At 39.4% G+C, this 72,089-nt stretch overlaps 3 protein-coding genes across 6 annotated transcripts; 2 read left to right on the top strand and 1 right to left on the bottom strand.

Moving 5' to 3' along the window:
• The first annotated feature begins 8,609 nt into the window (after positions 1–8,609).
• On the top strand, positions 8,610–9,269 carry LOC124133250 (ras-related protein Rap-2b-like). Its single transcript, XM_046497586.1, has one exon. It carries the CDS (start codon positions 8,610–8,612, stop codon positions 9,267–9,269), a length of 660 nt encoding a protein of 219 aa, XP_046353542.1.
• Positions 9,270–13,286: 4,017 nt separating this feature from the next.
• Positions 13,287–18,292, bottom strand: LOC124131147 (protein FAM241B-like). The gene is made up of 2 exons (XM_046494245.2): positions 17,948–18,292; positions 13,287–16,674 (listed from the first exon to the last, which is right to left on the bottom strand). Exons 1-2 carry the CDS (start codon positions 18,050–18,052, stop codon positions 16,297–16,299), a joined length of 483 nt encoding a protein of 160 aa, XP_046350201.1. The 5' UTR covers positions 18,053–18,292; the 3' UTR covers positions 13,287–16,296.
• A 1,367-nt stretch (positions 18,293–19,659) lies between these two features.
• LOC124131125 (annexin A7-like) lies at positions 19,660–63,580 on the top strand. Of its 4 annotated transcripts, XR_007222531.1 has the most exons (16): positions 19,737–19,773; positions 36,448–36,577; positions 40,096–40,122; positions 41,694–41,733; positions 51,408–51,506; positions 53,601–53,818; positions 54,721–54,862; positions 55,561–55,655; positions 56,676–56,789; positions 58,218–58,308; positions 58,962–59,041; positions 59,728–59,940; positions 60,807–60,882; positions 61,323–61,435; positions 61,983–62,904; positions 63,136–63,580. XR_007222531.1 is itself a non-coding variant. In XM_046494228.2 (15 exons), exons 2-15 carry the CDS (start codon positions 36,470–36,472, stop codon positions 62,103–62,105), a joined length of 1,539 nt encoding a protein of 512 aa, XP_046350184.2. In that variant the 5' UTR covers positions 19,660–19,773; positions 36,448–36,469; the 3' UTR covers positions 62,106–63,580. The 4 variants fall into 4 exon arrangements, 3 of the variants coding, with proteins under 3 accessions (XP_046350184.2, XP_046350177.2, XP_048256783.1); XM_046494228.2 differs by having other exon boundaries at positions 19,660–19,773; positions 61,983–63,580; XM_046494221.2 differs by having other exon boundaries at positions 19,759–19,896; positions 61,983–63,580.
• The last annotated feature ends 8,509 nt before the right edge of the window (positions 63,581–72,089 follow it).

Below are 72,089 nucleotides of genomic sequence, written 5' to 3'. Positions count from 1 at the left end.
TTCAGGATAGACCATTATGGGGTGAACTAAATACTCAGAACCAGACAATATACGATTAAAGGAGGAGACACATGTATGCAGGATCAAGACAAATGAACATAATAAGTTGTTACCAGTTAATTCCTGAAACAAATGGAAATAAAACGGTTCTTGCCAAATGAACCCATTACGATCACAATTTTCAAAAAATATCCTAAGAAGATAAACAGAACGAAGATATCGCCTCATTAGCGACTTGTACAGCAAAGAGTGAGTGAGTTAAGGTTAACGCCGCTTTGAACAGTATGCAAGGGCATAAAGACTCTCGACAGTCAAGATGATAGGATTGAAGAAATTAGTCAAGGTTGGTCAACTGATGTTCAAATGAAACACGTTTTTCTATTATCGTTCGATTTTGAGGATAGAGGAAGTGAGTTGGGTTTGGATTGTCCAAGGAACACAATTCATCAAATGTCGGCGCCTCAAACGGTTGAACCAGCCGCATCCTCACCCTTCAAGATAGACCATTATAGGGTGAACTAAATACTCAGAACCAGACAATATACGATTAAAGGAGGAGACACATGTATGCAGGATCAAGACAAATGAACATAACAAATTGTCACCAGTTCATTCCTGAAACAAATGGAAATAAAACGGTCATTGGCCAATGAACCCATTACGATCACTATTTTCAACAAATATCCAAAGAATATAAACAGAACGAAGCTATCGCCTAATTAGCGACTTGTACAGGAAAGAGTGAGTGAATTTAGGTTAACGCCGCTTTGAACAGTATGTCAGTTTCATCAGCACTCGTGACGGGTGATATAATGCAATGTCACACATGGGTGCTCTTGAATATTGATACTCTCTTTTGATTAATTGAAATTATATTCACTGCTCCACGGCTCAGTCATATATATCCGCTTCACCCACGGGAACTTTACCGGGGAGCATGTAAATGTACAGTGACAAAGACAATAAGGAGACATGTAAGGTTCAACCATTTCATTGCATGGTACAAGTGACGGGTAATCGTGACCTAGTGTCGCACGGGATATGATGTGGTAGTGCATGGTTGCCTAGCATTGGACAATAAGCGAAGGAAACATTACATTCCTTAGACCAATTATCAGATGGATACCAGACCTCTCCTTTATTTGAATGGTTGAATCTTCACCAACGTTACAAACGTTTAACTCAGAACTTATCAACTTGAAATATTTGAATAAACTTCAACTTTAAAGCCCCAGCAATGAGCATGACCTTTCACGGGGCACAAAGTGCTCTTGTCTTACAAGGTAAGAGATTCAGTCTAACTAGTGGTCTGGTGACTCTCTTGGAACATCTCCTTTCAGTCTCTTCACATTCCTGCTGTAGTACAGTTGGTCTGGTATTCATCTTGTCAGGCACTGATAATGATGTACTCGTAGTGTCTTGATGGTCATCTGGCTTCCACTGCTCAGTTGTCTTGTTGCTGGACATTACTGAATCTCACTTACAGTCACGGTCTCTGCCGACCTAGTAGTTTCCTCCCACATATGAGTGAGTGAGGAATGAGTATGGTTTTACGCCACTTCTATATTTCAACAACATCACGAAAGGGACACCGGAACATGGGCTTCATGCATTGTACTCAGGTGGGAATAAAACCCGGGTGTTCGCCGTGACGAACTAACACTTTAACAACTAGGCTACCTCATCGTCCCTGTGATATGCAGTACTAGATATCAATATAAATAAGGAACATTTGGTTAAAATAGAGAAAAATCCATAAGTCCATAAGACAGTATTATCGAAGTAAGTGGTGGTGGTTGTGTATTAGTTTTTCGGTCGTATATCAATCTTGCGATCACAACCAAATGAGGACACCAAATATAAAGTGCCGACCCGGCATTCGAACACTGGCTGCCTGCGTAAAGAGTGAGCATACTGGATACTATTATAGTATAGTATGGTATAGATTATAGAACGAGACATTATGTATTAACATGAAAAGCAGAAAGCAGTGACACCATGAGAAGCATGATATACTGTGCAAAAAGGTGAACGGACTGAAGGGATCATGGCTACTAACTCTTACATGTACTTGAATTACCTGACCAGCTTCAATGAACCATGTATAAAAATAAATATTGCATCTTATTACATTTCATAACATTGTTTGTTTTGTTTATATTTAATTCACTTACTTTATTTGAATGTTCATCAGGAATATAATTATATATTAATCATAAAATATTGTAAAATGTCACTGGAATTCATTTTTGTGAGAATTGACATAACTTAAAGTTGATGCCATAATGCGATATCACCCAAATCGATGTTATTTCACACCAGGGTGGTAAACACATTGTTTCGAAATCCATAGGGAACATCGGTTTCACGCAAGAGTCACCGAGTGTGAAACGCAGTGTCCAAACGAGTTGAGTAGCTGCTGTAATTTGGCAGACCCTTTAAGGTGTCTTTAGGCCACACCTAAAGCAAAGTGTTTTCGCATCAGCTTTCTCCTATGCCATGCCAGGAAAATAAGGGAACAGGCGAAACCACTTTTTGGCACTCATGTACGAAACATTCCCTGTATCGAGAAGCCACAAAGGAAAACTAGGTGAAGAGGCAACAGCTGTTCGAATGATGACAGCAGCTCGATACAACTGTGCGAATTCTGGTTCCCTGAACTGAAAATAAGTGTTGTCATTATGGGCTTGATGAAAGAAAGACTAATTCATATGTAGTTGCATCATGCTGAACATACTTCAGATGTGGGTACCTGTTTATGAGTTCTCAACTTTACCTGATCATTCCGATATTCAGTAAAATCAACAACGTCCACTTCATGTACAAATGAAACAAACAGTTTTGTGAGCCAAGTTCATTCAAAGTACTTCTCCCTTTCTTTTAATACTTTTCTCAATTACCTCTGCACAAAATTTCCTGGAAGGTTCAATGCGAGGAATTCATATTATATACACATTTCGAGTACTGTTTTATAACATGACGCATGGAACCGCACTTCTGTACATCCGTAATAAAATCTGGTCATCTCCTTTCAGTCGTGCATCCTGTAAAGATTTGTCAGCATTTGTCTCACTTCTGATAAGGGTCTCTTGTTTTGTCATCAAGGATGTTTCATCAACAATAACTTTAGTCTTTTTAATGATGACACACTCCTCAGGAAGTATATGATTTGATCGCCTTCATACATTTTGTCCTGAGTTATTTTGGATCTAACAACAATCCTTGTCATTTTAAGGGATGGTTAAGAGGTTGACACATCAGTATCTCCATGTTGAGGGGATGGTTCACAGGTAAACACATCTGCCTCTCCATCAACATGTCGTAAACACGCCGGACACCGTGAACTGTACGTTCCATAAACCGCCGATTGTAGAAGCGGCGGTAACCTGCAGTGTCACGAGCTGTTATGTCATTTGACAGCTATTTCTGTCTCTATTCCACCAAGGATAATCTATTTATTCATGCCACCGCAAAGGCTTTGCCAAGACACATTAGAAAACGATATATTAGGCTCATGTATACATTGTTGTATGTGCGTGGCCATCTTTGTAGCAACCAGGCTAAGGGAGGGGCATATCCATGGTAACTAGCACAACAATGGTTGTGTGTATAAATGCAGTTTCCTGATGAAGAAACTTATATTTTCAGGTAAACATTTTTCACAGAACAGATTCCTATGTTGATTAAAATCTCTGTCAAAATTAGGGATCGGGTAGTCAGGTCCTGTTACTTTGCCGATTGCGTGTCACTGCACTTGGACGTCGTAAGACTTTGATTATGCAAAGAAGGTATAAGACGCCGTTCCCAGACGAATCTATTATGTGTATGGCACCAGGATATAGTTCGAATGTTGCCAATTGCTGCCTAGTCAATGAAAACACAAACAGTAAAATTGATCTGATTTCATTCATTCATTCATTCATTCATTCATTCATTCATTCATTCATTCATTCATTCATTCAACGACAAGAAAATCTTCATTAACCACCATTACCCTTAATCATTTACCTTCAAAAGTGCAAATTCGGGCGTATAACAAAAAAATGTGCATTGAAAATCTACTAAAAATGTACTGGCATAAAAAATTCAGAAACAACAAATACAGAACCCACCTTGCTAAAACACGTCAAACCATAATACACAAACTGCCATGTGTATATATATTTGGAATCAATTAAAACACAAATGATTACATGCAACTGAATTGTTAAGGCAATAGAAACTAAAAACTAACTCATGTGGTAATTATTCAGGTGTGAAACTGGAAAGTAAAGTTGAGAAATGTACAATTCAAACGCCTTCCATACATCAATATGACGCGTATCACATGACATTTAAAATCTTATCAACTCGGTTATCGTTGTATACCCATCCAGAATAATAGTGAGTGAGTGAGTGAGTATGGTTTTACGCCGCTGTTAGCAATATTCCAGCAATATCACGGCGGGGGACACCAGAAATGGGCTTCACACATTGTATCCATGTCGGGAATCGAACCCGGGTTTTCCGCGTGACGAGCGAACGCTTTAACCACTAGGCTACCCGACCGCCCCTCCAGAATAATAGGTTCACCATACGATGGATTATTGGTTGAATAAATAAGAGCACTCTTTTGAGTTGCATATGCGTACATTATGCTGCTTGTTAAAATCTTGTATATCGCATTAGTGTAATTACTACATATTTTTGTTTGGTTCAAATACAAGTCTAAAGACAAAATGATCAAAATGAAAACGTTCGAATCCATGATCATCGGATGCTGGTTTCCCTAAGGGGCGTAACTCTTGACTGCGAATTACGGAACCATAGACAACTGCACCCATATCTCCCTCCATATCATATATTACAGCAATTGATAATCTTACAGACACTAAGAACGACCACCATTGTATTCACGTATAGATATAAACTGCCGGACAAAGAAAGTATACACTTTAAAAGGGATTTTGACAAACGTCATCAAAACGTTAATAAGCTGAAAACAGTCGCCGAAAAACTGCAAAACTTAGGTCTAAATCACCACTGCGATTCCCCTATGAAATACATCACCGTCGAATAATCATTGTTTGTTAGTTTCAATTTTAGCAACAATAAAAAATGTGTGTACGCTTTCTTTTGCCCGAATTTTTAGATCTCTTGACAAATTCTTAAGAAGAATACATGCAAGGGTTTATAGGAAAGACGTCTCTGTTTATCCCCTGACTTTTGTAGAGTGAGTGAGAGAGTGAGTGAGTTTGGTTTTACGCCGCTTTTAGCAATATTCCAGCAATATCACGGCGGGGGACACCAGAAATGGCCTTCACTCATGTGAGGAATGGAACCCGTGTCTTCGGCGTGACGAGCGTGAGTTCTTTCATCCTATCAAGTGATGGTAGTGTGTTTCACCATGATCAACAGTAGGTGGCAAAGAGGTCTAATCAAGAGAGATATCAAAAACAGGTGGGGCGGTGGGGTAGCCTAGTTGTAAAAGCGTTCGCTCGTCACGCCGAAGACCCGGGTTCGATTCCCGAAATGGGTACAATGTGTAAAGCCCATTTCTGGTGTCCCCAGCCGTGATATTGCTGGAATATTGCTAAAAGCGGCGTAAAACTATACTCAATCACTCAAAAACAGGTTATTTTATTAAGAACGCGAGAATTATTGTCTCAACATGTGTATTCGTTAAGAACAGGACATCTGTCAGTCTGAGTCGTCTAATTGAATTAGTTTGCTGTTAATTAGAGCTATTCTACTGTGAGATGTAATTGATTACATGTAAGTCATCATGTATGAAGAATTGGAACATATATAAAGCTTTACATTTAAACACATCACAACAGTTGAATTTCTCAGCTTCAAGGACAATGAAGACTTTTTTCGCATTTGTTGTCGCTGTTGTAGCAAGCCAGGGTGAGTGTTTTAAATGGCCATGCCTTCTTACTATCCACTTCTCAGTAGATACGATGGTCGTGGCTAAGGCGCAGCAATATGATATTTACAAATATCCAATTATATGCATTACTTCTTTTTCTGATGTGTTCGAATCTAAACATATTTACATAAATCATTTTTTGACTAAAGTTGACGCGTTGACGTTTTATATTTACATATTTTCAGCTATGACCCTTTCAATACAGGATGGAAATGATGAGTGCGCTGATTGCATCGCTTTCATTACTGATCGCCAGGAGATGGAACTCGAATCGATTGTACGTAAATAATACTGACTGTTTCCCATGATGGTTCGTAAAAATCGTGTTATTTCTTAATGTCCACACTTACATATACGTACATGTTTAGAACATTATCTTTTTAATTATACACGATGGTTTATACCCCTACCCTGAATATAATAAATAAAGTAATGGAACCTGTCAACCAAGTGTTCCTTTTTGGAATCTACATCTGAATTTTCCAATTTCCCAAAATAAATGGCATCTGTCCAGGAATAATAATGTACTGAACCCTACTTTCATATATTTATCACTATTCTATCTGCTACGAATGAATCTATTACTACATGATTGTCCATATATTTAAAGATACGTCTACCCCTGAAAGTAAGGATGTAAACATGTCACAAATACACTCATGTCTCTTCTCCAGATCTAATGTACTGAGGTTTTTATATAACATGTGTTTCAGGAGGAACAGGAAGCAAATATGAACAACGTCTGTTCTTCAATGGAACCCAGCAAGGTGGAAGAGGTGAGATAAATAATAGTTCTCAATAGTAAACAAACGGATTTCATAAACAACAAGATCAAATGTTTTATTGCAAAGAGCATTGTATTGAATATATCACACATCCGATAATTGAGGTAATTATATTGATTTTCCTTGGCAAGCGACTATCATTGTTCATCACCATTAAGCGCTCTAGTACTGCCTGTATATCCTTGTTGAGAATGTATGTTTTATACAGGATATGGTATTAACAAGGTAGATAATTAAAAAGGAGCAATGGTCTATATTCATTGCAAACTGTGTTGATCCTTAACGCTGTAAATTAGATAACCTAGTATTCTCGATGCTCACATTGTGAAAACGCGTATTTGCAGTGTAAGACAAAATTGCAGAAAATATGCCTGGAGAAGAAAGACAAAGTCAACAGTCAGGTAACTGTTAACTTCCACATCATCAGAAATCCTGCTCCAATCAATGGACTAATCATGAAGCACAAGATTTCGTCAGCTTACATTTGGATATACTGTCATCATGAAAAAGGTGATTGATGCAAAAAGTTCAGGAATGTACCAATCAGATGGAATTTGGATACCTGGGAAATGAGATGGATACCTCTTTTTCAGCATTTTAGCTTACATTTCCTTTATCAGAATAATAACCTCTATCCTGTTTTCACTGAGTTACACAAAACGCTGAGAACTGAACTATATTTTCCCCTTTAACTATATAATTATTATTGTACACTGCGAGTAAGCAATTCACAGCTGCAGACCCCTAAAGCCATCTGTAAAACCACCAAGAACTGTCCGTCGCTTGATACCATCAACATGAACACACCTACAAACAAGGCAAGATTAATACCTAGTCCACTAGTCAACAGGTTTAGTGAGTATAACTCATCAAACTTACACACAATCAAATGAATGTCTTAACGTGTACATTATTTGTACAATGTACTTGGTTAGAAAGGGGAGGTCTCCATTCGTCACACTTATTGTGCTGCAATATTATTGTTACATTGGTTACAAACGAAAGTTTAAAACTTGTAGGCATAATGATGCATACAATTTGTCATTTCATGTTTCCGTAGGTTCAAGGGAGAGGGCGATGCAAGGACTGCCAAAACTTTCTAAAAGATATCAAAGAAAAGAAAATGGACAATGTTGTGAGTGACAAATATTAAGAAGGTTTAATCACTCCAATGTTGGTCTGACATATTTGCATTATTTCCCAAACTAAATAAACATGTACCATTTTGTTTTAAATTAAATTAACAAATCGAACACGTTGATGTAATGCAGTCATAAAATCATGACTACGTGTCGTTAAAAAACTTTTCTTTTACAGGCCTCTGTAAATAAACTGATCGAAACCATGTTCTGTGGAAAGCTCAGCGAGGGCTGCCAGGAACTGGTGTGTATATAGTTATCCAATCGTTGTTCAGTTTTCCGTTTTTGGTATAAATTCAGTAGTTCTTTCCTTATTGTAGTTTTTGTTTGTTATTTAAAGCCGCACTCCGCAATTTTCTAGCTATTTTACGGCAGTCTGTAAATAATCGAGTCTGAACTAGACAATCCATAGGATTGATACCATGGATATCGGATACAATGCACCTGCACCATCCAAGTCAGCTCGCCTGACCATCTGATCCCGTTAGTCGCCTCTCATATAATGTTACAGTTAATTTCATAATCAGTCATTATGTATATTCTTATATCAATGATTCAGCTCAGTTTTCTTTGTTTCTTCGCGTGTTACCAGTTGTGAGAGACATTGCCGTTTTTCTTATGTTAGAAGTCTCACAGGGCTTGGAAACGCCAACAACAATACCGAGTACAAGTGTTGCTAACTGGTGACTCATGTGACCATGACGTGTGTGGCTCGAGTCCATATAAAGCGACAATGCAGTGTGCATATTCTTTTGGAAAACCTCATCTCTCACCATGGCTAGCCGTAAGAATACAATGAAATCGTTCAGTCCTTTGTCCATTCGTTCTTCCAAGAAGCATGAGGAATTGAAAATCGTTGTCTTGGGAGGAGAAGGAGTCGGTAAGAGCACCCTTATATCCAAGTTTCTTGGTGATCAGTTTCTTGAAAAATACAAAGGCACCTTTGAGACCATATACTCTCGACCATTTGAAGACAGAGGTGTGCGAGTCAATTTGGAAATTGTAGATATCACGAAAGGCGATTCTGTCCCCTCTGTGAGACAAATGGCCATTGAGAATGGAGATGCTTTCATCTTGCTGTATTCTGTAGTCGATAAAGACTCATTTGAGGAGCTGTACAAGCTCAGGGATCTGATTCTGGAGCTGAAAGGGGAGCAGAAAGTTCCCTTATTTATTGTCGCCAATAAGGTGGACATAGATGCGGAAAGGAAGACTCCCATATGGCAAGTTGCTGATGCTGTGGCCACCATTGACTGGGAACACATGTACATGGAACTATCAGCGGCAGACAAGGAGCAGGTTGATCGGCTATTTCGTCAGCTTTTCAGACAAGCATGCATTGTGTACAAGGACAGGTTTGGTCAGCCGTCCCGAAGGATGACCTTTCCAGGAACTATACTGACCAATCTCAAGCGAAGGATGTCACATAAGTAGCGGGGTGAGTCGGTTGGGTTTTGCGCCGCTTTGAACATTATTCCCGCTATATCACGGCGTATCACCTTAATGTTGGAGGACAGTGATGCATGTCTCAGAGGTTCAATACTTTCGTGAAACCCACCAGCACGGGTATGGTGCTGACAAAGCTGGAAACATAAGCGGGATTCCGACCCACGATCATGGGTTTCACCGAACTCGCTTGAACTTTATGACATGATCTTGATAGATATTAGTTCCTTTTCCTTAATCGCAATAGGCATGTTCGATTGCATCACGAAAATTATGAAATGTAGACACCAAAGTCTTAATGGCATAATGTTCATAGATATTAGTTCCTTTGCATTTGCGTTTTAGTATACGTGACGAGTTAAATGGGCATAAGTGTTTAAGTTAATTATTTCAACTCAAACGGTTGAATTCTTTTTATAAACGTCTGTTAATTTCAGCAATATCGACATTTATTGACTGTGTGTTTGTTTGTGCTTGGACAGAACGTTCACGATCGTGGAGTTACAATTTCTTCTTATTGTTGTCGTGGTTATGAATTCCAACGGTGAACTGTGAATATTGTGAACGATGTTTCCTCGTAGTGTGAAGGTACGTTGACGTCGTTGTAGAAACAGTGACTGTGTTAATTGTCTCACTGCCACTAATGTGAACTTCTTATTATTAGTGTGAACATAATATGTAATTCTGTACAAGAAGAATACACGTTGAAAAAGTATGTACTTCGTTTGTTCGTTATTCAGTCGAATGTCGCATAAGATCAAAGCATGGCTTGATTTACTTACGTTGTTTAACCCTGCACACATATTAGCCAATATTCCATAATCGATTCAGGGCCAGACAACCGGTGATCATATACTGTGAGCCACGGGGTACGTTGACATACTATCAACCAAGTCACCAGGCTTGACCATCTGATCCAATGAGTGAGTGAGTGAGTGAGTGAGTGAGTGAGTGAGTGAGTGAGAGTGAGTGAGTGAGTGAGTGAGTGAGTGAGTGAGTGAGTGAGTGAGTATGGTTTTACGCCGCTTTTAGCAATATTCCAGGAATATCACGGCGGGGGACACCAGAAATGGGCTTCACACATTGTACCCATGTCGGGAAGCGAACCCGGGTCTTCGGCGTGACGAGCGAACGCTTTAACCACAAGGCTACCCGACCGCCCCCTTGATCCAATGAACAAGCATAGGTTCCTGGGAGCCTGTTTTACCCGAAATCCCCAAGGGGTTCAAACCTGGACTACACAATTATTGTGGCGATGATGAGAATGTCTTCCTCAGCCTAGTCAGTATGACATACGATACTTTCAACCTCAAGTCCATTAACCTCTATTGTGCAAGGTCGGTGGTTCGATCCTCGGCCACGTCACACCAAAAGATGGTACGTGTTGTGAACCTGTCTGGAACTCGGCATTAAAGGTATAAAACAAGAACTGATCGGCTTGGCCTCAGAATAGTATGTCCGATTTATTGTTTTGGTGCCTGAAAAAACAACAATAAATGCTCGAAAGCTCAAAGTCTGGTTTGAATTCTAGATTATTTAACGCTTGTTTGAGAGATGAAAAGCTCGAACAACCTTTGAGTGAGATTTATATGACCCTTTTTCAAATCTTCGCAACAGGCATGCTCGATTGTACAAAGGGTGGAGCTAATCAAATATTGGTCGACATTTAAAGGGAAAGCTGACAATTGGAAAGTTGACGTCATCCCTCTTGCCATACTGCCCATCTTCCCGAGGCAAGGGCGTTAAATGTCTATAAAAGTCGAACTAGGCTGAAAGTTCCTGGCTCGATCGTAGCGCCACAAGTAGGCTAAAACCAGCAGTGGCTACTACGAGCTATGCCCCTTCTAAATATATACCAATATCATTCCAGAAGAATTTTAAGAATTCCACAGTAAGCCCATTCGGTCCCGGACTTTTCCCATTTTTAAACATTTAACTGCTTCAAGGTCCAAATCATAATTCAGTTCGCTTTCAATTTTGTGAGACAACTCACTAGACAGATTTGGAACTTAAAATGTACCAAGTAGGATTTCCAACTGAATACTTGACACGTCCTGTTTAGGGTAGAGTCAACCATTTAACTTTCCTCAAAATATCCTCCTGTTGGTCTATTTAAAATGACCCAGGCAAACCCGTGACTCAAAGTATAGGTGATCCACTCCATCAGGAAATGATGTGTCACAATCAGCCAAGACCCGGAGTCTGACTATCTATTAAAGTCTTCTAACAAGCATATGTTAATTTGGTCTAATTCTACCCTGGAATCCCCAAATGAACGTTTTGTCCCAGTTTGTGACCTTGAACTCTTTGGTTTATGAAATTTCACGTGTTTATATTTCAAATGCAAGCCAGTTTCCTTTCAATCATACCAGTCATATTAACTCAAAATATTTATCTGAATTATCTTGAAACCTGTATCATACAATCCAGATGTGGCATCACCAACCTGGTATCCCCTATGAGTATAATCACAGAGCTGCAGATAGGCTGCGTATCGGCATAAAATATGCAGACTAAATCACCATAACCCAATTAATGTTGAGTTGCTTGGGTACAAATAAGTATGAAGAAATTTGATTACCCAATAGTATTACAAAACTCACCTTCCCGAGGCAAGGCAGTTAACTGTAAAATACTCTAAAAGTCCACTTCCCACCCTTGCCGAACTAAGCTGGAATTATGGAGTTACATTTTGGCTGGACTAAAGAGTCCATGCATACAGTCTAATCAAAATCGCGTGACGAACTAGACATCCGGTTCGCAAACATGGATTTCAACGTGCATATATCGGCCGACTGCAGGGTTTGCAGAGCATGTGTGCCGTCAACTGGGCGTCGACAGATATTTGCAAATTTTTTCATGTTTTTAATCAAGGTGCTTACATGATTGTGATGCACTTCGCGAGGTAAGACCCGTTTTATTACAATATAGATCTTGATTTTCGATCAGATCGTCTTGACGTTTCTTATCGACTGAATACAGCCGCAAGCTTCATACAGACATGGAACACTAAATTCTAGGACTTTACAAGGCTTTCCACTGTCATTTTCAAGGCTTTGGGGCTTTTGTCAGTGAATAGTTTTTTTTAAGTCCAGCATACCAGTGAGTGAGTGAGTTGGGTTTAACGCCGCTTTTAACAATATTCCAGTTATATCGCGGCGTGTCAGCTTAATGTGGGAGGAAAGCTCGAAGTGATGCAGGTCTCAGACGTTTACCAATTTGGTGAAACCCACGAGCACGGGTATGGTGATGACAAACCTAGAAACATAATCGGGGCGAACCGGGATTCGAACCCACAATCATAGGTTTCTGGCGTGCCAAAGGGACGCAACTCTGCCTTAGACGACTGGGCCACCCGTGCCCCCTCCAGCATACCATATTTTTGTCGTCAGATCTAAGAAGCAGTGGTAATAACACAAATTTTCCAAGAAGACTTATTTCCTCAACTGACAAATAAAATAACTTAAGTCTGTCATATACTTTATCAACAAGTACGTCATTTCAATTTCAAGGCAAACCAGAATTTGAACCAACGATCATGGTTTTCTAGGGTGCCCAAGGGACGTAACTCTGCACAGCGAAAGGCAGCGCCTTCTAGGCTAATCAGGATTTGTTTCATAAGGTGATCCTTCAGACGGTCATAAACCATGTCGTATGGGTTAGGTCGTAGCGCTATGAAGGTTTTGTGAAATGGCACCCTTGTCTTCCCCATTCAATCACTATTCATCCTCAGCGCCCATTATGTTCACCCGATCCCAATTTGAGTCCCCACATAGACAACACCGCGCCCGACACCTTCCTGGAATCCCCACAAAGTTACATCAATGTCTTTAATACACCCCACAGGAATTCTAATCATGCAAATATCATCAAACTTTGTCCTGTTTCAGAATGGTTTCAAAATTTTAAAAAGTTTGTAAAAGGTTCTTGGGATATTTGCTTATCTTTACATGCATTGAAGTATGTATCATGTCAAATGCACTAAAGAATTACAAACATTAAACGGATTGTACATGTTTTATTATGGTCCATTGTTTTAAATACAAAAGCAAATACAATGACCATCATCATCAGTGTTCTTGAATATGTAAGACAAATTTGTGTGAAAAATGCCCTGAAACCAATGATACAAATTTGCTCCAAAATCATTGTTTTATTATGTTATTGATTTGAGAGTTACGAATGTGCAACATATTCATGCATGTGCATAGAAAATAGTACCTATACTACTGAAAAGAAGTTAAGAACTTCTTTTGTATAGTATATAATGACAACGCAACCATGGCGATAGAATTACCAACTCTGTACTAGTACATGTGTATTGTTAGACAGATGGGACGCATTGCAAAGTGCCAATTGCTTGCAAGCGATGTACAGCGATTCGCCTTACAACGGTGCGCTAACTTTCAGCTACTTGCAAGTGCAACAATCGCTGCCTGAGGTCACTTCGTTCTCAATCCAAAATGGCGGCTAAGTTTGACAGCAGAATAAGAAATCTTTCACTGGATCAACTGGGACATTGGCAAAGGCAGCTAACATCCCACCATCCTCAGTCTGCTCCACATCTACAAAGTAGTCATAAATGCATCAGCTAGTCATCGAGCCTCTTCTGTGTACGTTCTTCATTTGGGCAAGGCAACCAAGCCGTAGTTGCGCCACCATTTTGGAAGAGTGCGCAAGTGCTTCGAGCTGTTACAGACCCCAGGTGAACGATTAATTTGTTTACTCTAAGCGATCCCTGGCTTGCAACCGCCCATGGTGTCTTTAAAATGTTTTACACATGGGCTATAAACACAATATACTTAGTCAACAAAAAGTCAAATTAAGGTACAGGATGTATTTCTGTCTTTATTTGAATTGAAAAATATTGTGGCATATGGAGCCTCCAAGTTATCACCACGCATGGTCATTATGAGTAAAGGGGTACCACAAACCTGTTTAATAATTATTTCCCGACTCACTCTAAAGCATGCTCAGAGCATTACATTATTACACCAGTCAATGGATCGGTGTGCACTGGATTTTCATTCTCAGCTCCCTAGGGAGTATGCGAAACATTATCATTTCATCCTACTTGGTACCCATTCACTGATGGGTTAACCATTCAGATTCAATTCATACCGATTAACAAAATACTAGATTAATGAATCATCACATGATCATGGGCACAGATTAATGTTCTGTTCAGACATTACAAGAGGTAATCATCAAGGAATCTGAACTTTCTGGTCTTTTATTAATGAGGTTTCACAGTACTCTGAGAGAATACAGTTAACCTCTACTCATACTCATGAAGCATCAATAACCATGCTAACTGCATGCTAGACACAGGCTGATCATTACACCAGAGTAAGGAATGACCTATGAAACAGCATACTGGAGGCAAGTATAGTCATCAAAGCTGCTATACAAGTTCACATGTGATTTAAGGAAATCGTTGATATCAAGTACCATTTTATGTAATGAAGTATGATGAGTGAGTTGGGTTTTAAGCCGCTTTTAACAGTATTCTAGTCATATCACGGCTTGTCAGCTTAAAGTGGGATGAAAGCCCGAAGTGATGCAGGTCTCAGACATTTACCACATGATTATGCTTATTATCATGATTCCCATTTCTGGTTTCCCCCGCCTTGATACTGCTTAAAGCGGCCAATCACTATCACCCTGATTACTGTAAATCATGAAATTAATGCATCTCCAAAAGAATGCGAACGCTGGCCCCTGGCCAAAAATGCGACTCAATATGAATGCGACACCTCCGTCCTCTCAAGCATCAGTGGATATGTTATCTAAAGAAAATTTCCTTTGTGAGGTTTACAGGAGAATCCTCACCTTAATCCAACCTTACATTAATCCAATCACACACCAAATAAAACTGCTTATTAGCGCTGAGTAGAGTACTTTTGCTAAAACAATACATGCGCGCTGGCTCGTGACGCAGTCGCAAAGAACAAAGACACCGTGTTGCGTGGGTGGCGTCTGTCTGGACTTGCAGGTGTGATCAGTGATGACATCAGTGAGTAGAACTCTTGTCTTGACCCCAGCAGTGACAATTCACAGGATGTAAATAGTGTTTGAATGACATTGTTTATATACTTGTTACAAGTGCTGCTCAATAAACAGTGATGTGGAATACAAAGTTGTTTGTTTTCAGCATATGTCTAAGTTGGTATTTCTGCTTTCCAAAATGTCTTATTGTTGATATAAATGCGATGTTTAAAAATGCAAGCCAAGACCACTCACATTTTTCACGCTCGCGTTAATTTCAAGATTTAAAGTACTCATTTCCACTGAGACTAAAACAGCGAACAAAATGTGATCATAAGGTCTTTGACCTACACATTTTGTATTCAAGAACATGCACCAAGTGCTGGAAGTCGGTTAGACTTTTACTTGGTTTTAGTGTTTTTATTGAAAAGAATGTTGCAATTCTATGCTCTGGAACAAATGCTGCCTTTGTTGAACACACATTTCTCTTATGTTCTGTAATTTAGAATCGTGTGAAGCTCAAATTAAAAAATTATTCAATAGTTACAGTCTGTGCCACACCTTTTGAGTTTACTTGACTTAACTTTACTCTTAGCATCCTTTTCAGTAAGATTTAGCATTATCATGATTATCAGTGATTATGATATGGATAATAAATAGCTGAACTTATTTTACTTGACAAGGGCTTCAGATTTGTGGCTAAGGTCTCAATCATAAATGACACAACCCAAATGGTCATGTTGAGCGTGTTGAAGCTGTGAAAATGTACTGTTTACAGTTCAAGTCGGGGGAACAAAAGGATAAAAAACCTTCTGCATGATTACATAACCGTACACTGGGCCATACTCATATAAATATATCGGCAAAGTAATTACAATCACAACTAACTTTTACATTCAAATATGATTCTCTTGCACTTGCATAACAATTAAATGTAGTCTTAAACTGCATATATAAATATTGCATTATCATTTTGCATGTTCTGATAGGAATGAAACAATATTTTAATTTGACCTTGACCCACCTATTACCTGCCTAACCTATGTCCTGAACCCATTCCCCCACGCCCTTGACCTCCCCCACGCCCTTGACCTCCTCCCCCACCTTGACCTCCCCCACCACCTTGACCTCTGCCTCCCCCAAATGCACCAAATCCGGGAATACCATTACCAGTGCTCATCTTGGCTACAAAAAACAACACAGCACCAAATAGTAGTCCTTTAACCCCAAGCAGAAGACCAGCCAGACAGAATCCCACTGACACAATAGGCTCCACTGTCACCTGGCCCACATTGAACCGCGGAATTCCTGCTGCTAGAAGTCTTTGGTTTAAGGAGTCAAATATTGAAACTTGCTGTCCATACATTCCCTGCTGAGCATCTTCATTATCATGACGAACATAGCCCTGAGAACGGAGAACAAGATGAATATTATACATAAAGTCTTGTGATAACATGTTTCAGTAACTTCAAAATCAAACAGAGCGTTGATTATTATAAAGAGAATCTGGACCGAGTGTCTTTTGATATCAAATATATCAACAAGTGTTGATATATTTGATATCAAAAGAAACGAGGGTGATATTTTATTTATCATCCAACATCATTCTTCCAACTTTTTCAGTTTGTAGACAGTAATAAGCAGCGTCTTAAGTGTAAAAGGTTCTGCCAACAGCTTCAGTAGCAGAGCTGTTAGTGAGTGAGTGAGTGAGTTGGGTTTAACGCCGCTTTTAACAGTATTCCAGTTATATCGCGGCATGTCAGCTTAATGTGGGAGGAAAGCCCGTAGTGATGCAGGTATTAGACGTTTACCACTTCGGTGAAACCCATGAGCACGGGTATGGTGCCGACAAACCTAGAAACATAATCGGGGCGAACCGGGATTCGAACCCACAATCATAGGTTTCTGGCATGCCCAAGGGACGTAACTTTGCACAGCTATTCGCGGCACTTAGACGACTGGGCCACCCGTGCCCCCCAGAGCTATTAGTGATGTCATTTGATTGTGACGTCATGCTAACCAATGACGTCACAATGGTCTGCAAAGCATTGTGATGCAATTTCATTGCAGCAGTATCTACAATGTAGATATCGCTTGATCTCACCCAAGCAATATCTCCGATGGGAGCCAGACTCTTTCTGCTAGCCTGCACCATATCATTTTCTGTATTTTCTAGCCGAGCTATGCTTCAAACTTGCAAAATGTTCCATCCTATACTACTCATGATGCGCTACTGAAATCCAAAAATAGTTTTTCCGGTAAAGTGCAGTACTCCAATCCAATTTTATCCAATTCTAGTTATTTTACACACACTAAAGTCACCTGAACCTGGTTAGATACGATGAATAATGTGTTCACTTCACATGTTGAATTCCAGTATCATGTTTTGTTTGTTTGTTGTTTAACGCCACATTCAGCAATATTCCAGCTGGATTTCTATATGACAACGCTCTGTAAATAATCAAGTCTGGCCAAGACAATCCAGAGTTTGACATCATGAGCATTGATCCACATGTTTGGGATACAATGATAAGCATCAACCAAGTCAGCGAGTCTGACCACACGATGGCGTCAGTCGCCTTTTACGGCAACATTGGTTGCTGAAGACCTATTCTACCCTGGATCTCTAGGGTTCCAGTATCATGTAACCTATGCCAATCCGTATCTCAGCTGCATACCTGTCTTGGCTGAGGTCTTGAGGAATTCCCTCCCCTGCTCGATGCTTGACTTGCTCTGGGGTCGTCATCAGGGACAATATCACCATTACTCAAAATGCGAACCATGCTTGTGACGTTAAGATATTACACGATTCTCCTTCGTCAGTCTCGAGATTGCCTGAACATTTAGATTTCCAAGCAAAGTGTCGATAAACTTTACTTGAGCAGGTTCTCTCCCTGTTCAGTGGATAGCATTAAAACAAAATCTGTCAATTAGTTAACAGACATAACATTGTTTTGAGAGCATGTAACGATGCATAGCCTGACACGTCAGGAGTGATTGAACAACGTCGCCATTTTACAGGAAGTGGCACGATTCATTTCCTACTTCCGGTAATCAAAGCGGGGTTGGCTAAAATCAGGAAAATCGAGATTGAGCCACACAGCGACTGTTTCAAGCTCAATCAGATGCATGCTGTGGCTGCATGCTAAAGTATTTCGAGAATTTCTGAAACAGTAAGCCATGGTCAGCAAAAACAATTTATTAGTAGTACGATATAAGGATGTCATGAAACAGTATTCACCACTAAGACCTTGTGTTTATTATGTTTGTTTGTTGTTTACGCCGCACTCAGCAATATTCCAGCTTTTTGACGGCGGTCTGTAAATAACCGTTTCTGGACCAGACAATCCAGTGATTAAATTCATAAGCATCGATCCACGCATGAGATACGATGATATGCATCAACCAAGTCAGCGAGCCTGACCACCTGATCGCCTCTAACGACAAGCATAGTCTCCTTTTATGGCAAGAAAACCTATTCTACCCCGGATCTTCAAGGGTCTTATATTTTTAAGTCGGACCAATACTGGCGTCATAACGGCTCACATAACAGTATAAACGGTACTGAAACAATTATACAGGCCCAAAATATATGTATGGTATCGATACTGGTATATAACTTATACTAACTCTATCAAAATTGGATAGTTACATTGATACTAAATGCCACTTAAACATTATCGGGTTCGGATTGTAGCTGAAACGTCACCTTAGCCGGATCATTTTCATGCTGCGCCACTGCGATTTTATGACGGCACTCGATGAGATAAATATCCCTACATATCCCATTTCTTATTTTGAAACGTATCAATTTACCCGCCGCACGGTTCAAACAAAGGGAACTCCAAAATTATGAAATTGGTCATTTTACGCGACGTAACTATTTAATACTGAAGTTAACGCCATTGTTGACGTCATGTGTAATAGTGTAACAGTCAATCCTGACGTAACAATATATCGCCGGAGACGTCATGAGTAATGACGTCACAGTCAATGATAACGTAACAATCTGTCATTGTGGATGTCATTATGGACACTTATCGCATTATTAAAGAGGACGCCTTGAGTGTGAATATTTTAGAACAAAATGTCTATTAGAGGACCTATTACAATTTAAACTCGCGTTTCTCATATTGCTTTCTCTAAGTTGTATAATAATTGATATACTAGTTTTTCTTACACTCACATTGTGAATCAAAACGTAATTCACAAAGTGATATCCCTTAAGTACAATTTAAGTCGCTCAAACAATAATGAAACCCACAAAACTAACTTTACAACTCCTTGTATCTTTTACTGTAAATCGAAAACGCTGTCTTTGTTAGTTTATATTTATTAGACCGTTTTGTCTTCGTCAGTTATGTGTCGTTTTGGCAGTGTGCCGCGTTGACCGGAGTCTACAGTCGGCATATCGATGAGCTTTCGAGCACCGCAAAGCACAATGTGGTCCGGTCCGGTTTATTTCCCGTCCCAGAGGGCATCTGTGGAGCAAGTGGTTGTACAGGTACGAACTAGCTGGGTTATCAGTGGTATTCACCACGCCTCTCTACGGCTTTGACACAATTTAGTCATTACGCAAATATCGAGACTGTTTCAAAACTCACTTTGTTTACAGGGACTGAATTTGGTAAGTAGAAAATAACACCTCAACGTCACCAGCAACGTGACATGACAATCCACTTCCTAATTTGAACATGGCATTGTCGGCTCTTAATCGACAGTCCAGAGCTTATACTATTATAGCTATTTATGAGAATATGGCTACATCAGACTAAAACACTCTTGTTTCTTGACAATATTTCGAATTATGACCGAACACGATCATATCTGACTGATGCTGTCTGATATCCATAATATCAGGTCCTGAATATTGTGTCTTGCATGACCTGGTTTGCTAGTGTTTGCGTTGGTCGGGTCAATTAGTACTACAATTGGCACGTTTCACAAACATTTGAAAGAACCAGCAAAATACTGAGATAGGGTCAATAAAAATCTGGCGTTATGGGTATACTGCGAAACGGAAATGAATTGTGTGATACCACCTCGTTTAGAATAGGTTGGTTGGTTAGTTTGTTGTTTTACGCCACACACAGCAATATTCCAGCTATATGACAGCATTTTGTAAATAATTGAGTCTGGATCAGACAGTCCAGTGATTGACATAGGATCAGTCCATATATTCACACGCACACAGCATGAGCATGCGATATTACTATGGAGATAATATATATATACTGGCTAGCGACCAGTTGTCCCCAAGGACCTATTATCGTTAACTCCCAGTTATAGTGGGCACATGATTTTCATTTTACTTTTGCTCGTTTTCATTAGAAGAGAGAAATATTTATCCAAAAATGATGAACAAAATGGACTCTTGTGAGGAAATATTTTTTTTAAAAACCCACCATAACCACCTTTGCTGAAATACAACATTAGAAAAGACGCGTGGGTGGTGTCATGACTAATTCACGCAAAAATATAATTCAAACAACACGATGATTAAGTTCTGACATTGCTTTCTATCTGTCTGTCATTTCTTCCACAAAATAGAACTCTGAAAACCTATTTGAGGTATATTTAAAATAATTCATAACCTGTATATATCGCAAAGTCCATAATCATGATAATACATTGTGTTAATGATAAACCTGTGTAGATCAAATTTCGGGAATGTTGGTTTTTGTCAGTTTGCAGACGACAAAGTGATAATAGCAATTCTTATTTTGATGAATAAAACGATTGAGTGCAATACACAAGATACTATAACTGTAATGTGTATAACTGAAGCAGTGCATATGGTCACATGCTGTTAAAGGGGCACTGATCTAAAGCAATTCCCCAGGACTGGATGTTGACTTTGTTATTGTTGTTTCCCGTGAGTACCCGGATGATATAGCAGAAACCTAGACTAGTTCGCGACCTGTGCTGTGCAATTCGTAAGCGCATTTGTCACTTTTATTGATAGTATAAGGGCGTATGGTCACATCTATCAACAAAATGAAATACAGTTTTGGAAATAATAAGGAAATGTAGGTATCTTTGTGGGTAGCATCGGTAATGGTGACGAACTTTTGATAAGTCACTTGCTTGGTAATTGTGAGATTTTCGTTTACACTATTTTGACTTGCAACACAAAATAAATATTTCTCCTGAGCATTGCTAATTTTATCGTGTTTATATTTTTTACAGTCAAAATGTGCAAATTGTTCACTTAGGAAATTTATTAAAAGCCTGAATATTCAGTAATTTTACAAATTGACTGGAAAATATGTCCGTCTGTATAATTATGATAACAAATTCCAAACATTTTTATGTTTAATATCATCACCAAGAGACTGAAAATGTTACGATGAAAAGTACATTTCTATATTGTTTAACTTCTAATCCTACATAATAATCTATTGTGATGTTTATAGGCCCTTTTGATTGTCTTTATCAGTTTTAGTCAATCAGTTAAAGAAATGGACAGATTTTTCAGTCAAAATGACTGAAATATTTACACATTATATAAATTGCCTGATAGAATCACATTTTACAAATTGACTGTAATATATACACGCTTTCAAAGGAAAGGACTTGTGAAAACAACTTCTATCGTGCATCGAAGAATTTCCCAACCAAGACGTAGAGGAACAGGAATGAATCTGTCCAATGCTACAGCAAATGAAGGAAAACAAAATGAAATATCATAATTACAACCTACACGTCTGCAGCTGTACAAAGAAACTTATTGATGTCACGTGTCTCTGTAACAATCAAATATTTTAAAAAGTATATATCATTTTGGGGATATGTTAACCCGTGTTCGTGGGTCCTACTATTTAACGTCCAGGGGCGTCCGGGAGGTTTCATCAGACGTCCGGAAACGTCCGGGAGGTTTCATCAGACGTCCGGGAGTTTAAAAATACAGTGCAGTCAAAAAAACATGTCTTTCTCAGTTTGGTAAGATCGTGAGAATATCAACTGGCGTACGTGTTTGCCATGTGCAGCTTCCAGAAACTTCCGGTGACTGGTACTTCCATTTTCTGGCAGCTGCACCTGGCAAACACGTACGCCAGTTGATATTCCCACGATCTTACCAAACTGAGAAAGACATGTTTTACTGACTGTATTTTTAAACTCCCAGACGTCTGATGAAACCTCCCGGACGTTTCCAGACGTCTGATGAAACCTCCCAGAAGCTCCCCGACGTTGCCCGGACGCTATAGTACCAAATGTTTTACACTCAGTGAACCATTTTGGGGCCACGCATGAACTTTTGAAAACGTCTGTGTTTCAGTATTAGTGATGGAATAGTATACACAATATGACACTATAAAAGAACATTATTTTTGTTCCATAAGCAAATTTACATTGTATCCTTCAAAGCCTATGTTACGAATAACTCGTCAGTTCGAATAAAATCAAATCGTATTTGCTTCACAGATTCACCATTTAAAAAGAATAGGTGTGTATGTAATTTTTTTCCAGCTATATGTTATTTTGTATAATTAATACAAGAACACAATTATATAGAATACACTTTATTATTTAGTATCATTCTCCCGGACGCTCCCTGGCATTGCCCGGACACTCCCAGACGTTTCCTGACGCCCCCGGGCGTTATTTAGTAGGACTGGTGTTCGTTTCTCAACTGATCACTTAGATTGTTTCAGGTGTTTCACATAGGTGTCATTTCTCAAAGGTCGGCTGAGATAGCCGACGTGACAACTATTTTCATAACGTCCACGGTTCCTAAATAAAATCCATTGAGTTAGATAACAATGAGCAATCAGTCAATATATTATAGGTTAACCCTTTGAACAAAATATGTTGTTTTTACATCGGCACTTCACGCCATGATATGAGTGTATTCCCTTTGTTTTAGTAAACCTAGACATGTAAACACTCACTTTTGACATATCCACTGTGCAAGGTAACAATCAATGTATTTTCTGTTAATCCTTTGATGACTAGGAACAATCCGTTGATTTACAAAAAAAGTAATCAACTGATCTTTCATCTCTTGCTGGGCTGCCACATGCATATTACATAACACACATTTCACCTCACTTCAAACCTCGATTTAGATTGAATAATTACCCTAAATGCCAAATGGGGAACCTTTGTCAGGTATTCTGAGCGGTGCTACCACTAATTATACCTGTAATAAATTCCTTAACTGAGCATCAAGCGATTGACGACAAATACACACAAATGTAGGGTTATACCAAAGACGTATATACGTCCGTGGTTATACGAGAAAACGTGGATGACAACAGAGTAGTAATCGTATTATCGACACAATCCGAAATCCGAAAATGCTTTCACTGCATGGATACGCTTTTATTATTAAACTATAACAATCATATAACTATTTCCAAATGACAACATCCGATGAACTTCTTTTTGTCTGTTTGTTTAGGCTGAAGAAATTAATTAACATGCGCCCTTTGTCGAAATCTTTATAGATCACGGTTAACCAATCAGTGTTCAAAAATGAGTAAAACAATTATTGCCTCCAAGTTTATTCAGCTGTCCTTGTAGCCCAGTCTCTTTTGCGTTGCGTATCATCCGGGTACTCACGGGGAAAAAAACAGTAACAAAGGCAACCACCAGTCCCGGGGAGTTGCTGCAGATCAGTGCCCCTTTAAGATGATGGTGGTAACTGGATCAGAAAGTCGACGGGAAAGTTCTAGTTCCACGGTTTTGAATCCCTACCGTAGCATTATAACAGAAATCAACTGAATCTTATTCCACGGAAAGAACTAAGTGCATTTGCTCATAGTTTCACAAAATAAAAAGTTATTGGTACAGTCAACTTAGTACACTGAATAAATCAGAAATAACATGAAAAAATGGATACTGTACTAGAACAGATGTAATCTTCAGGTTTCGCTTCTGTTTCAATCAAGAATGCTATAAGTGTATTGCCTGGCACCCGGCAGATATTTATGAGGAGGAGCTGTGCTCAAGTTAATGTCTCTTCGAAATGTCCAAGTGTTTTCTGTAATCAACATAATAACTTCCACACACATTTGGGGCCATGGGGTATCCTAGTGGTTAAAGTGTTCGCTTGTCCGCTGAAGGCCAAGTTTTGATTTCCCACATGGGTACGATGTGTGAAGCCAATTTGTTGTGTCCCCTGGTGTGATATTGTTGGGATATTGCTAAAAGCATTGTAAACCCAACTGACTAACTTCTCACTGAGGTAGAATAGGTCTTCAGCAACCCATGCTTGCCGTAAAAGGCGACTATGCTTGTCGTAAAAGGCGACTATTGATGTTCATGATGTAAATCACTGGATTGTCTGGTCTAGACTTGATTATTTACAGACCGCTGTCATGTAGCTGGAATATTGCTGAGTGCGGCGTAAAACAACAAACCAAACCAAACCAAAACTTCTCACCACAGGAACTTGTTATTGGTCAGTAAATTATACCCCCTGCATATAGGAGTTATATATGTGTTTATTTACTGACCAATAACGAGTTATATAGGGGGTATATGTTTTTATTTGCTGACCAATAATGGGTTATATAGAGGGTATATAATTTTATTTACTGACCACTGACGAGTTCTTGTAGTTCACACACATTAACATGATTTTAAGTCTACTTTTCAGGATACTTATGTCCTACAGATATTTCTCTCATGGGGTGGTCAGGGAGCCTGGTGGTTAAAGCGTTCACTCCTCACACCGAAGACCCGGGTTCGATTTCCAACATGGGTACAATGTGTGAAGCCCATTTCTGGTGTCCCCCGCTGTGATGTTGCTGGAATATTGCTAAAAAGCAGCGTAAAACCATACTCGCTCACTCAGTCACTATCATGGGCTCTAGTTTTGAAATTATTTTCTGAACATGGACTTTGGACTTTAGCTTGTATCTGAAGTCCTAACATGCTGTGTCCATGTTTGGATACTTGTTTTGAGGTAGTTCATTATGAAGAGAATATTTCAATATATTTTTTGACATTTAACAAAGTATAAATGATGTTTGAAGTCAAAATGACCAAACATTTTACTAAATAATTTTTGTTTTTTTTGTGACCATGAGAGTTAGCATTTAGTAAAACAATAAAACACTTCATGGATAATTATAGTGCTATTTGAATGAACACTGCAAGATTAATTATGTCTCATTACGTTCCCTCAATATGCTAATAATCCCTTTGATCTCTGGCTTGGTTAAATACTTAGGTTGCCTAATTAGCTTGAATTACCAACTTGGTTGCAATTCAGATCTATAATTTTATTTTACGATCATATTTGTTGTACCAGTCGCCAGATGGAATTGACAAGAGCATGTTCAAAGTAAACACGAACGTGTGGTTGTGTATTCTACAAAGAAATTGGAAATTACTGCACTTTTGGTTTCAAATTCAATTTAACGCGGTTACATCTACAGGTAACCTAGCTCTAGATTGAAAACGGACCGCCTCCGTGTTCTAGTGGTAGAGCGTCCGCCCGGAGAGCGGAAGGTCCGGGGTTCCATCCCCGGCCGCGTCATACCAAAAGACATTAAAAGATGGTACTTGTTGTTACCCTGTCTGGTGCTCGGCATTAAGGGGCTAAAACAAGGACTGGTCGGCTCGGAGTCAGTATACTGTGTCTGAGTGGGGTATTCATGTTAAACTGCGGCATGGTATCTCAGTGTGCTAGCACTATAAATCGGCATCAGTCCGGACTAGTTCAAGCAGCCACACACACACGTGCATGCACATCGCTATATAAGTGCAATAATCTTGGACGCGACATTAAACCCAATTTCACCTCACCACCTAGATTGAAAACACAGTATGTTTATCTCCTAAATCAATGATGTACTAAAGATAGAGCTCAAGATAAGCTGCGTATTTACATAAAAATACGCAGAAAATAAACAGAAATAAGCAGACAATTCAAACCCTAGCGTATCAAATATGCAACAAAAACTTTAAATACGCTATTGAAATAAAATTATGCTTATATTATAACTATTAGATAAAACGATTGCGTATTACAACTGTCAGATGAAATGATTGTGTAATAGTCGATCGCCAAATTCACTTAAAGACCGTTACATTTGGAAAAGCTTCTGCGACAAACATGCTGATTGATGCCAATTGAAAAGCACATTGTGCCTTGTCAATGTACATGTTGTATCTGAATAAGTTGCTGACTGGTGATTAAAGAAATAAACTAATTACCAAAAAATGGCTCCCCAGGGAGGGAGTGGCAAACAGACGTAGATTGGTATACAACTATTCACATAGTTTTAAATGATTTGCAGGGATTGTTAGGAAACAGGTTATAATTTAAATACCCAAATGTGAAGAAACAGGTGGGTACAAAATAATTGAATGCCCCCTAAAACTTGTGGATACTCTAATGAAAGTCACCTCCTGGGTAAAATACCCATGTAACCAAAAGCTTATCTAAGCTATGTAAAGAGCTCGTTGAAGTAGACAATTACCGTATTCGACGTAATAAGCGTCCGGGGCACTCTCAAAATTAGAAATAAGGGGCTCTTATTTGAATATAATTTTGGTGAGAAAAAAACAGAGTTAAAAGATTGTAAATTTTGTAGTTTATGCTGACAGCCTGAAATGATTCAAAAGAAAAGTATGTGTGTATCATACACGGCAGATATATTTTCCAGAATTCATTTGCCCTTAATTAAGGGTGCATATGACACATATTATATACAAATAAATAAGTCTTGTGTACATTGATCAATTGGAACGCGGGTGCTAACTGGGATTGTTCACAAGCCAATATATTAGCAAATATCGCCATGGGTGCTTATATTACGTCGAATACGGTAGTTGTTTTGAGGATAAGAGAGAAGAAACCAGGAGAATTAAATTGTTACGATTGTTGGTTGTTTAATTGTTGATTTGTTTGATTGTTGATTGGTTGATTGTTAATTTGATTGTTGATTGCTTTGATATTTTTTTGTTAGAATGAGATGATAATGTCCTTGGAAATATCAGGACAGGCACTGAAAGAAATCAGAGGATTTTCTTTATACTTTAAATCTACCATGAATTTGGAATGTATTCAATTCTGATTGGTCAATCATAGGTATCAAATCCCACATCACAGCATAAACTAATAATATTCATAGAAAAATATATATTTCCAAGTTATTGTTGAGAGGCATTTTAAAATAAATGTGCTGTTACATGTTACCAAACGTATATTTGCACTTACTACAATATTCAAAGTATTTGGTTACCTGTAGATTTAACCATGCTAAATTAAACAATTGAACCCTCAATCTGCTCATTTGCTTCTGAAGTCCATTTAGTGTGGGTAAATCTTTAAGTTACCTAGTTCTTCATTGAAACAAAGAACGTTTATCTCCTTATTATCAATATGATATTAGAAAATGAATTTAGAGATATTGTGTATTTTAATGTGATGTGTTTCACAATCTGTTGCATGGCAACACATATGAATAGGTTGATCAATATTAATGTACATTGCACCGAGTTATATTACAGCTTTAATGTAATGGATTTATGTAGATTGAGGTATGTTCAATAGAACACACTTTAGGCCACAATAGATTAACTTTTAGATTTTCATGCAAATTTATAGAAACTGACATTTAAAAAAAACCCATGTGTATAAAATTGTGAACACATTAACTGATAAATTCAAGGTTGTTTAATTTTTGTGGGAAGATATATTTGGATTCTGTAAGAAATATTTTCTAATTTATTTTAATCAAGATAACTTCATGGTCAATATGTCTACTTATACAGAGTTGGGGCGGTCGGGTAGCTTAGTGGTTAAAGCATTTGCTGGTCACGCCGAAGACCCAGGTTTGATTCCCCACATGGGTACAATGTGTGAAGCCCATTTCCGGTGTCCCCTGCCCTGATATTGCTAGACTCACTCACTCACTCACTCACTCACTCACTCACTCACTCACTCACATGGAGTAAAAGTGCGCAAAGGTAATTCAGGGTTTCATTTTGTTCAATATATCTTTGAATACAACTTGAATGAAAATAATGTTTTGTGTCAAATGCATATTTTATTCCTATTTTTAAGTCTATAAATATTTAATAGTAGTTTTTCTGTAAAACAAGCAAATATATTAGTTTAATATAAATGAAAAATTATTTCATTTGGAATAATAAAAAGGATAAGATAAAAAGATCAATATTGACAAATAAATATGAAAATGGAGGTTTAAGAATGATTGATATTTGTAAATTCAATATCGCTTTAAAACTTTCAATGCTTAAGAAATATATAAACAAACAAAAGTATAGCAACCCAAGCAATTTCCCCCTGATAGATATTCTATAATTTCATGTCGTTAGGGTGTTTAAAGAATGTTTATGATATTAAGGGTACCTTTTTAGATTACAATAAAAGGGTATTTAATATCCCTCATAATTTGAGAAGGCTAATTTCTGATATACCAACTAAATATCTTTATAATCAAGACCTAAGTAGCCCTTTAAAAACATTACTGAAACCATCCAAAGGTGGAAGAACTTTTTATGATGTTTTTATTTTATGTAACACATCTCCATTAAGAATCTATAGGAAATGGGAAGATATATTAGAACAGACTATTCAAAAGAACAAAAAAAATTATATCATGTATATTTAGACATTGTGCCAAAGATGTAAAAATGTTAGATTTTCAATATAGATTTTTGCATAGAGCAATTTATACTAAGAAAGAATGACTAAAAATGAAATTAGTTGACAATGATATTAGTTGCTTTTGTCAATCTAGTAAAGCAGATTTACAACATGTATTTTTCAGTTGTGTACAAGTTAGAACATTTTGGCTAGACTTAACAGTGTATATGGAGCAAATTGATGATCATCCAATAATCCCTGATGAAATATCCGTTTTTATTGGTTCAATATCAGGTGACCAACTTTTAATCCATGTCATAATTTTAGCGATAAGACATATAAACAAACAACTTAAATTACAATGTTTCATAGCAACACAGAAAGAGGTATTTGCTGTTGAAAAATTAATTGCTAGAAGAAGCAACAAATTGAATATGTTTGAAAATAAATGGAGATACTTCTTAAGAATGTATTGACTATTAAATGCTTAGATATTTGCTATATTGATCAATACTGTTCTGACAACTTTCTTGTGCATCCTTTGCACTATACATATATTTAAGGTCAATAATACCTACCGTATTCGACGTAATAAGCGCCCCGCTCTAATAAGCGCCCACGGTGATATTTGCTAATATATTGGCTAGTGAACAATCCCAATTGGCACCCTTCGTGTGTTATATGCACCCTTAATTAGGGGAAATTAAATTCTGGAAAAATATATCTGGCGTGTCTAAAACGCACAGACTTTTCTTTCGTATCATTTCAGGCTGTCAGCCTAAACCACAAAATTTACGATCTTTCAACTCTTTCACCAAAATAATATTCTAATAAGAGTCCCCTCTTTCTAATTTTGAGAGCGCCCTGGGCGCTTATTACGTCGAATACAGTATATACATTTAGAATAATACCAAGAATGTACATTTCTTGCCAACACTTGACATCTCTACCACAAATGTTTATTGTCTACCAAAGATGTTAATCTTGCCATGTAACCACCCTTTAAGTCAATAAGAAACTTTGAAAAAAATATATAAATGAAAACATTAATGTCAACATTAAGATTATTTGTTAATAACAGTAAATGAATGCTTGTCCTCTTTTGAGAAATCTGAATGTTAGAAATAGAATTAAAACAAACCTGGAACCTTGGTTGCCATGACTATAAGAGATAAGACTGTTTAAAATTTATTTCTAATTCTGCAGCTGCTTCTATAATTTGCAGAGTGTGACATATGCCACGTAAACATGTTTGTTTGTCTTGAAAGTGGCTATTTCCAACATGTTCATTAGCTTAGCCTTAGTCACTGGGATGATTCATGTCAGGATCACCAGATTTGATGCAAAGGTCGACGCCTTGTACAGGTTGTGATGACATCCAGATCCTCTTGTTGTCATCTTCACACTCGCCATGCTCAAAGCTGTAGAGTAAGAGGCGACTAACGGGATCGGGTGGTCAGGCTCGCTGACTTTGTTGATGCATGTTATCATATTCCAATTGTGTTGATCGATGCTCATGATGTCAGTCACTGGATTGTCTGGTCCAGACTCGATTATTTACAGACCGCTGTCATATAGCTGGAATATTGCTGAGTGCGGCGTTATAAAACAAACAAACAAACATACAGTAAGAAACAGTATGCATGGGAGCTGATAAATTCTGTATAGTCCATCAGTTCATACGAGCAACAAGGAGTGAGGCGAGTAACTTTCCCTGTATATCTGCCTGGACCAACCTTTTTTTTGTCTTCACTGATTATATCATGTATATGTTATATCTTCTTATTTCTGTTTGTAATTAGTTTGAATATATCCACAACGTGTCTCAGCCTTTTTATTCGCCATTCCAATCTACCCATCAGTTTCATTTTGGGAGATCAGATATCATTTATATTTCTCCAGAATTCACTCTCTTGTACTAGGTTCCACCACAGCTTAGTTCCGGAAATGATGTCATCACCTCCATCTCTCTGATCACTAACTGGGTATCTCACTCAGGACAGTAGTTTGATGAAATTCTATTTTCAGCATCATGCAACATGAATCGCAGCTCAAAACAAAGCTATGATGGCAAATGGGTAGAGGGTACTTATTATTATAGAAGGAAGACATAATATCTTGTATAAAAGTGGATGCTAAAGTCTGAGACTGTGGATATCGTCTGTAAGACAAACAGGACTCCTTGTATATGTACAAGTTTGTTTCTGGTCCAGACTCAATTATATACAAGCTGCCATCATACAGATGGTATATTGCTGAGTGTGGCATCAAACAACAAACAAACAAACAAACTAGCTATTTGGAAGGCAAATGATAGGCCTGTCTTCCAATAGATTGAAAATGTACATGAAATAAGTAATATAAATCACAGTTACCCAATTAATTTTGATCTGAAATGGCAGAGTCATTTTAAAAACATTTCTACTCATTGGTGTAAAATGCCCAATTGACTGGACCCAAAGGGAGTAAAATATATTGAATACCCCCAAAAAAACTATCAATACCCAATGTGAATGATAACATGTGAGCAAATACGCAGTGGCTGAAAGACTTATCCTGGGCTATGTGGTACTTCTTTGGCCAACTTTATGTTGAGTGTGTGAGTGAGTTGGGTTTAACGCCGCTTTTAACAGTATTCCAGTTATATCACGGAGTGTCAGCTTAATGTGGGAGGAAAGCCCAAAGTGATACAGGTCTCAAACGTTTACCACTTCGGTGAAACCAACGAGCACGGGTATGGTGCTGACAAACCTAGAAACATAATCAGGGGCGAACCGGGATTCGAACCAACAATCATAGGTTTCTGGCGTGTCCAAGGGACGCAACTCTGCACAGCGAATCGCGACGCCTTAGATGACTGGGCCACCCGTGCCCCCCATCTTTATGTTGAGGTCCAGGTTGTTGTATCACTTGGTTTGCAGATTGCAGGTTATTTTTATTCTATCATCTTCTTCAGGCAAGGGAATTTACTGACTGTAAAAGTCCAGTTTCCACCCTTGCCAAACTGGGCTGGAATTTCTGGGCTCGATTGTAGCACCACCAGTGGATATTACAAGTTATGTCCTTCTATATCCCTCCTACTGACCAATCAGATTCCACCTCTCATATCACTTGCATGTGCTTCAAACAATATGGGGGCGCCCAGTCTGATCGATAGTCAAGATCTATATATTGAATAAAACGGATCTTAACTCCCGAAGTACATCAAATCACATGAGCACCTATATTGAAAACATGAAAAGACTTAGAAAACACCTGTCGACACCCAGTTGATGGTACGGTTATATCCCATTAGTTACGTCCCATTTGTCACACACCTCCATATTCCCAGTTGTCACACACCTCCATATTCCCAGTTGTCACACACCTCCATATTCCCAGTTGTCACAAAGCCTGGGAGGAGGCCAGGAGGGGATTAATTAAGACAACACCTACTGAGTAATGGACCAGTCCTAACAACACCTACTGAGTAAAGGACCAGTCCTCACTGGAGTACATAGGATTACCACAGAGACCAAGGTATTCATTCTGATTGCCAAGCTGGAGTTTTAGCACAAATGTTATTGTGAAATGTTATGATATGACTAAAAGGCAACTAATCTGTATTGAATGTATGGTTAATCTGTCTTACAACAATATATATGAAACAATAAGATATTCTTTGGTGAATTAATTGTTCATGTATTTATTATATTTGACTACAGTAAGGTCTGAACTCCAGTTTTAATCAAATTTTTTAAGTATGTTACCTGGGTATACAGGGTTTGTTTCCACCGCAAAGCCATAAAAGGCAAACCAATCAAATTCGAAAAAATCTGTAATATTTCTTGGGGTGATCCTTGATCAACACCTCACTTGGCGCAAACATATAGAATATGTGGAAAACAGATGTCAAAAAGACCTGCACGTATTACGGGCAATTTCAGGCACATCTTGGGGCATATCGAGAGACACTCAGCTGGACCACTAGAAATCACTTATCAGATCAAAAATAGACTTTGGTTGTGAGGCCTTCCACTCAGCATCAAGCACTGTCGTGAGCCGCCTTGACAGCTAGAACACAATACAATATGCCTAATACTGGCATAAGAAAGATAATATAAAGATGTCAATAATTATAGAGGAATAATGCTGATGGATGTATTTGGAAAGTTGATGACAACAGTTGAAAGACTCAAGACTTTTGCGGATGTTTATGATACAATTCCTGAAGCTCAGGCAGGATTTCGAAGCGGATACAGTACAATTGATCATATATTTACATTACAGTGTTTAGCACAAAAATATCTCTCTAAACGTTGGGGAAGATTTTATTGTTTGTTTGTTGATTTCTGTAAAGCGTTCGATTCGATTAACCGAAAGCTCTTGTGGTATTCATTAATGAAAAATGGAATACACGGTCGTTTATTGGTGGTTTTGAAGGATCTATACTCTAAGATTCAGTGTGCTGTCAGGACATCAAATAACTCTCTTTTAGATTATTTCGAATCACTGACTGGTGTTCGACCGGGCTGCGTGTTGAGTCTGTTTCTGTTCACGATGTTTATCCTTGAATTACAGTCTATGATAGAAAGTAGTGATTTGCGAGGGATTTCTATTGGAGAGGAGTTTAAAGACATTACTTTTACTATATGCAGATGATTTGTGTATATTTGATGACACAGTAATAGGTCTGCAAAGAAAAATTGATATTTTATCCAATTTTTGTAAAATGTGGGGATTTGAAATTAACATGTCTAAAACCAAAATTTTGGTTTTCAGAAGAGGTGGTACTTTAAGGTGTGATGAACGATGGTTTTTGAATGATAAACGTATCAATGTTAGTAGTTACTATAGGACCCGTGAAGATTCCGGGGTAGAATAGGTCTTCAGCAACCCATGCTTGCCGTAAAAGGTGACTATGCTTGTCATAAAAGGCGACTAACAGGATCAGGTGGTCAGGCTCGCTGACTTGGTTGATGCATGTCATCGATCCCAATTGTGTGGATCGATGGTCATGATACTGATCACTGGATTGTCTGGTCCAGACTCGATTATTTACAGACGGCTGTCATATAGCTGGAATATTGCTGAGTTCGGCGTTAAACAACAAACCAACCAACCAACTTACTATAGTTATCTGGGTGTTCTGTTTTCAAATAGATTGTCTTGTACTAAATGCATTGATACCCTCAAGATAAAAGCCAATAAGGCGTTGTTTGCCATTAAACAATTGCAGTTTCACTTTGTAAATATGCCAGTTAACATTTTATTTAAATTGTTTGATATTAAGATAAAGCCCATTCTTCTTTATGGTGCTGAGATCTGTGGCTGCAAAGGTAGTCAAATTGTCGAAACTTTTCATACTAAGTTTTGTAAATTTGTTTTCGGAGTTGGTAAATATGTATCAAGTACAGCAATATTAGCTGAATGTGGAAGATATGGTTTGCATGTGGATTATCATATGAAGTGTGTTAAATACTGGTGTAAACTGATTAGAATGAATGATGAAAGATATCCCCGACAGTGTTATTTGTTAATGAAGGAGCTGGATGAATGTGATAGAATTACTTGGGCAACTCATGTAAAATATTTACTCGACATTTATGGCTTTGGTTATGTGTGGCACGAACAGAATATTGGTGATGTTAAGTGTTTCTTGCAGCTGTTTAGACAGCGTGTGTTGGATTGTAACAAACAGAGTATTCAGATGAAAATTTATGAGTCTTCTAAATTAAGGTATTATTCACACTTCACGATATTATTGGATATGGAATATTATGTTACAGCTTTCAGAAATAGAGACCATAGACGTATGCTGTGCCTGTTGAGATTAAGTGAATTGCCTCTATGGAGTAATCTGGGCAGAAGAGAGGATATTGTTTATTCACAACGCTTTTGTCGGCTATGTAACAATGGTTGTATTGAGGACGAAGTCCATTTTGTGTTTGTCTGCCCGTTTTACGCAACAATAAGACAAAAGTATATTCCTGTAAGATTCTATAACAATCCATGTATTAATACTTTTAGCAATCTCTTAAATAGCCAAAATGACTGTATGCTCAGAAATGTAGCTAAGTATGTGAAGGAAGCTCTGTTATTACGTACACAGACCTAATATTGTACCCTTAGTATTGTTTTCAATGTAAATTGCCTCAATTGTGTGTTACTATATATAACTGAAATGTACATGGGCCTATGGCCTCCCATACATGAATAAACATATATATAATGCTGGCCACAGGTGCAGCAACAGGTATGTCACTAGAAGCACAACAAGTAGAAACCCTAAGAAGCGAGCAGTCAATATGATATTTATAACAAATAATATACACAAAGAAAGTACAAGTTTACTTTTTTACAGTATCTTTATATATAAGTACCTAAAGTACAAGATTGCTTTTCTACTTTTCTTGGATCACTCCATTCTAATACTTAGGTAACCATGGTAACATCGGGTAGACCAGTCAGTGCCTTCAGCCATGACCTATGTTGTTGTAAGGTGTGTGACAAGCGGGACGTGTAACTAACCAATGGGAGGATACCGATGGAACACATGCTCTGCTAATGTTGCAATCGACCGAAATCTGCATGGCAGTTTTACGAACCGGAGGTCGATTGCAATATGTGAATTTTTATAGGAATATGCATAGACTCATTAATTCAGCCAAAATGAAACTCCGGAACTTCAGCCTAGTTCAGCAGGGGTGGGAACTGGACTTTTATAGTCGGTTAACTCCCTTGGCTCAGGAAGATGTAACCTATACTGCTGTACTGCAGGTGCTCAAAGTGAAAATAATAATAAAATTGCAAAAAAGGTAATCTCAAAAGGCTTAAATAAAAAATGAGAATATGCTACTTGAAGAGTTCCTTTGAAAGAATTTCTTCACATATGATATATATGATCTGTTTTATGAGGTCCTTTTTTCTAAATGACAAATAGAATTGCTTGTATTGCTGTTGTAAACAAGCAGGAATTTGTTTGAGTTCTACAAATTTAATATAGATATAATAGATCATTGTTGCCCCAGGCTGTAACAAGCACCTGTTACACAAGTGTAGACACATGACGCTGGTGTATCGTTTGTTCTAGATACACTGTACAAGCACCGTGGTTCGGAGTACGCTGAGTACTGTGACATGAACAATAGCTGAACAGGCAGTTATTGTAGAAAACAACCTTGTAAGATTTATTAATTATTGTGTTTGAGTGAGTGAGTATGGTTTTACACTGCTTTTGCAATACACCAGAAATGGGCTACACACATTGTACCCATGTGGGGAATTGAACCTGGGACTTCGGCGTGATGAGCAAACACTTTAACCACTAGGTTACCCCACCACTAGGAACGGACAGTGTTACCTTTTGTTCATAGAACTCTGCTTGATGGATGTGGATTGGTTTAAGTCGTTGTGGTTTTCTACTGTAATATTTTATTGTAGGGACTATGTTGTTTTTGACAAAGATGTGCAGACCCCATAATTTTATATTTAATTTTGAAAGCTGGATATATATAATACCTTTGATATGTATTTCTGAAATGTACATAGATTTATTTTCAGATTGTTGGTTATGTTTTCTGAGATGTGTTTTATCCATACCATGACTTTTTTTTAATCATTTCACAGGACTGATAAATCTGTCTGAAGCATGGGGAAGAGTTCGAGTTCGTCCTCTGATTCCTCAGACTATGAGTGGAAGCATCTTCCCAAACATCAGAAGAAGCAGATGAAAAAATGGAAGAAGAAGATGAGGAAGGTGAGACATCAGACATTATCTTGCAGTGTCAGTTGTTTGGAATTCCTGGAGATGGACTGTATACAAACAATGAAGTACCTTTGTCCATGAATATCATTCTTTAGAATTATGAAAATCTGGAAAACAGATTAATTTAGTAATTGGTGAACAAATGGATTATTATCAAAGATCACTGATAGAATGCAGTTAATGATAAAACATTAGTGTGTATGATCGCACATGGATAAAACAATATATTTTAATCTATAGTGGTGTAACGATACGGCCATACACAGGAATTATCCTGGAAATTTTTACTTATGAGAGAAAATCTCCCCTGGACCAAAAGCAATGAGATTTTTTGGCGTGTGATGAGATTTTGCTAATTTTCAGAGATATTTCATCTTCACACAGTGGGGAAACTGTATTTTATTTTTGGTATTTGTGACTCAAATAATGTTGCAAGTAATATTACTAGGTTATATAGATATATCCTCGGATATCCTATTTTTGACATTAATTATTCCACTGTGAAGAGATGTATTTAAAAATATTAGCATTAGTATCAACAAAAAATTACATTCGACTTATATTTCTGTTCATTATCTACTTTAGGAGAAATTACGCTAATATTTCTGTATTTCTGTTTATTGTTGACTTGATGGGAGAATTATTCGTGATGACAATTATAGATCATTTAGGAGGCATGTTTACCACCATCACCTGTGCATTTCCACCATTCCATCTCCACCTTTGTCAGCTGATGCAAAGCTCCATGCAGTGATATAGGAATCAGTTATGCACAGTAAGAGATAGCATGCAATGTTGCGAGTATGCAAATCGCTGTTTCGATTGACAACATTTGATGAATGAATACTAGCGTGTAAGTTTTTTATTGACATTTTTAGGTACCATAGATAAATTTATTCAAGCAATACAACATTTTCGATTTTAGTAGGTGAAAATGAGATTTTAATGCAGATAAACCTATTGAAAGATCTACGCAATTTTCAATCGCGCTGATTGGATGTTGATATCTATGACAACTATGCGAGAATATCGTGGAATCGCGGCCTAAGTCAATCCCTGCATACAGCATTGTATTGCAATACGAGGCCAATACATGGATTTACAACTCCTGTATCGCGATACATACGATACTTTGCATTACTAGTTATGTTGGTGTAAAACATAAATAATAACAGAAGCTAATCAACATTCAGTTTAGGCAGAGTCTATAGTCTTTCCTGGTTGGCGATAAAAACATTGTCTTCTCGACTGTATGTTTCTGCCCAACACTATGCAATCTTCAATCTCTGAAATTTCAAAACAATGTTCAGGGTTGTGATTCACATTTAAAAAGAATGATTATCAACTCATGAAATACAAGTACTGTATCGGGATACGAATCGTATCACACCCATAGTTTCGAGATATTTATCGTATTGCGACCCACTGTATTATAACACCTCTATTCTATCCAGTTCTAGCCAATTCTAGTCATGCTAGGTGAGGTTTGATCGCTCCGTATCACTTGATACCAGGATCTCTAACTGGTCCATATTTTAGTAATTTTTGCCTTGCCGTTTGCTTGGAATCCATTGAGGAAATATTTGGGAACAGAACTTGTCCCCAGTACTCTTTATTGTTTAAAGAGTCAAATTAATGGGGATTAGGAGGTTGTCGTGTTTGCCCTGGCTCATTGTGTGGCAACATGGTTGTTGTTCATACTATCAACCCCTGTCTTCAATCATTTACATGGTCCTTGGAAATACAGGAATATTGTTAATTTAGTGAGGTCTCCTCAGAATAACACAACTAAAACATTCCCAGGGAGTTATTTGAGGATTCCAAAATAATTGCTCTTTGCAGGCACATGGTGGAAAATAATTATTTTGTTCAAAATTGGGATTTTTTAAAATTCTTAATAAATTTTTAAAGTAAGAAGCATGTTAACATTGAAGTTAAACATTGTATTCAATATTATAATGTTAAACTAAGCATTAAAGCCTCTTCACCATACTGATTCTGTTGTCAGTGAAATACAAGCCACCGTACAAAGCCCTTGCAGCATGAACTGGTAAATGTTTAATTCCTGAATATTGATTGTTTGTTGTTTATCGCTGCACTCAGTAATATTCAAGCTATATGATGTCGGTCTGTAAATAATTGAGTCTGAAACAGACAATCCTGTGACTGATATCATGAGCATCGATCTACGCCATTGGTATATGATGACATGCATCAAGCAAGTCACCGAGCCTGACCACCTGATCCCGTTAGTCGCCTCTTACGGCAAGCATGGGTTGCTGAAGACCTATTCCTTAAAGGGGAAGTGTACACGCAAAAATCACTTTCTTTCTTTTTCTAAACAAAACGCAATTTTAGAATTAATTAGTATCTGTGCTTGAAAATATACACTCATTTTTTTCACAGTGAAAGTAGGAAGCTCACAATAGTGTGAAAATGATATGCCGTTATGAGGCCTTCGTTTTTCGAGCTAAACAGGCCTGAGTTATCCCCCTTAGATTATGACGTAATTGGTGCCAATTCAACTGGGTCCCTGTCTATTCTCAACGCAAAAAATATCAAGTACCAGTTTGCGGTAAAACAACATGGCCTACGACACACTCCGGCGCAGTGGTGACTCAGCATAACACTATGGTGGCTGGCATCTGAGACGCTAGAATCACACACCTAGACCTACACCACGTGAAGCGGCTCTAACAAAGCATGATGACGTCATAATGTTTATCAATTGGCACCAATGACGTCATATTGCAAGGGGCATAAGCCATGGTGTTTTTGTTGTGGAAATAGAACACTTGGTAAATGTGAAAAATATAAATCGTTTTAATGCGAAAAATATGTTAATTAATTGTGATATCTTTATATTTTTGTCTATGACACTTCTAGGTTAACACTTTTAATGTGGAAAAAGTACAAGAAAAATAGGTTAATTTCCGTGTGAACTTGCCCTTTAACCGAATCTTCACAGATCTTGGGAATATTGACTGACATTGGAAGCAAACTTGTAGACAAACATCAGCCTCTGAGCATGTCCTGATAAATCCATGAATTATGTAAATGTATGAATGTTTCCTCCATGTATACTACACAAAAGTAATTAAAGAATAGACATTTCTTCATTTGATAATAGTTAATCTCTCATGTCATGTTGTTTGACTTCTTTTGAGTAGTATATTTGAATGATTACTCACACATTGTAATAGCTTCCATCATGACTGTAGACCCGAAAAGATCTAGGTTAGAATTGTTTTTCCGCAACCCATGCTTGTTGTAAGGCAACTAGCAGAGTTGGGTAGTCAGGCTTGCTGATTTGGTTGATGCATGTAATTGCATTCCAACTGCATAGATCGATGTTCAGGATGTCAATCACTGCATTGTCTGGTCCAGACTTGATTATTAACAGACCGCCGTCATATAGCTGGAATATTGCTGAGAGCAATATAAACATCATAAAGCTGGAATATTATGATTGTGATAATTTCTGTAAGTATATCCTTTGTTTATTTCAGGGGAAGATCCCATATGGTTCTCCACCAGTAAGTACATTGTAGTTCAGATACTTGTACACCTTTATACAGTTTTTTAAGATCCTATTTTGTCTTGGTCGTGTTTTCCATTGTCATCATGGTTTCTTCGACTGAAAGGGGGCATTGGGGGCCAAGTCATCTCAGGCGCTGCAATTTGCTGTGCAGAGTTGTGTCCCTTGGGCATGCCAGAAACCTATGATCGTGGGTTCAAATCCTGGTTCGCCCTAATTATGTTTTTAGGTTTGTCAGCACCATACCCGTGCTCGTAGATTTCACCAAAATGTTAAACGTTTGAGACCTGCATTACTTCGGGCTTTCCTCCCACATTAAGCTGACACCCAGTGATATGACTAGAATACAGTTCAAAGAGGCATTAAACCCACCTCTATCACTTTAACTGAAAATATTGACTTCACCTGTAACAAAGTTCTGAAAGCTGATTGTAGTCTGAGACAGAACAGTGATCCATTGCGTATAAATATCGTAAAAATTGATGGCAAGAATAGTGTTATTTCTGTGAACGAAGAAATTTAATTGATATGGTCAATGTATTGGTATCAGTTGTCTGTGGGAACAAGATCCTGGTGCATGCTGATTTTCTTTCTTGGTTTGTCAGCACTATACCCATGCTCAAAGGTTTCACCAAACTGATAAACATCCGGGACCTGCATCACTTAGGGCTTTCCTCCCACCTCAAGCTGACAGGCTGTGATATAACTGAAATAATGTTCAAAGCGCCATCAACCTCAACTGACGAACTCCCTGTTGGAACTACCCAATGATTATCAATGGACGATGATGTAATCTCAAAAGATCCTGAACATCAGACGTCCACAGCCTTCGAAATTCACGCTCTAGTCATCTTTTTGACACCCATTTTTCACAATTATTCCCCAATAAACACACAATCATGCAACAAAAGATGGTTCCTTTTAAAATAATCATAGACCAAACTGGAAATACCAGTAATATTTCATGTCCGAATAAAAATAGTTTCTTCATTGTTTTTTTTGTAGTTTTCTGACCTTTGACATGACGCTGTATTGGAGGATAAGAACTGATGTGTTAACATCTCACAACAATGACATACCATATTTGACGTAATAAGCGCCCCGGGCGCTCTCAAAATTAGACATTGGGGGCTCTTATTAGAATATTATTTGGGTGAAAAAAAAACAGCTTAAAGATAAACTTCGTGGTTTAAGCCTGATATGTTTATGTACGACAGATATATTTTTCGAGAATTTAAATGCCAATAATAAAGGGTGTATATAACACACGAGTGCGTATTATACGCGGATAGGGGAAGGAAGCGGTGCGTATTATATGCGAAAAGGGGTCGGAAGGGGTGCTCATTGGGATTGTTCACAAGCCAATATATTAGCAAATCTCATGCAGGCGCTTATTAGAGCGGGGCGCTATTTATGTCGAATACGGTAATGGTTTGCCTGGCCAAGACTTGAATATTTTACAGCATGATCTAGCTGAAATATTGCTGACTGCTGCATAAAATAACATTCATTCGGTGTAGTTCATGAGAAAATTGTAACAAGATATAATGTAGTGTTGTTATCTTCCAGCCATTCGTCATTCCTGGATATGCTGGACCGAACTTCTCAGGTAAACACGGCAAGCATGGCAAACATGGCAAACATGGCCACGTCGCACCGGGGTACGCACATGCGGGGTACGCACCGGCGGGATACCCTGCAGGAGCCTACCCTCAACAAGCAGGGTATGCACCCGCTCCAGCAGGGTATGCCCCCGCTCCAGCAGGGTATGCCCCCGCTCCAGCAGGCTATGCCCCTCCTCCTGCAGGCTACGCAGCTCCCGCAGGATATGCAGCTCAATCAGGGGGGTATGCCCCACCCCCCGGAGGCTACCCGGCCGGGGCTGTCCCACCCCCACACGGGCCTGTTTACCCCGCAGGACAGTACCCCCCTCCAGCAGGCTATGGGCAAGGTGAGACAATATTAATTGCATTGGTATCAAAAGATTTTCTTTTCTGTTAATAATGATACACTTTAATGGATTTTTTACATCAGTTTTTATTTCAATGTGATGTGTAACAGTTTCATTTTGAAGATTTTGAATTTTGCTTACCATATTCAATGTAATAAGTGCCCTAGGTTCTTCTGAAATTGATAAATGGGGATGCTTATTAAAACCATAAAAGGTGAGTTAAATATGTTGTCAGAGATTATGCGGTGATGAACAAAAATAGTTCGAACGACGACAAAACTAAAATTGTTTCGCTTATAATTACTAGGCAGTTATATAAGCCTTCTATACTGATGGTTTTTTTTAACAAATCTGTGATATGCTCAAAAAGAGACACACTGTCATGTTTATTTTCGGTCGTAGTATCGGTTACTTATAATGATTATTTAGAGATTGAGGGGGTGCTTATTGGAGCCGGGCACTTAATATGGCGAATATAGTAATTAAGTTTGTGTATGTGGTTGGAGAGATGTTGATGTACACTAAATCCATGTATTACTTATGTCTTTGTTCCTCTAGTTCCTCAAGGGCAGTATCCCCCAGGCCAGTACCCTACAAGTAGGACTCCTATCTCTATTTTCTTACCAATAAGGTGTTGGGGCTGGGTGGGCTTTGCTGAGACACAGAGATATTTTAACATTGTATTCAGTGCATGAATGGAAATAAAAGCATTAAAGTTTGTTCCTCTCATAGGTCAGTGAAGTACGAGTTGCCTCGGCAAAGCCATAACATTAGATAGAACTGTATTATCTGAATACATGAAATCTTAAATCTAATTTGGGAATGTTTGCTGAAATTTGCTGTAGCTGTGGAGCAGATTATCAGCCTCTGAACATGTCTAGATAAATCATCAGCTTTATTGATAGCTGAAGGATCATCAGCTTTATTGATAGCTGAAGGATCACCAACTTTATTGATAACTGAAGGATCACCAACTTTATTGATAACTGAAGGATCATCAGCTTTATTGATGACTGAAGGATCATGAGATATATTGATAACTGAATTGTCATTAACATTATTGATAACTGAAGGATCGCCAAATTTGTTGATAACTGAAGGATCACCAACTTTATTGATAACTGAAGGATCATCAGCTTTATTGATAACTGAAGGATCGGCAACTTTATTGATAACTGAAGGATCGGCAACTTAATTGATAACTGAAAGATCATGAGATTTATTGATAACTGAATTATCATTAACATTATTGATAACTGAAGGATCGCCAACTTTATTGATAACTGAAGGATCACCAAATTTGTTGATAACTGAAGGATCACCAACTTTATTGATAACTGAAAGATCATGAAATTTATTGATAACTGAATCACATCAACAATATTGATGACTGAAGGATCATGAGATATATTGATAACTGAATTATCATTAACATTATTGATAACTGAAGGATCATAAGATTTAATGATAACTGAATTATCATTAGCTTTATTCTTACTTGAAGGATCATAAGCCTTTATATGCAATCCTGTCCTTTTTTCCAGATTACCCACCACGCTAAAGACATGAGCAGCTGATTCAGAGGAAATATGGGACATTGGATTAATAATGAACTAACACAGAAATATGGTGCTTATGCGACTGGAAATGAAACAGATGCCTGTGTTTGTGCAAAATGACATTTGAATCAAAGATTTGAAGAAATGTTTGAATTAAAATTTGAAAATGTGTATTGGAGGGGAAAGGTGCCTTATCTGTATGTCCTCTAGAATTGCAACTAGCAATAAAGTTAATCATTAGTTTCTAAGACATTGTACTACCACTACCATAGTGATGTTTTCTAATGACAGGGCAGTTTTTTATGGTCATTTATACTGTTTGCAATGGAATCTCTTTTTCCTGGACAGAATTGTTTTCATGAAGTTTCCTACCTTTTGGATTCCACAGAAGCACCTTGAGTCATGAGGCTCTAGATTCTTAGAGATCCTGATAATTGAGGCTCCAGACAAAAGAGGTTCTGATTAATGAGGTTCCACTGCCGTGCTCATATGACCCTGTGGTAGATTCACAATGACACATCTTAGATCCCTGACACACTGAAAAGTTTAGAAACATATTTCCTGTTTTGAAACATTTACGACATAACAATACCACTATCTTTAGCTGTGTAGAAATAGTTTTTCTCATGTTAGAAGTCTTTGATTAATTCACATTTTAATCCATCCCCCTGAAAAAGAATAAGGTAAATAGTTTCCATTTATCTGGTTAGTGTAGATTTCCTATGGCATGTAACCCATCTTGGCAATGAATATGTCCCTACTAAATGAAGTATGTACGTTGTGGAAAGTTGTTCTGTAGTCGAGTGGTATTTTCTGCTGACTTGACAAGTTGATTTCCGTTTTATGGAAATTGAAGTCAATGTTACAAGATACAGGTAGAAAAATAGAAACATGTCAAAGTTGATGTTAAGTCTGTTAAGTCATTTTTCTCAAAATATGGAATTAAAATTCAAAATAAGCATATTTTCATTAAATCACTGTTTCTTTTCTCACAGGACTTTATCAGGGTGAACTGTGACATCCTACTTGAGTATCTCTTGCTCGTGATTAATAACACTATTCAGAAGTATTTTTGTTTTTATGGTAAACATTTGATGTCTTGTTGGTTAAATTTTGACATTTTTTCTTGTTTATGTTATAAATCTGTTTCTGATCATTTATCTCCTATTCTCATTGATTCCACCTGTCTTTCAGTTCCTTGTATACTTGCTCATTATACATTCTTACCATCCTTGAAAAACATACATTTGGTAAATCAAGCAGTCTTTGTCTCAGGGTACAGTTAGGAGTGTTAATCAATTACCGGTACTTTATAGTGTAACTGACAGGTACTAGCTTTTTAGGTCTTGTTTGACTCTTATTTCTGTCATAATTAAATTTTGATTATATATTCATTTAGCTGTAATTGTAGTACATATATTTTTTATAATAATTGCCATTATTTACAAGTAGGCAAATGGTCCCTTATACTGATACATTAACAAAATGTTTATGTTTTCTGACTATAATCATGATAATGTTCCTTTATCTTATAACAAATACTGGCATATGGATCAGATGTTTAACCACAAAATTAGTTGTATCTGTGTGTTTAGCCAGGATTCTATTTACACAATCATAGTTTTAGGCCTTGGTAATTTTATTTTATCTTCATTTTCATTTCCCTCACCTTGACATAAATTCTTCGACAGAATATTCCTGCAAGAGTTTTTTTAATTAATGGGACTGGAGAGGAAAATGAGGAAGAATATTCTTTTCAAATAGTTTAATGATTGTTACATATTCATTATTGCCTGTGCACAAGTGATTTATCCTTCTGTGTAAAACCTATGAAGAGTATGAATAAACTTATATTCACCCTGGTTGAAATGTCTTAATTGTTTTTCATGCTAAATCTTAAAAAATGTTCAGCAAAAAGACTTGTTGAGGTGGTACCAATATCATCCTCACCCAGCTGAAGCTATTTTTTTAAAGAGTGGTACCTCTTTCTCAATCATTGTCGGTAAACATTTTGAAAAAAATAAACCCCGGTATGTACACTTATTGGTTACAGATGGACAGTTGAGGTTTGTACAATATTGAAAGTATGTGAAAGTATATTTGGCAATATCTTTTCAGAAGAAAACAGTTTCCAGCTCTGTACAAATACTTAAGCCAACACATTAAACAGGTGTCACCTATAGGTCTTACTTGCTTGTGTTATTGAAAATTCATTGCCCAGAATTTTAGTTTGAAACAAACAACAGAAGCTGGAGGTTTTAAATTGAATATTTTAAACTTGTGACGAGAGATTTTCCTACCAAATGAAAGATCCAGATTTCCTGGCTTAGAATCTCATTTAAAATTAATTTGTTTTGAACCAATCAGAAGCCAGGCACATATATTTAATAAGGCTGCAAGACCAACAATTACTCAGTTATCAATATTGTCTGCCCATGATTATGATAGAGATCAAAAAGTTTCTCCGCGGATGTACAAGATGATTCAGAGCAAATATGGGGCATTGGATTGATGATGACATAACTCAGAAATGTTGTGCTTATGCGGCTACAAATGAAACAGACCTGTGAAGATCTGAGGTAGAATAGGTCTTCAGCAATCCATGCTTGCCATAAAAGGCGACTATGCTTGTCGACTAATGGAATCGTGTGGTCAGACTCGCTGACTTGGTTGATGCACATCATTGATCTCAATTGCGTGGTCGATGATCATGGTATCAATCACTGGATTGTCTGGTCCAGACTTGATTATTTACAGACCGCCGTCATATAGCTGGAATATTGCTGAGTTCGGCGTTAGACAAAAAAACCAAAAACAAATCAAATGAAACAGGTGCCTTTTTATGAATGGATTGACATTTGTATCAAAGATTTGTAGAAATGTTTGAATTTAAATCTGAAAAATTGTTAGAAGGGAAGGGTGCCTTATCTGATATGTAGCATGCTGTTTCCAGGGGGAACACATTCCTGGAGAAACTGGGAAATGAAAATTGCAGATTTTGGCTTGTTACAATACAGCACACTCCGGCACAGTGCTGACGCAGCATAACACCACTGCCACAGGCTAATTTGCATATCACGTGACCGGACTTTTCTCTTGTTTGTAAACAAACGCGCTTTTTCAGAAATCAGTATAGAACGGACTAATGCAAGTATTTGGGGGCGTTTAACAACGTAAACAAAGGATAACTACGCAGAAACAAGTAGATTTTCGCGTAAGGGATACTTTCTTAATGAACCGTAACCATTCTTTGACATTTGTTTATGAAAATGTGCAGACTTGTCAAACATGAAACAGATGAAAAGCATATTCAGTATCTTGAATGGACTGTGAAAGATGTGACGAATCATCACATGGCGCTGGCCTGTGGCAGAGGTACTATGCTGTCTGGCTGCCGGCCGCATGGAACTCTGGGTAGGAGAGTGACAATACAATTCAGCCAGGATTCCCTTTATATTGAATACTTTACAGGGTTTATTTCATTCCAAAGGTTTCAATTCATGCAGTGATAAAGCTATTTATTCCTTCAAGTCAGTATCCCATGTAGTTCATTTATCATGGACATGTAATGTCCACGTTTGAATATGTTGAATATCGACTCTCACAATTTCATAATTACCTGGTTACTAGGAGTGTTTTTCATTGCTGCATTGGAACTGTGAAAAGGTAAGCGATAATTTCACCAGTTTGTTTGATGATTTCTCCATGTTCTCATCAGGTGCAGTTAACACCTCTACACTTGCTTTGCATGTTGACCTGTTTATCACAGCCCACTTCAGTTATTGTCCTGGGTAGACCCACAGTTTGTTGTAAGTGATGAGGGTTGCGTGGTTATAAGGTGTGGCTCAACTGATGTCATGCACCAACTGTGTCGATCGTTGCTCAGGGGCGAGGGGTAGCCGAGTTGTTAAAGTGTTCGCTCATCATGCTGAAGGCCCAGGTTTGATTCCCCACATGGGTACAATGTGTGAAGCCCATTTCTGGTGTCCTGTGCTGGAATATTGCTAAAAGTGGCGGAAGACCATACTCATACTTGATTTACAGGCTAGTCTGATATGGTTGGAATATTTCTGACTTTGATATGAGCAATGTTCCATCCCTCACTTCTTCAGCCACACATGGGTCTTTAACAGTGTATATATATGTGCATGACCAAATGTACCATATCTAACCCTAGATCAATGGCCACACTCTCTAAGGCGTCGTAACTGTCATTATCCTTGCTAATGTGCTTTACCAGCATGCATCACTACCAGCCTTCCTCCACACCAAGCTGACAGGCTGGCATAGAACTGAAATACTGTTCAAAGGGACACAAAACCAAACACTCACGCACTCACTGTTAGGATGTATTGCATTGCACTCTTCATGTAGAGAGATCAGTTAGCCCAGTGGTGTAAGTGTTGGCCAGCACTCGGCTCGATTCCCCACATGGTCACAATCATCTTCCCGAGGCAAGAGAGTAAACTGACTTTAAAAGTCCAGTTTCCACCCTTGACGAACTAGGCTGGGATAACGAGTCTATGCATAGTCCAATCAAAAGTGTGCACCAAAATCGAAATCCGGTTTATAATCTGTCATGCAGGGTTCGGTCGATTGCAGGATTTGCAAAGCATGTGCATCGCCAACTTGTTGTCAACACATATTTTCCAAATCTTTTCATGTTTTTAATCAAGTTGCTCACGTGATTTGATGTTTTATCACAAAATAGATATTGATGGTCGATCAGATCGTCTTGACGCCACCATTTTGTTTGAAGCAAATGCATGTGATACAAGAGATGGAATCTGATTGGTCCATATGGGAGAGGCATAGAATGGACATAACTCGTAATAGCCACTGCTGGCGCTACGATCGAGCCCAGGAATTCCAGCCTAGTTTGGCTTGGGTGGAAACTGGACTTTTAAAGTCAGTTAATGCTCTTACCTCGGGAAGATGGGTCACAATGTGTGAAGCCCCTTCTTTGATATCCCCTGCTTGGCTATCACAGGAGTAATGTGAGATGTGTAACCCCCAACCCACTCTGTCACTAGTCATGGGAGATCTGTTGACATGTGCCACTCAGGGTATGGGTTGGAAGGAGATAACCTGTCTTTTTTTCATCTTATCTTTGACCTCCCTTGTTGACAAAATAGTTTTTGTAGAAATCATCAAAATCAAAGGGGGACACGGGTAGACCAGTCGTCTAAGGGGCCGCAATTCGCTGTGCTGAAACCTATGATTGTGGGTTCGAATCCCGGTTCGCCCCTTATTAGGTTTCTAGGTTTGTCAGCACCATACCCGTGCTCGTGGGTTTCACCGAAGTGGTAAACATCCGAGACCTGCATCACTTTGGGCTTTCCTCCCACATCAAGCTGACACGCCATCAAGCTAACAAACATTGTGTATGTAATCAAGTAAACTTGTAGTGATATTCTTTGTCTGCTTGTACTTGAGGCCAGTCAATCAACTCGTTTCATTGTGAAGCGGGTGAGGATGAAAATCGGTGGGGGTAGAATAGGTCTTCAGTATCCCATGTTTGCCATAAAAGGCGACTATGCTATTCGTAAAAGGTGACTGACGGGATCGGGTGGTCAGACTCGTTGACTTGGTTGATGCATGTCATCGTATCCCAATTGCAAGGATCGATGCTCATGATGTCCATCACTGGATTGTCTGGTCCAGAATTGATTCTTTACAGACCGCCGTCATGTAGCTGGAATATTTCTCAGTGCAGCGTTAAACAACAAACAAAGGATGAAAATCTAAATTCTCTATTATGCCCGTGTTCAGATTTTCTTTAAAGTATGGCAGCTAACACAATATATACTACTCAAAAGAAGGTAAAGAACATCCAATTTTTTGCAATGACTGATTAACTATAGTCATATGAAAACATTGGGTGTTCTTTAACTTCTTTTGAGTAGTATATAATATCCAACAGGGTAAAAGCACTCACTGACACTGCGGAGCTATATCTGTTGAAGTAAATATTGTTTGACGAGTTTGCTTATTGCGTTCTGTTGATTATGTTGCTTGTACCCTCGCGTCCTGCTTCAATACTGTCATCCTGTTGTTTGAGTTTGCAAGTGTGTCATTATTTTCCTGTATTCTTGGTAAAGAAATACCCTGTTTGTATCTGTCCCATTTAGCCCTATTCTTTTTATATTTAACATTTGACCTCTCAACTGTGTGTCAATGGTTGTAATGCAGTAGGCCTACATGGGTTGTCAGCTTCTTCTTTTTCTATGTGTACACATCCTCCATTACCCAGTGGCATGGGGGACCCAGGAGAGGCAATTTGCTTACGGAGTTGCCTCCCTTGGTCACACCAGAAACCTATGATTCGAATCCCGATTAGCCCCGATTTTGTTTCTATGTGTATCAGCATCATATCTGTGCTCATGGTTTTCACCAAAGTAAATCGTAACAGACCTGCATTTCTGACATGATATAAACTGGAATACCTCGTTAAACCCACTCACTCCATTTTCCTGTGCATTATATACCACTCAAAAGAATTTAAGGACCAAACGGTTCTTTCATATCACTATTGTTAATCTGTCATGCCACGCCACGTTTTTATCCATTGGCTGTATCTTGCGAAGAAGCCTACCCCTTATATGATAAATCTGTATACACACAGTAGAAGTCGCCATCCATATGGTCTTATGTGTCATGTTATTAAACGACTTTGTGTGTCTCTAAGACATAAATATCTAGTCCTAATTTCCTGTATAAATACATCTGTATATTGATGTATTCAGTGACAGGAACAAGCTAATCTCCATATATTCTTGTAATATTTGTTGAAACCTAGATTAGTGGTAGATTTGCTGTGAAATAAATGCCTTTTTTCTTTTGCTTGCTAAACCTTTGTATGCAAAAACATAATGTGTATATACATGTCAGTGTACTTTTGACATTAACTTGTCACCAGCATGATAGAATACAGCTGTAATATAAATGTGTAACAAGTAGTATCACTCACATTAAACTTTCAGCTGGTATTCCTTGATACTCTGTATCCTACATTGATACTCTCTGTCCTACATTGATACTCTCTGTCCTACATTGATGTGTCACTTCTTTCCAATTTATTGAGCACGATTAAGTAAATACCGTATTCAATGTAATAAGCGCCCCGCTCTTACAAGCGCCCACGGCGATATTTCCTAATATCTTGGCTCGTGAACAATACCAATTAGCACCCTTCCCGTACACAATACTTATTTATTCGCGAATAATATGCACTCGTGTGTTATATGCACCCTTAATTATGGGCAATTAAATTCTGGAAAAATATATCTCTCGTATATAAACATTTCAGGCTGTCAGCATAAACCACGAAATTTATCTTTCAACTCTGTATTTTTTCGACAAAATAATATTCTAATAAGAGCCCCCTATTTCTAATTTTGAGAGCGGCCTTGGCTCTTATTACGTCGAATACGGTAATTATAGTTGAAGTGATATCGGGAAAATCCCATGGTTTAATATTGCTGAAATGAAAATATTTGATTTGAACAAATAGCATCCAATGCACTGTCAAATTTTTATCTTTGTTCCTGTATCATGTATCTTTAGTTACTTTTGTAAAACCTTAATAGGGTGTAACTGTGTGTGGGCCTGAAGACTAAATACCACAAAGAATGATTGATTTAAAATGAAACTATTTGTGAGTCTGCTCTGAATATTAGAGTTTCATTATAAGTGAATTTTTATGTGATTAGTGATGCAGATGCAACTGCTGACGAGGAGAGATGTGACTGCATTGTATTTATTGTGTTTCAGAAGAAGACTGTGAACAGTACGAACCTGGCAACAGTAGCAGTGACAGCGATAGTGATAGAGAGCCGGAGGTGGCAGAGGGGGTTGAAGGGGAAGCTACAGGTAGGTGGGAGGGGGAGAGAGGGATACAAGGGGGAGGGAGACAGACAGCTGTACCACCTGGTGTCACTGATGGAGAGCAGGAGGTGGCAGAGGGGGTTGAAGGGGAGACTACAGGTAGGTGGGAGGGGGAGAGAGGGATACAAGGGGGAGGGAGACAGACAGCTGTACCACCTGGTGTCACTGATGGAGAGCAGGAGGTGGCAGAGGGGGTTGAAGGGGAGACTACAGGTAGGTGGGAGGGGGAGACAGACAGCTGGACCACCTGGTGTCAGTGATGAAGCACAGGAGGTGGCAGAGGGGGTTGAAGGGGAAGCTACAGGTAGGTGGAAGGGGGAGAGAGGGATACAAGGGGAAGGGAGACAGACAGCTGTACCACCTGGTGTTAGTGATGGAGAGCCTGAGGCGGCAGAGGGGCTTACAGGGGATGCAACAATAGTTATAGGAGGGGGAGAGAGGGATACAAGGGGTAGGGAGACAGGACAGCTGTACCACCTGGTGTTAGTGATGGAGAGCTGGAGGCGGCAGAGGGGCTTACAGGGGATGCAACAATGGTTATAGGAGGGGGAGAGAGGGATACAAGGGGTAGGGAGACAGGACAGCTGTACCACCTGGTGTTAGTGATGGAGAGCTGGAGGCGGCAGAGGGGCTTACAGGGGATGCAACAATGGTTATAGGAGGGGGAGAGAGGGATACAAGGGGTAGGGAGACAGGACAGCTGTACCACCTGGTGTTAGTGATGGAGAGCTGGAGGCGGCAGAGGGGCTTACAGGGGATGCAACAATGGTTATAGGAGGGGGAGAGAGGGATACAAGGGGTAGGGAGACAGGACAGCTGTACCACCTGGTGTTAGTGATGGAGAGCCTGAGGTGGCGGAGGAGGGTTGCAGGGGTAGGATGGAGAGGAAGGCTGTGAGCTGTACCATCCTTTGATGATCCTTATTGCTGAGAGTCATTTAAACCACTATTCATGCATTCGGATAGTTAACAATAATGTGCATATTTGTAATGCGCCAAATCAACACTCTAAAACATGCTTAAAGCGCTTCATTATTACCCGGTCAGTGGATCAATGAGCACTCGAATTTCATTCTCAGCCCCCTGGGGAGTATGCAACTAAAGCAGCCTCATGAAGCGCTAGAAAGTTAACAGTCACATTACCATCATATCCAACTGGGTACCAATTCACAGTTGGGGGACCGGCTCAGTGGTCTAGTGGTAGAGCGGAAGATCGGGGTTGGATCCCCGGCCGTGTCATAACAAAAGACGTTAAAAGATGGTACTTGTTGTTACCCTGCCTGTCGGACTGCCTCCGTGGTCTAGTGGTAGAGCGTCCGCCTGGAGAGCGGAAGGTCCGGGGTTCGATCCCCGGCCGCATCATACCAAAAGACGTTAAAAGATGGTACTTGTTGTTACCCTGTCTGGCGCTCGGCATTAAGGGGCTTAAACAAGGACTGGTCGGCTCGGAGTCAGTATACTGTGTCTGAGTGGGGTATTCATGTTCAACTGCAGCATGGTATCTTATTGGGCTGGCACTATAATATTCTGCATTAGTTCGGATGAGTACAAGCAACGACACACACACATGTGCAGGCACGTCACTATATAAGTGCAATAATCTCTTATGAAACTCCATTTCACCTCACCTCGCTGCTAGGGAACAGAGGCATATTTCGAACAAAGTCTCTTGCCTCAGAAAACACCACATATAACATGTGTTTCAGTATGGAGCAGGACTAGAAACTCTCAGGAGTTTGCCCAACACTGTTACTCATCCAACTGCTTTCTCCAACTAATTTTGACTAACTTTGCCTAATGTCTTGCCTGATTTCTGGCCTGGACTCTGTACACAACACCACATGCCACCAGTTAAAGTCAGTACAAGTGCTTTAACCAGTAAACACTTACTTGCAAGAGCTACACTGAAAAAAGTACGAGCACCTCTACCAAGACGTCATATAGAAAGACTAAAAAACTTAAAATCCAGGAGTCATTTCTGTCTTCCCTCATATTTCAACTTGTCCAATGCCACTTAAAGATAGTGATATGTAGCCTGGCAGCATGCTGGATGTAGATGCTACTGTGGTCCCTGTTACAGAGGCTGGTGTGCCCTGTGATGAGAAAGAGTCTGATGCTGATGATGAGGCAGATCCAGAGACTATACACGAGGAGGAGGTGAAGGAAGAACAGGAGGAGGTGAAGGAAGAACACTCAGGTGGAGAGGAAGAGAAGAAAGAGGAAGAAGAAGAGAAGAAAGAGGAAGAAGAAGAGAAGAAAGAGGAGGAAGAAGAGAAGAAAGAGGAGGAAGAAGAGAAAGTAAGATATGTCGATGGATATAGACTGACTGACTGAGTGAGGTTTCACGCCACTTTTAGCAATATTCCAGCAATATCACAGAGATCAGCACATATGGGTTTCACACATTGTACTCATGTGGGGTGCGATGGACAAACGGTTTTACCACCAGGCTTTCCCACCGACCCTATGGGTTTTGAGGTGCTGGTAACTATACAATGGCAAGCTAGTACAAATGTTTGTTAGCATGACAGAATTTGTATCTTTTACTTCGAACAGCAAAATTCTCATAGTTTACTGATCTGGTAATGATTTAAAAAACTTTTGATATCCTTACTCACTGCTGTAGTGTCTGGTAAGCTGAAGGGTTTTGGCATAGACTGTTTGTAACAAGAATTCTGAGAAGATATTTCTTAGCTGGAATAATGCCGACTGCAGTGTAAAACATCCACTCACTGGAGGCTTTCAACCCGTGAAGATCGGGGGTAGAATAGGTCTTCAGCAACCCATGCTTGCAGTAAAAGGTGACTATGCTTGTTGTAAGAGGTGACTAACAGGATCGGGTGATCAGATTCACTGACTGGGTTGATGCATGTCATCATATCCCAATTGCATGGATAGATGCTCATGATGTCAATCACTGGATTGTCTGGTCAAAACTCGATTATTTACAGACTGTTGTCATATAGCTTGAATATTGCTGAGTGTGGTGTTAAACAACAAACAAACAAACACTGGAGGCCTCAGAGTCAGATTTCTACTGATTGCATGCTGTGGTACTCACGAGAGATTTAATTTATACAGATTACAATTCATACTAAAAAGTGGTATAGATATTAACACCACATGGTAAATGTGAATTTGCTGCCTTTGGTAATGAAATGTTTTACAGTTTGTTGTGATTTGAACTTGACTTTTGTCAGGAGGAAGAGGAGAAGGAAGCTGAGGATGTTGGCGTAAGTCTGGACGGCAATGCTGAAGAGTTCACACCCACTGTTGTGGATGCTGATAGCTTCTCTGCTGAGAAGGATGCTGAGACTCTCAAGCAGGCCATGAGAGGGTCAGGTGAGGTGGTCATTACATTCTTGGGTCCATCAGCACTAGTTACCAGCACAAAGCTGTTACAATTCAAGGTCTTGTTTCCTTTGTGTCTTGCTTTACCTCTTTAAACTCATGCTTTCAGTTAATTGAAACATGTAATAATATCCTTATTTATTTCATCATGGGAACTGTGTGTTTGTGTGGATGTATATCTGCGTGTATATGCTGCGTGTATATGCTGCGTGTTCCTTTTTTCCCATAAGTATATCACCACTGTTATCATTGTTATCTGTTATCATTCATATTTCACCGTAAACAAGAAATCGTTTATTAATCGTATAGAACATTTTGTCATGTATTGTATGTATTTTGTAGTTCATTGGTGAAGCGACACGTGAAGATCAGGGGTAGAATAGGTCTTCAGCAACCCATGCTTTCCGTAAAAGGCGACTATGCTTGTCGTAAGGGGTTGACTAACGGGATCTGTGGTCAGACTCGCTGACTTGGTTGATGCATGTCATCAGTCCCAATTGCGTGGATCGATGCTAATGAGATCAATCACTGGATTGTCTGGTCCAGACTCGATTATTTACAGACCGCCGTCATATAGCTGGAATATTGCTGAGTGCAGCGTAAAACAACAAACCAACCCACCAACATTGGTGAAGCAGGGAAAGGTATTTCACTGTGTCAAGGTTAAGTCTTGTCTCTTGTTTGTCTAGGTACGGATGAACTCAGTTTGATTGACATTGTGGGTCACCGGTCCGGTCATCAGAGACAGGAGACAGCTGTTACATATAAAACCATGTACGGCAAGGTGAGCAGGGCACTTCACATCAAATAGGACAAAAACATTGGAGGCAATGCTGATTTCTTGAGGCGGCCCACATTAGATAGTTGCCATTGTTATGTGTTCTCTTGTGTATAAAAATTAAACATTTGTCACATTTTGTCACATTAGCAGTGGGCCTAGTGGTTACAGCGTTTGTTCGTCACGCTGAAGACCCGGGTTCGATTCCCGACATGGGTACAATGTGTGAAGCCCATTCCTGGTGTCCCCCGCTGTGATATTGCTGGAATATTGCTAAAAGCGGCGTAAAACTGAACTCACTCATTCACATTAGCTGTTCCAAAACATGTTGCCTGAAGAATTGCATGATTGAAGAAAAATTGCCTAATTCTCCGCAGAATTACACCTTTGCAGAAATTTTGCAGACACATTACAGAATTTTAATTTTTTTTGTTTAAAGTACACAAATATACGTAACTGTAATGTTAACTGATTTGAAATAATCTTGTAATCACTAGTAAGATCTTAAATCATATTTGATAAGGTATGCAAATTGTAGAACTACAATTTAAGTAGTTCAATGAAAGACAGTAGTGATGTTTGTTGTCACATTTAGTGCAGGATGGATGGTTTTTCAAGGTTTAACCATAAATATTTCATCCTGATCAGATACAGTTTGTATTCAGAGGCAATGTCTATGATATTTGTGGTACTAATGAATACAACAGCTGGAGAACCCTATTTTCACCTTGACTACGGTTGACACCAGAAGTGTGTTCTCCAGGGGTATTCGGGGTCAGGATAGGTCCCTATCAACTATATGTTGTTTGAAAGAGGGCCAGATGAATTGCATGGTCAGGCTCGGTGGATTGGTTGATATCATGTCCTCGTACCCCGACAGTATAGATCAATGCTCATAATATCGATCACTGGATTGTCTGGACCAGACTCAATTATTTACAGGCCGCCATCATATAGCTGGAATATTGCTGAGTGTGGCGTTAAGCAACAAACAAAGCGGGTATGTAATGTTTGAGCTGTTCCCAGGACCTGCAAGAGGACCTGAAGTCTGAGCTGAGCGGAGACCTGAAGGAGCTGATGCTGGGACTCTTCAAGGCTCCAGCCTTCTATGATGCCTGGAGTCTGAAGGAGGCCATGGAGGTCAGTATGTCAGGTGGAGATAAAAATGTCAGGCGTGTTGGTCAGTATGTCAGGTTATGTAGGTCAGGTTGTGGAGGTCAGTATGTCAGGTCATGCAGGTCAGGTTGTGGAGATCAGTATGTCAGGTCATGCAGGTTAGGTTGTGGAGGTCAGTATGTCAGGTCATGCAGGTCAGGTTGTGGAGGTCAGTATGTCAGGTCATGCAGGTCAGGTTGTCAGGTCATGCAGGTCAGGTTGTGGAGGTCAGTATGTCAGGTCATCTAGGTCAGTATGTCAGGTTATGTAGGTCAGGTTGTGGAGGTCAGTATGTCAGGTTGTGGAGGTCAGTATGTCAGGTCATGTAGGTTAGGTTGTGGAGGTCAGTATGTCAGGTCAGGTTGTGGAGGTCAGTATGTCAGGTCATGCAGGTCAGGTTGTGGAGGTCAGTATGTCAGGTCATGCAGATTAGGTTGTGGAGGTCAGTATGTCAGGTCATGTAGGTCAGGTTGTGGAGGTCAGTATGTCAGGTCATGCAGGTCAGGTTGTGGAGGTCAGTATGTCAGGTCATGCAGGTTAGGTTGTGGAGGTCATGTAGGTCAGGTTGTGGAGGTCAGTATGTCAGGTCATGTAGGTCAGGTTGTGGAGGTCAGGTTGTGGAGGTCAGTATGTCAGGTCATGCAGGTTAGGTTGTGGAGGTCAGTATGTCAGGTCATGTAGGTCAGGTTGTGGAGGTCAGTATGGCAGGTCATGTAGGTCCGGTTGTGGAGGTCAAAATTTCAGGTGGAAGTCAAAATGTCAAGTTGTTTTGGTCATTATGTCAGGTCATGCAGGTGGAGGTCAATATATCAGCCTCTTGAGAAAGTATGCCTCCTTTGGACATAACTGAAAGTTACTGTATGAAGTTTCCTAAAATCTATCTCACTCACTCACTCGAAGAATACTGTCAGTACATGAGAGATTACCAAGTGCTATTTATAAGGTAGTTGTCTTGGGGGAAAGATGACAAGTGGAGTACTATATACATACAGATAAAATTTGTGAATTTAACAAAATTATTTGGTTCTCAGGTCGTTTAGTTTAAGAGAAAAGAATGTTTTTACCTTTGCTTTTACACTACAAAAAATACCACCTGCCCATACATCTAAAATCTGTTGAAACAAACAATTGGTATTTGTTGAAACTAAATTTAAGGCACCTTCCTCATTTGTGTTAAAATGTAAATAGACTGTGCTGTGGATGAGTGTCACAGGGAATCACAAATAGGAGACAATCAGGAACCCTGTGCTGTCTGCATAGGTCAGAAAGTCTGTTCAGTGTTTACCATAACTTTTAAAGAATGTGAAATTTCCAAGGAACATTGATGTATAAGTTAATGGTGAATGGGATCTTAAGCCCCATTTCACCTCAACTCATCTGTAGAGAGATGACTATTTTTTTGTTGTGTTGCAGGGACCTGGGACTAAAGATCACATCCTGATAGAAATTCTGTGTACTCGAACAAATGACCAGATAGCTGCCATTGTGAGCTCCTACAAGGAGCGTATGTACTTTCTGTTGTCAAGATTATTGAATGTTTATATTAGCAGATGAGAACATAGATAACATACTCATTCGTGGGAAAGATCAAATCTCTTGGGGGAAAAAATTGATAACAATAATGGAAAAAGCTAAAGAAAAGGTTTTCAAGATTTCAAGCTACACCAACAATGCAATCAACACCCCACACCCTACACCCCACACCCCAACACCCCACACGTCACACCCCAACACCCCACACCTCACAGCCCGACACCCCATTCCTCAACACCCACACCTACCTCACACTTCACACCAAACACCCAACAGCCAACACTCCACACACCCCAACACCCCACACCGCACCCTCCACACACCCCAAAAACCACACAGCCCAACACCCCACACCTACCTCACAACCCAACAACCCACTCCTCACACCTCACTGCCCCACCCCAAAACCTAATTAACACCCATACTTAAGTATATACTTCCAAAAATATCAAATACTTTCTGTGTCTAAAGTTTGTTCAATATTTCTTGTTCTCCTCCCAAGAACTGGCAGAACAAGGGAGGTAATCACAAATAGAAACATTTTCCAAGGGAGGTAATCAGAGGCCAAAGGGAGGTAATCATTACAGTCTTAATTATTGACACCATTCTATATTTTGTTTGCAGACTTTGGACGAGAACTTGAACAGGACATCATGGAGGACACAAGTGGTCAGTTTAAACGACTGATGGTGTCATGTTGTCAGGTGAGGTCATTTCTGTCTTTAAGTTTAATTGTAGGCAAATATATTTGTATACTTCACTAATCTTTATTTGGCCTACTTGGGCCCATTGGTAAGCAGCATTTGAATTACTCCATGTCTCTAAAGAAAAATGTAATTTGAATGAAGTGAAAGTTTGAAACAAACCAGCATCTGATCATTGTTCACTTACACAGGTGCTTATAAGGCTAAAAAAAATAAGTCTTGGTTCTCTGGCATCGCCTGCATCACCATAAAGTTCGCTGCATCTTTCGTTTTTATTTCCATTTTTAAAAAAAGCCCAATGGTTGTTCCAATACTGTATTCCATACAATTTATTTGATTACACAACTGTTTATTTGGTTACATACTAGTTTGAACATCAAAAAAAAAAAGAAAAGACACCGCCCGCCCGCACTATATTTTAAAAAAACATAGCCTGAGAACCAATTCCTTTATTTTTTTAAGCCTAATGAGATGTCTGCACATACTGACTGCTAATTATGTATAAAGGGTGCCTGTCGACAGAGCAGCCAAAGACGGTGAGATCCAAAGAGATGGGAGGATGTCGTGGACTAACTGATGTTTCTTTACACAGGGTGCCCGCAATGAGTTGTCAGCAGAGCAGCTGGAGACAGTGAGGTCGGAGGGATGGGAGGGTGTCGTGGACTAACTGATGTTTCTATACACAGGGTGCCCGCAATGAGTTGTCTGCAGAGCAGCTGGAGACGGTGAGGTCCGAGGGCTGGGAGGGTGTCGTGGACTGGGACCAGGCCAAGGAGGATGCACAAAGACTGTTTGATGCTGGAGAGGACAAATGGGGGACAGACGAGTCTACATTCCGTCAGATATTGGCAATCCGGAACTACTACCAGCTCCGAGCTGTGTTTGTGGAGTATGAGAAGGTAAACAACATGGCTTCACTTTGCAATAGGATGCACACTTACTGCACAAGATAATCACAGAAAACATTTGTAAAAATAGAGCGGTTGTAATGGTTTTGGCAGTGCGTGCAACACGTCCATGGGGTGATTTATGTCAGTACTTTAAAGAGGGCCTATGTTCCGAGCTACAGTGCCCATGTTCTGCTAGTCCAGATGATATAATACCTGGGTGAAACTGAGAAATTTGTCACCGCAATTCTGTAGACAAAAACATCCATTTTTGATATATACTACTAAGAAGAAGTGAAGATCACCTGATTCTTTCATATTATTATTGTTGATATGTGACAGAATTACTATAGTAATATACAAGAATCAGGTGATCTTTAACTTCTTGTGAGTAGTATATATGTATATATACATAAATTCGGCCTGGCAGACTCTAACAGTGGTATTGGAGGGATTTGAATCAGAATTTGCTGGGACTGCTAATTCCCTGAACCTGGATCCCTTCAAGTGTAGACCGCCTCTGTGGTCTAGTGGTAGAGCGTCCGCCCGGAGAGCAGAAGGACGCGTCATACCAAAAGACGTTAAAAGATGTTGTTATCCTGTCTGGCGCTCGGCATTAAGGGACTAAAACAAGGACTGATCGGCTCCCGAGTCAGTATACTGTGTCTGAGTGGGGTATTAATGTTAAACTGCGGCGTGGTATCTCAGTGTGCTGGCACTATACATCGGCATCAGTCCGGACTAGTACAAGCAGCCCCACACTCACACACACACACATGTGCATGCACGTCGCTATATAAGTGCAATAATCTTGGACGCGACGTTAAACCCCATTTCACCTCACCTCACCTTCAAGTGTAAATATTTGTTGTTTTCAGGTAGCAGGGTGTGATATCTTGGAGTCAATAAAAAGTGAGATGTCGGGCAATTTGGAGAGTGGCTTGAAAGCCCTAGGTACTGTTATGTTCTGTCACAGTTTTCTATGTTTCCAAGAGAACAATGTTCAGTACAATTTGTTGACTAAAAACAAGAGACTCGTGAAGATCCGGCGTAGACTAGGTCTTCAGCCACCCATGCTTGCCATAAAAGGCGACTATGCTTGTCGTAAGAGGCGACTTACAGGATCAGGTGGTCAGGCTTGCTGACTTGGTTGATGATGCATGTCATCGTATCCCAATTGTGTGGATCGATGCTCATGATATCAATCACTGGATTGTGTGGTCCAAACTTGATTATTGATAGACCGCCTTCATATAGCTGGAATATTGCTGAGTGTGGTGTTAAACAAGAAACAAACAAAAACTGAAAACAAGTATTATTTGAAGCAGTGTTTTAGTGAGGTGGTACCGGGGTTTTCAGTATTGCTATATGTGTATACATTCTTCCTCTTCTAGTCAGAGCAGCCAGGAACAGACCAGAATATTTTGCTGACAGACTTCACAAGGCATTGAGTGGGCTGGGTACAAAAGATACCACACTTATCCGAATTATCGTCTCTAGATCTGAGGTTAGTATTGTTTATCACATGTATCAGATCTTCATCTGTGCTCAGGTGTGATCTCTTAGTTGCAAAGAGACCCGTGAAGATCAAGGTTAGAATAGGTTTACAGCAACCCATGCTTGCCGTAAAAGGCGACTATGCTTGGCGTAAGAGGAAACTAACAGGTTTGGGTGGTTAGGCTTGCTGACTTGGTTGATGCATTTCATCGTATCCCAATTGCATGGATCGATGCTCATGATGTCAATCACTGGATTATCTGGTCCAGACTCGATTATTTACGCCGTCATACAGCTGGAATATTGCTGAGTGCAGCGTTAAACAACAAACAAATAGTTGCAAAGATTTAAAAGAATTCTGAAACAGATTTTGAACATAGACTTAGATAAAAATATAATTGATAATCATAATGGTTTGATAATTACTGGTAATGTGTATATGAAAAAAATGACCAAAAATGAAAAACAAAACATTGACAGTATATATCTATCTTTCTAAATCTATTCATACTAATTTAAATTGTTGCTGCTATCATTTGACCTGCATGTGCTCTCAGATCGACCTGAAGGACATAAAGGAGATTTACGAGGGGAAGTACGAGAAGCCCCTGTCTGCCGTGATAGAGTCGGACACATCCGGGGACTACAAGCAGCTGCTGTTGGCTATACTGGGCAAATAAGGAACTATATCTCACTGGTGCTGACTGTCTTGGTGGTGGGTTTCCTCAGTCAGGCCAGGTCAGAACTTGGCCATCCATGAGTCCATGCATGTACCTGGCTTAGTCTTTGTCTGGTCCATGTGATCTGTGTTTTCCTGTCTTAGTCTTTGACAGGTCCATATAGTCTGTGTGTACCTGTCTTAGTCTTTGACTGGTCCATATAGGCTGTGTATACCTGGCTTAGTCTTTGACTGATCCATATAGGCTGTGTGTACCTGTCTTTGTCTTGTCTTTGACTGGTCCATATAGGCTGTGTGTGCCTGGCTTAGTCTTTGACTGATACATATAGGCTGTGTGTACTTGTCTTTGTCTTTGACTGGTCCATATAGGCTGTGTATACCTGGCTTAGTCTTTGACTGGTCCATATAGGCTGTGTGTACTTGTCTTTGTCTTTGACTGGTCCATATAGGCTGTGTATACCTGGCTTAGTCTTTGACTGGTCCATATAGGCTGTGTATACCTGGCTAAGTCTTTGACTGGTCCATATAGGCTGTGTATGCCTGGCTTAGTCTTTGACTGATACATATAGGCTGTGTGTACTTGTCTTTGTCTTTGACTGGTCCATATAGGCTGTGTATGCCTGGCTTAGTCTTTGACTGGTCCATATAGGCTGTGTATGCCTGGCTTAGTCTTTGACTGGTCCATATAGGCTGTGTGTACTTGTCTTTGTCTTTGACTGGTCCATATAGGCTGTGTGTGCCTGTCTTAGTCTTTGACTTGTCCATATCTCCTCTGTGTACCTGGTTTATTCTGCATATAGGTTGTGTGTACTTGTCTTAGTCTTTGATGGATCAATATAGGCTGTGTGTACCTGGCTTCGTCTTTGACTGGTCAGAATAGGCTGTGTGTACTTGTCTTTGTCTTTGACTGGTCCATATAGGCTGTGTGTGCCTGTCTTTGTCTTTGACTTGTCCATATCTCCTCTGTGTACCTGGTTTATTCTGCATATAGGTTGTGTGTACTTGTCTCAGTCTTTGACGGATCAATATAGGCTGTGTGTACTTGTCTTAGTCTTTGACGGATCAATATAGGCTGTGTGTACTTGTCTTAGTCTTTGACAGGTCAATATAGGCTGTGTGTACTTGTCTTAGTCTTTGACGGATCAATATAGGCTGTGTGTACTTGTCTTAGTCTTTGACTGGTCAATATAGGCTGTGTGTACTTGTCTTAGTCTTTGACAGGTCAATATAGGCTGTGTGTACTTGTCTTAGTCTTTGACGGATCAATATAGGCTGTGTGTACTTGTCTTAGTCCTTGACTGGTCAATATAGGCTGTGTGTACTTGTCTTAGTCTTTGACAGGTCAATATAAGCTCATCTTCCCGAGGCAAGAGAGTTAACTGACTTTAAAAGTCCAGTTTCCACCCTTGCCGAACTAGATTGGAATTCCTGGGCTCGATCGTAGCGCCGCCAGTGGTTATTATGAGTTATGTCCCTTCTGATTCCATCTCTTGCAGTTGTTTCAAACAAAATGGCGGTGCCCAGTCAAGACGATCTGATCGTTAATCAAGATCTATATTGTGATAAAACGTTGCGAGATTTTGATTGGACTATGCATAGACTCGTTAGTCCATCCAAAATGTAACTCCATAATACCAGCTTAGTTCGGCAAGGGTGGAAACTGGACTTTTATAGTCAGTTAACTCGCTTGTCTCGGGAAGATGATATACGAGCTATGTGTCTGCATTTCTATACTCATTCAACAATATAGTATTATGTCTGTGAGGGTTTTGTGCCAACGAAGGATGGTGTTTGAGCTGATGTCTTTGTTTGTATGGTCTCCCAGGCACCAGGCAATGGAGTGATATGAACTGAGATCTGTTATGTTATCGAGCATGTTATAATCAAATTCCTATTTTGACAATGAGGAAATTTGTTTTTCATTATTTATACCTGTTTTGTAATACATATTTTTGGCTCTATAATGGTGTCACTTGGTAAAACATTTCGTTTGGAACTGTTTACTGTTACAAGAAGGTGTTTACAATGTTGTGAAGTTACGTAGTAAATAATATATTGAAAGGTACATTTGTGATGTGTCGAGAAGTACCATTCCTCATGAGATCGGTAGGGTGTGTATGATTGTCCGTAATTATTGATATACAAACTTGGATAGATAGGCATTATTCTTATATCACATAGTGACATTAAGAAAAGAAAGGTGTGACTACATTAATGAATAATTATTTGTTTATTGTGATTAAACAGCCCCCTAACCATTCTCAATCTGGCACTATCTCCTTTTGTATTCAAATTATTTTCATAACCTGCTAATACAAAATTACTAAATGATTAGGTTGAAATGCCTTATAAGAATAAATTTTAAGTTTACTTCGTACATTTTTTACTAGATAAAACATAGCTATTCAAGAAAGTTCACATATGTTTTAAAAAAATTATTAAAAAATGAAAAGTTTTGGTTGATATGGTTTAATTTCTTAATGATTTTCAACTTCAGCATCACATTGAATATTCTATTCTTAGAAGAAAGTGAGATGGAATTAACCTTACAGTGTTAAATGATGAATTATCTGAAGACTTCAGGCAGTGGATGTACTTGCTGATTGGAAGACACAAGAACAGAATCTCTGATATCACTTATATATATATAAGTTGTGTTGTCGCTGTTGCCACGCATCTTAGCACATGCATTCTCTATTTATGTCAACTTTCAGCATTTTATTGTGATGGATGGGTTTTATATACAATTTGTGATAACTTTGAAAGGAAATATTTTCTGTATGTATTTGGTATCAGTGGTATTTATTTTGCATGTTATATCATGTATATTTGTCTTTCAGTTCAAACAAAGCATTCGAACAAATATATTTTGATACAAGAATTATTGGAGCATGAGCGCATCTATGATAATCCACATTATGTGATTATTAGTTTGTTTCCTACACAGGTTTTAAGTTCTGAGACCAGATTTCCATGTATCTGATGTTGTGTTATGGTTGTGGACTCTGAGTATATGTACCATATTCGCCATATTAAGGACCTAGCTCTTATAAGAACCCCTTTACCAAATTCTAGAACAATCTGTAGGTAAGTATTCTTCATATGTTCTCCCTACCAAAACTTTACATGACAGACTGTATTTTTTTCGTGAATATTAAGGTGAGGTGAGGTGAGGTGAGGTGAGGTGAGGTGAGGTGAGGTGAGGTGAAATGGGGTTTAACGTTGCGTCCAAGATTATTGCACTTATATAGCGACGTGCATGTACGTGTGTGTGTGTTTGTGTGGCTGCTTGTACTAGTCCGGACTGATGCCGATTTATAGTGCTAGCTCACTGAGATACCATGCCGCAGTTTAACATGAATACCCCACTCAGACACAGTATACTGACTCCGAGCCGACCAGTCCTTGTTTTAGCCCCTTAATGCCGAGCGCCAGACAGGGTAACAACAAGTACCTTCTTTTAACACTCTCTTCAAAATCAGATCTAAGTTCGCTGCCGCTAAACAAAGTTTAGCGACAGCGAGAACTAATATTTTAACGTCTTTTGGTATGACGCGGCCGGGGATCGAACCCCGGACCTTCCGCTCTCCGGGCGGACGCTCTACCACAAGACCACGGAGGCGGTCGTGAATATTAAGAAAACAGTAGAGGGGTATATAATTGCATAGTAACTATTATCGAAAACATTTTAGTTACATCAATGCTTATTAGGTCGAATATGGTATGTCCACTTCATGTTGTACCTGACTTCTTGATATTTGTTACTTTGTTACTGAATGCGCTTGAGTGATTATTTGCAATAAATATTCTTGCTACATGTTGATGTTATTGTGAATAGAGATGAGGAGTTCACTGTGGAAGAGAGAGACCTGAAGCATTCATCTGAGCATCGTTAGCAAAGCAATCCCAGACACAAGCCATAATCAGAAAATTATTCATAATTGTAAAAAATTATTTTTATTTGCCTGCTCCATTATGGTGATTGATGAACTACAAAACTCATACACAATAGTGTCTCTGAACTTTTTTCCATAATAATTGATCCATTGTGTTGTAGATGGTCTCTTGCGACTGCATTCATCTTGTAATGACTATATGGCCTTCTCAGAAGTAAATGCACATACAATATATTCCAATATTTCAAAAATACATATTTTCTGCATTTTAAGCAGTAGTTTCATTGTTTTATACCAACTAACCGACAAAGCCAAAAAACTTCACGCCAAACTAAAGAAACATATTGTGCTACACAAATTGATTTTATTCGACCAAAATAAATGAATTGGTCAGTGAAAAGCTATAAACCTTGTAATTAAAAAAGTGTAGCCCACCTTTCATACACTGACAGAAATAGTATAATTATGGAGGTACAGTAAGGGTATTATTTCTCTGGATATTTGATGAATAAAGAAACCAAACGATACCACTGTAAGAAGCAAATGTTTGTTCATGACAACTCTAACTTTCACTCACTCAGAGGAAACCTGACCTACTTGATAGTCCTCAGTCATATTCGGAGCCACCTGCATAAAGTTTGTTGTTTAACACATATTCTAGCTATAAGACAGTGGTATGTAAACAATTGAGTCTGGACCAGACAACCTAGTGATTGATATCACGAGTATCGATCTGCGCAATTGGGATACGATGATGACATACATCAGCCAAGTCAGCGAGCCTGACCACCCGATCCTGTTTGTCGCCCCTTACGACAAGCATAGTCGCCTGTTAGGGCAAGCACGGGCTGCCGGAGACCTATTCTAACCCGGATCTTCACGGGTCCTGCTTCAAGTGATGTAATGTATATACAGATGTCTGATGGGGTTCTCCTTGTATTGCTTTATACAGGCGTCTGAGAGCAGAACGATACAGGATGTATTGATCACATTCAGGTCTTAGGCCAGCTTAGAATATGTACTGATGTTCCCTGCTCAAACTGCAGTCTAGTGGACTATTCTCAGCTGCTGATCAATGACAGCTGTTCTGCTTTTGTCCGAGCTATGAGTGAATGGTGGTGTCCCGTCGGCAATATTCTAGTATTATAAACCTACTGGCTGTTTGTGTAACTCGATATGGAGTTTTTGAAATTGTGGTAACACCTTGCAGGAGGGCTTACAATCATTGTAAACCCTTGATAGAACAAAAACTACCAACAGCCTACGAGACGCACGTGCAGATTTCGTGCCATTGCGAGACGCACGTGCAGATTTCGCACCGTTGCAAAACCTACGTGCTGAGGTCACCGGTTTCATTGAACCGAGTTCACGACTGCAGGCGATATTTCATCTCTGATACAGGTTATACATTTGAGAGTTTTTATTACAGTAATTTACTTAAAAACGTCTATGCGATGAGTCGGTTTCTAAGTTTGACAAATCATGTCTCCTCGAGATTACTAGAGATTGTAAACCCTCACATGAGGGAACGTCCCTCGGGTCGTTCCCTCATGTGAGGGTTTACAATCTCTAGTAATCTCGAGGAGACATGGTTTCTCCTACACATATCCCAGTGTCCTGTAAGTAACAGATTCTGGACCGGGCAGACCACTGATTCATAGCATGAGCAGGATACTGTTTTACCTATGACTGTCATGAGTCCATGTTAAGGTATGGGAATTACCATAACATTAGTGCTAAAATCGCTTTGTACCCAGGTCACACATTTTAAGGTGTCCCACTTGTGTAAAGTGACACAATTTACTGTGCAGAATTGCGTCCCTTAGGTGTGCCAGGATCTGCTGAATCGCTGTGATTATGATCCTTGGTTTGTCAGCACCATACCTGAGGGTTTCTCCAGAACATGGTAAACTTTCACACCCTGGCCCATTTGGGGCTTTCCTCTTGCATAAAGGTGACACACTAATGATTTAAATGACATACTGTTCAAAACTAAAAGGAATTCTTTACATTCATCAGTCGGCTCTTCTGGCGGCCTATTCTGACCCCAGAATCCCCCACAACTGTAAATGAAATTCATTTTACATAAATTTAAACCATGACCAAGTTGATTGTTCATTCACCCATCAGTCGGTCCGTTCATATATTTCCCTCTCACATCAACTCAATACATAAATATTCATTTCCCCTGTTCACTTTTTTTTCTAGTAATCTGGGCTCTGTTCCACAAAGCGATCGTAGCGCTAAGATGATCGTAACTCCCATACTTTATCATAGGCTTACGACAGTCGTAGAGCTATGACCGCTTTGTGGAACGGGGCCCTGTTCAGACTGCCTCCGTCGGTGGTTCATTCACTGACCGCATCAAACCAAAACACGAAAGATGGTACTTGTTGTTACCCTGCCTAGCGTTCAGCAATAAGGGGATAAAACAAGGATTGGTAGGCTCGGAGTTTAGTGTCTGAGTGGGTATCCATGTTAAACTGCAGCATTGTAATCTCAGTAGGCTAGAACAAGAATGTCCCCAGCATAAATAGTCACACACATGCATGAACATCGATATAGAAGTTAAAATTCTTCAACGCGACCTTAAACCACATTTCACCTCCCTAATATTCTAGTCAATAAAGTCCATCCTGTTAGCGGCATGGATTGTCTAGTAGTCTATTAAAGGCTCCAAGTTGCCTCCCTTGGGAATGGGTAAACATGATCGTGGGTTTTAGTCTCGAATTTGCTTTGATCTGTTGATGGGTTCGAATCCCATATTTGCTCTAACCATGATCCTTGATATGTCATTGCCACACCCAGCTGACCGCCTCCGTGGTCCATTGATAGAGCGTCCACCCGGGGCGGAAGGGGGTTCGATCCCCGCCGCGTCATACCACGTTAAAGACGTTAAAAGATGGTACTTGTTGTTATCCTGCCTAGAGCTCGGCATTAAGGGGCTAAAACAAGGACTGGTCGGCTCGGAGTCAGGATACTATGTCTGAGTGGGGCATTCATGTTAAACTGCGGCATGGTATCTCAGTGGGCTAGCACTATTAATCGGCAACAGTCCGGACTAGTACAAGCAGCCACACACACACGTATATGCACGTCGCTATGTAAGTGCAATAATCTTGGACGCGACATTAAACCCTATTTTACCTCGTTTCACCACACCCAACCATATGATCAGCCTAGAACCTTGGGCTTCACTCGCCGTGAAGCTTACATGCTGTATGGGGCGGTCGGGTAGCCTAGTCACTCACTCCCTCACTACATGCTGTATATGTACATAACAGGAACCCCTGAACATCCGGGTTAGAATAGGTCACAACCCATGCTAACGGGATCGGGTGGTCAGGCTCGCTGACATGGTTGATGCATGCCATCGTTTCGTATGCATATGACCGATGCTCATGATATCAATCACTGGATGTCTGGTCCAGACTCGATTATTTACAGACCGCTGTCATATAGCTGGAATATTGCTGAGTGCGGCTTGAAACAACAAACAAATATAACAGAAAGGTAAGTCCATTGCAGCTCCCCCACTCACCGTCTGGTATTTCCATGCGTGTAACCACACCTTGTGTGACATCATAACGGTGTCACAGCGCGTGTAACCCACACCTTGTGTGACATCATAACGGTGTCACAGCGCGTGTAACCACACCTTGTGTGACATCATAACGGTGTCACAGCGCGTGTAACCCACACCTTGTGTGACATCATAACGGTGTCACGGCGCGTGTAACCCACACCTTGTGTGACATCATAACGGTGTCACAGCGCGTGTAACCCACACCTTGTGTGACATCATAACGGTGTCACAGCGCGTGTAACCCACACCTTGTGTGACATCATAACGGTGTCACAGCGCGTGTCGGTACATCATGTGACCCATGTATTGATATCTGGTGTTAATGTCAGTATCCAGGTTTACATACACCGATGTGTACTGGTCATGTACCCAGATGATAACGTGAACCCAGCTTCATCCTAGACCGTCACCGTCACTAGGGACCTTGAACCTTGAACCTTGAACCTTGACCGTGATAGCTACTGCACTGTCATCGTCACAGGAGAAGTGGTAAATGTATTTCTTCAAGATTCTAGATGTGATTTTTTATTTGTCAAATGTTGGACAATCATACATATTTAGGTTTTATTAGGTCAATACGCATGGTTTTATGAGTGAGTGAGTTTAACGCCCCTTTTAACAGTATTCCAGTTATATCGCGGCGTGTCAGCTTCATGTGGGAGGAATGCTCGAAGTGATGCAGGTCTCGGACGTTTAGCACTTCTGTGAAACCAACGAGCACGGGTATGGTGCTGACAAACCTAGAAACATAATCGTGGCGAACCCGAATTCGAACCCACAATCATAGGTTTCTGGAGTGCCCAAGGGACGCAACTCTGCACAGTCACGGCGCCTTAGACGACTGGGCCACCCGTGCCCCGCATGGTTTAATGAAAAGATATGATGCCGCCAAAGGAAAGCTATATTAAATTGTATTTACGTCAGATCGCAGCCAACATCGGCCACTGCCATTCGTGACCATTTCGCAGTTGCTGAAAAGGGCGAGTGGTGACGAATGCAACCATTGTGGGCACTGTCGGTTGTTTGGGTTGAGTGAGGAGTATAACACGGCATTGTCAGTAATATGACTGCGGGCAGTTTTTATTCTTAGGGGAATGCTCAAACCCTTTGGCCAAACCATATTGTGCTGACAAACTTGGAAACTTAAACAGGGGCGAATGCGGGACTGCAAGACACGATCACTGGTTTCTGGCACGCCTAAGGGACGAAACTCTGCCCAGCGAGACGACAGGGTGTGTGTGTGTGTGTGTGTGTGTGTGTGTCTGTGTGTGTCTGTGTGTGTGTCTGTGTGTGTTTAGCAACTTTATAACCCAGCCAACAGGTAACATGACTGTGTATGTGCTATTATGTTACAACGTTCCAGTCGAGAGCTATACGTGATTGACACAATAACAGTGTTACCTTACTTTCACTTAACCCGCTGACATTGACCTTCATGCGGCGGTACGTGTTATTAATTTTGATCCTGGTTACGCCTTTATACAAGCTATTGATATCGCCACACTTGTAATCTGGTGGAGATGGATGTATCAAGTGTATCAAGTGTTAAATTGTATGACTTATATCAAGCCTCCCGTCAGTAAAATGTTCATGTCAGAAGATGCCATATTTGTCCTACATTCTATCAAAGGTAAATTTAATTCCAAGAAGGTTTTCTGCCCCTATAGAGGTAAAAAGACGTAGAACAATATACATACTATTCTACCATGAATTTGGAAAAGACTCGATTTTGATTGGACAGTCAGAGGTATCAAATCACAGTAAACCCTTCTCACTGAAACGGAGGATTTAGAATAGTACTTCTTTTACAGTCATTGTCGATAGGCATTTTTAAATAATTATATGTACAATTATAGACAACAAAATTTAAAGTTGCGGTTACTACAATATTCAAAGGATGTGTGGCAATACATTTTGTGCAGGGAACACAATAGAAATCTGCAGATCAAACAAACAACCAATGTAGAGAATACGAGGACACTATTCAGCCAACTTAGTATCCGCGTGACTATAACAAACTAAATATACTTGATATCAGCCTCTCCTTTCAGCATTTCATTTCTCAATATTTTGTTCAGGATATTTTGTCTAGAAAACTAATACAACATCCTTCAATGTTGACTGACAGTAAGTTCCTGGAATGAAAATAATGTAAGACTTTTTGGTTTGTGTTAATTTGTCTTAATTGTAATAACAGTTGAAAGGATCGCGACGATTCTCTTCACTTTCTTGAAACTGATGAGATAAAGACTTTGCCAAAGGTTTATATGTAGACTTCCGTGGAAAAAGGGTTTATGTTCATCAGGGCAAAACGACTGTGTAATAGCAGAGGCATTGCAACAGTTGTAGCAGTCCCATTAAAATCGTGACCGTCTCCGCGGTCTAGTGGTAAAACCTCCGCCCGGAGAGCGGAAGGTCCGGGGTTCGATCCCCGGCCGCGTCATATCAAAAGACATTAAAAGATGCTACTTGTTCTTACCCTGTCTGGGGCTCGGGATTAAGG

The sequence above is a fragment of the Haliotis rufescens genome, unplaced genomic scaffold, assembly GCF_023055435.1.
Source record: "Haliotis rufescens isolate VD_foot unplaced genomic scaffold, xgHalRufe1.0.p SCAF_20, whole genome shotgun sequence".
Lineage (NCBI taxonomy): Eukaryota > Metazoa > Mollusca > Gastropoda > Lepetellida > Haliotidae > Haliotis > Haliotis rufescens.
The sequence above is the reverse complement of the archived record's forward strand: the minus strand, read 5'-3'. Positions and strand labels throughout refer to the sequence as shown.

Coding starts and splice junctions, on each gene's coding strand:
- LOC124133250 (XM_046497586.1), top strand. CDS start 8,610: ATGGCTAGCCGTAAGAATACAATGAAATCGTTCAGTCCTTTGTCCATT.
- LOC124131147 (XM_046494245.2), bottom strand. CDS start 18,052: ATGGTTCGCATTTTGAGTAATGGTGATATTGTCCCTGATGACGACCCC. Junction 16,675..17,947: donor CAAGACCTCAGCCAAGACAG/GTATGCAGCTGA, acceptor CTCCGTTCTCAG/GGCTATGTTCGTCATGATAA.
- LOC124131125 (XM_046494228.2), top strand. CDS start 36,470: ATGGGGAAGAGTTCGAGTTCGTCCTCTGATTCCTCAGACTATGAGTGG. Junction 41,734..51,407: donor TGCTGGACCGAACTTCTCAG/GTAAACACGGCA, acceptor ATTGTGTTTCAG/AAGAAGACTGTGAACAGTAC. Junction 53,819..54,720: donor AAGAGGAGGAAGAAGAGAAA/GTAAGATATGTC, acceptor GACTTTTGTCAG/GAGGAAGAGGAGAAGGAAGC.